The sequence below is a fragment of the Haemaphysalis longicornis genome, unplaced genomic scaffold (genome assembly GCF_048455015.1).
Source record: "Haemaphysalis longicornis isolate Haplotype H1 unplaced genomic scaffold, Haemaphysalis longicornis Haplotype H1 scaffold_7, whole genome shotgun sequence".
NCBI classification, from domain to species: domain Eukaryota; kingdom Metazoa; phylum Arthropoda; class Arachnida; order Ixodida; family Ixodidae; genus Haemaphysalis; species Haemaphysalis longicornis.
Genome location: NW_027526422.1, coordinates 117,390,803 through 117,462,891, shown reverse-complemented (window position 1 = coordinate 117,462,891; position 72,089 = coordinate 117,390,803). Strand labels below are relative to the sequence as shown.

The window sequence follows — 72,089 nt, the reverse complement described above, 5'->3', positions numbered from 1 at the left end:
CCGTATCCGACTCTTTACTTATACTATATATATATATACATATACATATATATATATATATATATATATATATATATATATATACATATATATACATTTTTTACTTATTTATATATTCAAACAAATCTGAAAAGTTTTTGTCCTTGTCGCTATTTCTTCCTTCGTAACACACGGCCACTTGGGGGATTATCCCGCAAATGGGAGTTTTGATGAACTAACGTGCCCAGTACGCGAAATTTTTAACACTGTGATTTTAAAAGTAACAGTTCTTGAATAGTGCGTGCAGAGTGAAGCCTGAGCGTGACATCACGGGAGTATGACAGGTGCACACCGCCCTCGAAGAACCCCAATTTTAGGGAGGCTGTGGCGTGTTCGAGTCTGCCTGCACACTAAGACAGCAAATGAAATTGAAGAAACTGACGCAAACACGTAATGGCAGTGAAGAAGCCGTTTCAATTAATCCGTGCCAGAAGACAAAGAAAAGAAAGCGAGGAAAAAGCTGCAAGTACACTGTATTAGAAAAGACACTGCTAATACGTATCGCCAGGCATTCGCCTTAAAAGCACCTAGGAAAACTAGGCCGCGCAGAGGGAATTTTATGCCGAAAAGCGGAGGGTTTCGATAACGTAACACGAGCAGCCACTGTTTTGAATGTGGCGCTCTTCTATCGCTCTTCTTTTTTGCCAGTCGGCCATAGTCACGTGATTGTACTGTCGGCCACTGACAGCAGAAGCTACTTCTTAGAACGAAATATTTCCAACAAAATACTCATTTCAACGCCTAGAATAAAAATAAAATGAACTTTGCAGTGAAAAAAGTAAAAATACAATAAAATAAAGTAGTTGGATTTTCTTGCCCCCAGCAGCCACCAGGGCAGCAGTGGAACGAGAGAAAGCACTGAAAGATGTGCCACGCCCTAGTCGCGCATTCTTGGAGCGCACTACCCTGGACAGATCACGTCAGCTCAATAATCAGCAAATAGCATGAATCGCATTCTTAAAGCGTTTTAACCCTGCCCCAAAATATATGCACGTTTTCGCGTTCTAATTTCATTTGTTCACGACGGTACGTTCTACGAAGAAAATGCGCTTGTTCTTCCTCTCAGACGGCGGACTTATCCTAGTCTCCATTGGTTCGTAGTGCACCCTTAGGGCGCTTTTTGAACCAAAATTTTTGATTGACAAAATAGCAAGTGTTTCAAATTAGGCGAATACTTACATCGCAAATTCCGCTACGTACAAACAGTACATACGAAACGGAAGCACAGTACACGGCTCAAAAACGTTGCCTGGACCTTCCACAACCCAATATTCTGCCTCGCGTTGTCACATAATTGACCACTGCGGGCCAATTTGCCCATTTAGAGGAAATCATGTTCATTGGCACTGTACATAGCAGCAAGGTAATCCGCAGCTTCGCCTCCTGAGAGAATACAGCCAAACCCAAACGTAAGCGGCGATCGCAGACTCTAGGTTTTATTGGAAATCGCTCAAACCTGGCGCTAGAAAGCGTGACACCAAAATTAAATTTACATATTCAATCAACTGTTTGAGCAATTCAAGGCTCAATATTGATCCGCTGAACGTAGCAAGAAATTAGGAACCGAAAGCAAATGTCTGCATTGTGAGCACACCCAGGCGGAACAACCCATTAACAGTTTATTAGTAGAGGAGTTGAGTTGCGAAACCGCAATATACCTTTACCGAACAAACCAAACTTATATAACGTTGAACTCTTGGGAATATGATGCCAAGAAAACCAATGAAATAACCTGAGGAGTCCACGTTTTATTACAAATGATGGGCAATGGTGACCGCAAGAAGAAAGAACGGCAAGACTGGAAGTGATCCCGTTATTGCAGGGAGACTATTATACCGGTTCGCGTAGTTAGTCCTGCAGCCGCATAACATTTCGGTGGGCTATGGGGGTTTATCGGCATCATGACCCTCTGCCCCGCACCAAAACGGCCTTCAAGCTACCATGGCTCATACATGGTAGTAGCGGAATATCCCATCCCCGCCGCACGCCAACCTGGAAAGATGATGTCCTCTGCTCCGTCACCCCAGCGCGTGAACTTAGCAGACAAGACCACACGAGCAAAACAAGACGAGAGCAGTCAAGACCACTTTGCCGTGTCTTCCCCACCCTTTCGTTGGACGTCGCTACAAGCGCCTCGACGTTTCTTCTTGGCCATGGCGGGAATCCCGTCGTCACTACACCAATCCGTGTACTCTGGCCTCGACCAGGACGGTTGCCACGACGAGCGGGCAATGTTATGGTACGCAGAACTAGGCACGGGCCCATAACGCCGCGGTAAATAAGATGTTACCTTTAAGAAGAAGTCAAAACGTAAAGGTTTCCTTGTATTGTTACGGGAAGCGCAAGTGGGCGCTTCCTCTCCCATCACATTCTTCACCGCATCTATCGGCGCCCTGGTCATCCTTCCTGTCCCACCTGTTCTTCCTACCCATCCATCCCTCATTCTTATTGGGACTGCACCCCGCCATCACTTGACCCATCCCTCGCCTCCATCACCTCCTGGGAGCTCTGGTTGTCTCCCCAGCCGACAGTAAACATCCAGGCTGCCCAGGAAGCTCTCTACAAACACGTGCACCGGATCCGCACGGACATTCTGGAGTACTACGTGGATCCGGTGAATTGAACTTTGAAATTAGGACCTGGACTTAGGTCCTGCGGAAACAAAGTTTGTTCTCTCTCTCTTTCTCTAGGGGATCCATCATAGAAGACGACGATTAGTGGATGGCACCGACTGGTTGGCTCGAGCTATAATGGCCGCTTGTAAATAAATCGCACCGCTCTGCGCCACCATCACGTATATACACCGCTTGCGTATTCCACGCTTCCGCATAAGGAGTCGGAGCGAACCTGGCAACGGCTCCTCCAATACACGATCACCCCACCTTACCGACTAGCGAGACAGCTATCCACCGGTCACTGATCAGGCCAAGAAAGGACAGGAAGTCATTTTGAGACATCTGCAGATTATTACACAGCCACCGTCGACATGTCTACATGCCCTCCATCTTACTCTTTATGATGCTCAATGTACTCATTGCCAAGCCCCAGGGACACTGTACCATATTGCCTGGAAAGGTCAACTAAACCCAGATTTCCCCCCTATCCCAAACCCCTCACGCGAGCAGTGGGAGAGTACGCTGGCGAGCTCCTGCCCTGAATCGCAGCTTTTGCTACCAGAAAGGGCTCTAACTTCAACTGTTATGACAGTCTCTCTCTCTCTCTCTCTCTCTCTCTCTCTATCTCTCTCTCTCTCTCTTGTCTCATTTGTCGCCGACACGATGAAGGAACGTCGAAAGCATCTGGAGACACGTCAAAAAATATTATCTACAATTTGAAAACAAGTTTTAGCGGGACACCACCGTCTTTTGAACTTATAGGCCCGCATGTGACAAATTTATATGAAATCCGGTTTTTGCTTAACAAAACACAATTTGCTTCTTTGCTGACAGAATCGATGTTTGAGTGATATTCCAATGTAATATTTCCACAAAAGGTATTTTCCTACCAACTTTTGTCGCCAATTTCACTGAATTCTCCCACAAAACAATCATTCTCTGAAAAAGTGCGAAATGAACTTTTTGATATAATAATATGAAGAAGTGCTTAATCAAAATAAAAAAATGTGACACGGCACACCAACATTTCTAAGAAAACTTTTGGATGCGGCCCGTCAATACTGACAACAATCACAAATTAATTCGCAAAGAATTTCTTCCCTGCAACAACAAAGACAATGGCCGAGTTACAGACTGAATGCGAGTAAAGTAAAGCGAATCGAGAAGGTAGAATGAAGACAAAAACAGTGTTGCTTTCACTAGTTTCTTTTGTTAGTGCTGTTTCTAAGGATTAAAAAAAAAAGGCCTCGAACCAAAAAGAGATACAAAAATATTCCGCATTATTTCCACCCAGAAGTACCAGTTATCCGGGTAAAATTGGGAGCAAATTCCTTCAAATATCTATAATTGTAAAGCTTCATCAACGCAAAAATTCCCACACTGAAGTTATTACGCTAAAAATTTATGATATTGCAAGCCGTTCTTACCGGAGTCGAATTTGGTGACAATTTTGTTTCCGCAGGCTCTGGGAAATCTACCAAAACTTGTGACGGCTTATACAGTAAGCACCTGCTCAAACTACAACTGCATGAACGCGACCCGAACTCGTTACAACAACCAAACCAAAGAGGTTAGTTACGTATGGTATCTCCAAGGCCCGCCAACGCTTCTCAGGTAAGTGTTTTAATTGGTACTAATTTTTTGTGCTGCTCAAAACCCTTGATGACAAAAGGGAAAACAAAATGGTGAACCCTCCACTACAGGCAACTATAGCTGTGCGCAACAGATATGCCGTGCTTTCTGCTCAACTGTGGCTATATGATTGTTATGTCATCTAGGGAAATTTTGCTATAGGTATTCTATTAAAATTACACACTTTTATTGCTAAACTATAGTGACAATGTAGTAGCAGGCATTTTCTACATACTTGCCACACCGTATATGCTAACATGGAAACGCGGACCCGGTGCTTCCGGATCCCTTGAAATAATCAACCACTGAAAGAACGCTTCACAGAAAGGAAAAACTGCAAATACAAGAAAAGGCATGACACAGTGATATGCAAAAATATTGAGAAGTATTTACCATGTCTCGCTTATGCAAGCCACCTGCTTAACAGGCTGGCACTCTCATTGTTTAGCTTGTGAGCAGCAATCTACAGGCTTTTTTTTTTCTTTTCGGATATGTCACAGCGAGATGTGTCACTTCCCATGTGTCTTTTCAATCCTGGTCGGGAGAAAATAAACGGAGAAAAAATATATAGCTTTTGTGTGACGCTGACCTCCCGCTGCACATCGGAAGCCCAGGTGAACGCTTGCGCTGACACCCTGGTATCCAAACGAACAGGATGCCACGGCAACCTTCTTTTCAGACGTCCGGTTCAATAACTAGGGAATAACTAGCCTAAAACCATAATGATGTGGAGGAGTGAAAGATTATTGGCCATCATGGTTTCACTCGCGTTAGTTGTCAGGAATACTTGAAGTTTCCCCGTAACGGTCACTAGCTCTACTTTCTGCAATAGCACATTTTCTGTCAATTTCGCTGCGTCTCTGCCGTTCTGGCCACCCACATGAAGCTTCGTAAGGAGCAGATAGGCCTATAATTACAGAAAGCATGCCAAAGGACCCATTTTAGTCCAAGAAGCCCGACTGGAGTGTCTGATCCGGCTGGACAAGCTGTGCGCGACGAATTTGCCTAACAGCCTTAAAGGGGTAACCACATGCAGCGACGGTGACTAGCAGCGCGAAATACTCCCCTCAATCGGTAAAACATAGTGGGGGCGAAAGGGCAAGACAAAAATAATACACTGCCGTCAATGCCCTTCGTCGTCGCCGCTCGCCGCTTCTGCTCGCTTGGGGGCTGCTTCTTTCTGGCCGGCAAAAAGCCAGTGACGGCGACGGCCCGTCGCCTGCTGCTGTCGCCGCCCCTGGCGTACTGTGTAAAAAATCATTCGCTGGTTTCTGTCGCCCACGCTACCTGCCTGCTTTACTCATTGAGTTACAGGTTTCGAGTCACTTGTACCCGTCGCTCCATCTGGTTACTCCATAAATGTCGTTCTCAAACATCCAGCCGCCACTGTTTGGGTTATCTTGTTTAATGGTAGATTAGCGACACTCAACTTTTGTGTAAAGAATGACCAGAAAGAGCATGAAGAACTTAAAAAATTTCGGCAAAGTTAGTTGTTAAAAATTGATGTCTGCCACAACTTAGTCATTCAGACAGAATTTCCTAAGAGTGCATTTTCTATTCAGAAAATCGGCTACGTTCGACATTAAATTTGGCTCTACACTGGACACGGCTTCGTACACAATTGATGGAGGTGAGCGCCAAATCATTTTTCTCTACTTCATCGCGGACATTACATTCATGTTTTTATTACTTGTGCCCTTAAACTGAACGCCTGGTAAATTAAAATACACACAGTAAGAAACAATTTAATTTCATTTCATTATGCGTTATAGAATCAAGCGAGGTCTCTTACGTGACCTGTGAAGGAAAGACGACGGCAAGATCAGTAAGAAAATCCGTAAGAAAATCGCTAAATACACATTACAGTTGAATCTGAGTGTTCAGCCAAACTGACCATTTCGTCGAATCCACATAGTAAAGTTGGGTACTTTGGATTTGCGGTACAAAAGAAACTATCCACGTTGTACGGCCACCGAATAAACGCAAGTGGTCACGTCTTCCTGTTCTGGGGTGCGCTTCCAAGGTACCGGATATTGAAAGCATCGGTCCTGGGGTGTGCTTCCAATGTACCGGATATTGAAAGCATCGGTACTATGAACGTGCTTGTTTACACATGAAATATACAAGCTCTGGGGTGCCGTTGAAGAAGGCTTAAATTTGAGCGAAACTCGGGCAGGGCGACGCTGTGGGGATAATAAGCTCATGATAATATTTCTAGGCGGGTTAACACGCGTTAAAAATGAGATTCATGCTATTTGCTGATCATAGAGGTGACGTGGTCTGTTCAGGGCAGCACGCTCCAAGGATGCGCTACGAGGGCGTGGCGTCTTTTTCAGTGCGTACCCTCGCTCCACTGTTGCACCAGTTGGTACTGGGGCAAGCAAATCCAAATAATTGATTTTATTGCAATTTTGCTTTATTAATATTTATTTCATAACATATTTTACTTATTTTTATTCCAGCCGTTCATACGAGCTCTGTATTTGAAATTTGTTTCTCATAACAAGCAGTCTCTGCCCTGGGTGGAAGACAATGCGATCACGTAACAGTCTCCGGCTGGCAACAAAAAAGAAAGCGGGTGATGGAAGCGCTCCATACTCAAAATGATTTCTGAGCTGTGCTACGTTATCGGAACCCTCCGTCCGCTTTTCGATATAAAATTTTCTTGTGGCACTGAAGTCTGCTACGTGCTTTTAAGGTGAAAAAATGACGACACATATTAACAACCATTTCTTCGTGGCGTGCAGTACAAGAAACTCCGAACGCGGATTGGGAGGCGGAGGGTGGTTTTCACTCCCGAGAACAATGTAGATGGCGCGGCGACAGGGCACTATTACGCAGCGTTCCCCGCGCGCAGCTGCCTGCGCGCAACGGCAGGCACGCTGGAGGGACGGCTGTGTTGTCTGCGTTAGCGGCGGTTGTTTTTGGCCAGCTCTGGCATGCTTCGCGTGCATTGCGCGATTGCTTCGCACGGTTTTAATAACTTGTTCGACAGCACCTCCTGGATAACCCGGACCTGTCGGAATTGAGTGGTCGTACAGCACATATACGTTAAGGGTTGGTTTGCAAGGCGGGAAAACCAAATATAGAGACCACATACAGACATCTGGCTGCTAGAGAAACGCTACTATTTGCTCACTGCTTGCTACGACTGCGACGCCATTTTCTAAGTTCGTGAGTACCAATGCGGTTGTGTTTTACCAAGTATTACAAAAGCCGAAAGGAGCAACTGGACCTGATAAAAAGCGATTATAAATGTTAAATAAACTTTCCGATTACTCAAGCCCACGCTCTGGCTGCAAAGGGATAGTCGCGCGGTGGAACCTGCCGAAGCTTTGTCCGCCGAACCAGCGAAAATAAAGGCGCTGTCAGGGAAACTCGTCTTCAGTGATCATATTGCCAACACATCAGCTAATTGTCGACTGGGGGTCATCGATGGCGCGACCGCTACCAACGCCTCATCGGAAGCTGCCCTTCGCGTAAAACCGCAACACACACAACACTTGCTCCTCGACGGTCATGAAGTGAAGCCGCCTCTGATTTGTCGCAAACGGGGGTAGCTCACCTCATGGCTCCACAGCGAATGCACAACCCCTTTTAGAGATATAAGAACGCGCTCGAAATTCCTCCTGCGTTTAAACAACCAGCCGGTGTCGAAATATGCCCCTACAGAGACGATGAACAAAACAAACCACGACGAAGCAGCGGCTGCCACGAATGTCACAGTTCAACACGGCGTGCACCACCATCTCGACTTTCCTCTGAGTTCTAATGCTAATCAAGCACATCCGGCCCACTCGTGGGCGTGGCGTAGCGACCGATGCCACACCCACCCTTGGCGTCTACTTTGTCGGTGGCATAGCGACGTAACCACGAAGTCGTCATAGGACGCCGTATGGCAGCAAAACAAACACAGGACCAAACAAAAAAGGCGTTCCCAGGCCACCACCAGCTGATGGCGACACAGTTTGGGGGGGGGGGGGGGGGGGGCAGAGGGTGCTCAGTCCCAACTGTAGTTCACTCTTGTCCGAGCCGATGGGAGTGGCTAAGACGACAAGATTTTTCCACGGCCTCTGTTTTCAGACACCGTGAAAACACAGTCGATGACAACTGACACCACTTTAACGCCTAAAACATGCTCACAATTGCTCAAATTCGCTTTTCTCAACCTCAAATTTGGACGAATACTGATAAGCGCTCGCCGTGCACTTTCAGCCAAGCCGTAAGCAAAAGCCAAATATAACGCTCGGGGGTGCTGTTCTCGAATGCACGAACTCACAGAGAATTCGCCATGTTTTTGGCGTAAGCACAACTTGAGCAATGAGTGACGAAATGCATGATATAGTATGACGGCATTCAGTGTAACTTGACGCTTCACTTTTAATGGTCAGAACCACGGTTGAAAATATCTATCATAAAATGTGTAAAGACACATGGAATGTATTATAAAAAATTACGACGGCAGCTGAGGCTGGCCAGGGAAACACATTTCTTCGTGAAAATTAGCGGCAAGACTAAGGCATTCAGTAACGTTTATCCAAAGGCGAGTGAAATGCGGATGTTGAGCTAAAGAACATCATACAATCTTGTTTCCCGTATCTATTTTATTTCTTTCAATTGCTTTTAGTAACATAGTTGAGCTGTGCGATTCAATGCAAGCTTTGTGGCGTTATCACCTTCCCGGCCGTCACTAACGCCGCCCTATCGTCTGCTGGTCTGTTGCAAGTATATGGCGTGATCCCAGCAAAAGGCGGCTGTGAACATCGGTTGTCTGACACATAAGGGCAGTGAAACGCTACGCCTATTAACGGCGCAGCGTACGTTGCCACCCATTCACTCATTCTTTAAGATCAACCTCAATTAGCGCAGTAATGAACAAAACAGTCAGTTTTCTTTGTTACTGTAGCGAAACCTACACGACGCGACCTCGGGTGCTCTTCGCAGGGTGACCAGTTAAGCTCTTGTAAGCTACAGGTCAAACTACCCCCACTTCCGCGACCCCTCCCCCCGCAGTGAGCAGCGGCCCGATGGTGGGGAGAAGCAGGCAGCAGCGGAGAGATAGGCTTAATCTTGGATGAAACCAGCGCGAACTTTAACAAAGACAAAGGAAGTGTAACGCAAGGATAGCCGCTGGTGTAAAAACTAAAGTTTCATGTCAGAAAGGGTGAATATAAACATTTCAAACGAAACAAAAAATTGCGCATAAGCAAAACAAGTTTACAAAAGTTACGGTTACAAGGCAACTAGACAGACAGTGGCTACAGTCAAAGCCCATGTAGATATGCAATCTATTTGGGATGAAGACACACGCTTGCTTGGATGACACACTTGTATACACTTTCTGCTATGGGGAACGCTTTCATAATTTCGCGGGGCGTTTGTTCATAATGCCTAAATAAAATGTCAGTGGCTGAAAATTTAGTTTACATTCGCAGCACTTAGTACTGTGTGACGAAATAAGGGATAACGGTGGGCCCTTTGATGACAATTCATGCTGTCTCAAACGCACGTTGATAGAACTTGTCTTTCATGTCCTTGTTATTTAAGTTCGCGCTGATTCCGTCCAAGAATATGTGTTTCCAACTAGCCCAGCTTGAAACCCTTCGGCCGAGAGATAGGCGAGGAGGGAACGGATAAGTGCGCGGAACCGGTATCGCCACCTGGCAGAGCGGCCGGCACGGACTAGTGGTCCGATGGCGGGGACAGATAGGCGGCAGGGGACAGATAGGCGGATGAAGGAACGGAGACGTGCGCGGAACCCGTGACGCGACCTGGAGGAGGAAGGCAAGGAGGCCGCTGCCGCAGCATGAAGCTCCCGTCACAAAGAAAGGCCAGGAGGCAACCTGCGGCGGAGAGCCGTTTGCGATGGAGGAAGACGAACATCCTGCGGCGAGGCTTTAACAACGCCGGGAGGAGAAAAAAGATGACGAATAAACACTGTATTCATTTCAAACATGCCTGTGCATCATTGCGAAACCACACATCGGCAATGGGACTAGTCAAGGAAGTGAAGCTTTGGCTATCAGGTAGGGATAACTAAAGCTCCACCACAGAATTTTTTTAGGTGCGGAGCACCTTAGGATCTCACAATGTCCGTCTGTGTTCGTACGCATAGCATTTAGAATCGCGAAAAATCCTACAGGCACCGGCAGGATTCGAGCCTGTCTGGTAGACCAGGCACAGTAAGTATCAGTCGTCTTACCCCCTGGGCTGTGACCGTGAGTTTGCGTCCGACAGTCAAACGGCTTACTCCCTCGCCTGTAACCGTGCGGAGTACATTAGGACTTCCCAATGTCCGTCCGCGTCCATCCGTGCGCACACCATCACCGAGCGAAAATCAGTGCGGAAACTACTTTAAAGGGAACAAGAACACTCCGAAACACTCGAAACTGACACAACACAACCTAGCAATGAGAAAACTCGCACAAACACCGGTGTATTCAGGTTGTGATCAAGTTGTAATACACAGTGACTGCATCGCACAGCGCTAGATGGCGCTACGCGTAAACATGAGACTGCGCCGCGGTGCACCGCGTATGTAAGCGGGTTCAGGAAATCCCACACCCTCTTCCCGCCATTGACGGAAACGAACGTAAGAAGCATCACGCTGCTCCTCAACGTCTAAAGACAACGAGCTTCCGCGAATACGAAAGCGCGGCAAGCGGAGGCGAAACGACTAAAATCGAATGACGGTCGCGGCGCAAATGGAATGTCACTCGGGCCGCAACTTGGATGTCATTTCCAGTCCCCGTAATTCGCATCCTCGCCATCATCCACGAAGGGGAGATGCTGCCATTTGTTCTCTTGAATTCGATCGTGTGAACCGCCAGGTTACTCGAGTGCGGAAAAATGCCATGCATTGGGTTCTTTGTAGTGGAGAGGCTTGTACTGCCCTCTTATGTTGCTGTTACGTCGAGCAAATAATAGCTAGGATTGATAAATAAGTGCCAAATATAAAATCAAAAGGCAAACATTTTTTGAGGCACCGTTATCGCTGACTTAGAAACGGTCGAAACTATTGTTTTTTCGCTAGAAAACTGTTTTAAACCACGCGTCGTTCAACACTGCGCCTCCTCCAAATTGACGGGGAATTCAGGGTGCCGAAGGTCGGGGAAAGTTTTAAAGCGAAACTTTCTACCTCTACCAGCCAAGCGTTCTGTCGGGACCGTTGGCGTCAAAAGAAAACTCCCGCGAAGAAATAAAAGAAACTGCTGGCACCGCTAGGAATCGAACCCGGAACTAATAGAGAAACGGAGCGAGAGCCCATTGTCTTACCAAGGAGACAGACGGTGTTTCTTTCTTTAATGCGCGGAAATTTTAGAAAAAACTCAGACAAGACCCTTACACACAATATAAACCCTAACAGACAGCAAAGGGTAAACACGTCAGTCTAACAAAATTTGCCACCATTTCAAAACTCAGGCAAGCAACCGCTCGCATCCAAAAGAGGCAGCCACTCAGGTGAATCACCCTGCGCCGCGTAAACGCTCCGCACCAGGGGGGGAAAGCGAGCTCCGAGACCGTACAAATCGTGGGCGCTGACATGATACAATTCTCATGGTTGCCAGATCAATTGTAGTCAGCCTTGTAAAAAGTTTTTTCGTAATTATTTAACTAAAACAAAGAACTGAAGCAAAATAGTTACAAATAATTGCCTCGATAATTAAGCTAGCCCTATGAAAACTTTTAGTGTAATTAAGCTCTAATTAGCGAACAAAGAGTAAGTGTGTAGTTGAATTTTGGTTTCAATTTTCTTTAACTTTGCTAGGAAGTGGCGAGGCTTTTGCGCCTGACTTTCGCAGTGTGTGTGTGAAGTCTCCAGCTCAGATCTGCGGGCGTACAAAATGTGCACAACCGGTACAACTCGGATGCACGCGCTGAGCAAGTGCCTCCCCGGGCGCTTACGAGACTGTCATTCGTCTCTTCACGTTGAGCACGCTATCTATTAGATGCAGAGCATCTGATTCACTCGCCTTGTCCCTCCGGCGTCGTCGTCGTTGTCGCCGGCGTTGTCCACCCCTCCCCCATTCTCCTCGCCGCGCCAGCTGCACTCTCCGCCGCTCACCCCCTCTCCTCTCCGATAGCGAACACTCTCTCGCGAGGGTAAGGTGGGTAGAATTCTAGCCACCTCATTCTAGCCACCTTAGAGAGGGGCATTGGATTGGATTCGATTGGATTGGATTAGACTGGATTGGATTGGCTTGGCTTGGCTTGGATTGGATTGGATTTGGATTTGGATTGGATTGGATTAAAGTGGATTGTGTTCGATTGTGTTGCGTCATAGCCGCTGCAGACGCGCTGGGGCCGGCACATGTGCAGTACTCTCTCTTCCGCTGTTTCCTCTCCTTCGGGCCCGCTGCGCATATAACCGGTGTGCCGTTCTCCAGCGAAGCAACATCCACGCTTGGCTCAAACACGTAGAGTCCACGCCGCTTTACAAGTACGCCAAAGTCGTCATCGACTGGGACCGGCTTACGCAGTCCCCTCAACGTTATGCGCGCTATAAAACGCGGTCCCTTCGCCGCTCCGCCTATGCGTCGCATCTACACAGGGGTTCCCGCGAGGGGAGGTGGGAGTTTTTGCCCCTGAACTGACGCCGGAACACCGATTCCGATCTGACCTTGACTACCGCAAGTTCACTACAGGCTACGGAGTGGCAGGCACCCATCGTTCCCGTTGGAAGAAAAATAAAAGGAGCTTTTAAATGCATAGCATTTTAGTAACTCACAATGTCACGCGGCGTTGGCGTGCCTTGTCGTAGTCCGCAGGCGCGCCTTGTCGTAGTCCGCAGCCAGGCCACTACACTATAAAAGAAATAACAGTTTCCGGCGCCCGGTTTTGAACCCATGACGCCGCGGACGGAACTCAAGGTGCCCGGCGCACTACCGACTGAGCCACGAAACCTTCTTTTTCTTTAATGCCGGTCTTCGACACAACACAGAAACACAAAACAAACTTATTCACATGAGCAACTCGAGCGACAAGCCACCAACCTATATGAAGGCTGATGTCTCTCTAAAATTCCCTAAGCATAGTCAAGGGTTCTATCCTTGACAGCCACTCAGGAGTGTATGCCTTGCGCTTCTGGACTTCTACGTACTGGGATATAGACTCACGAAAACATTGCCGCGTAGGTCGGGCGTCCACATCACCGTGGAGCCAGGCCATGCGCGAGCGCCATATGCTATGCAAGGCCACCAACATAACGAGGTCCAAGGGCGCCCCCTCCTCGTTTTCGACCGCTAGATAGCGTATGCCATGGGGGCTCAGCGGGAAATCTTTATGAAGGGTCCTCTGGAGGACATCCCACAAAAATACCGCAGCCCAACAATGCAGAAAAACGTGCTCTATCGTTTCTGGTTGTTTACAAATTGAACACTGAGTTCCCCATGGCACAGATATCCCTCTATCCTGCATCCATGTTCCAACAGACAAGGTGCCTGTGTGTAATTTGAAGAAAAAGGTTTTCACACCAGAGTGAACCTCCATTCTTTTGACGCGCTTTAGCACATTTTGGCCTGGCCCAGCACGGTAATTATACCTATACATAGGGACGGGGAAAACAACATCGCAAATGTCCTTATACTGTTTTTTGCGTGTCACAGAGGACAGGTACTCTCCAGAAAAACGCGCGAATAGAAAACGGGCCGTCATAACTATACGACACAGATTTCGTTGCACCGAACGCGCCTTATATCCTTCACTCATTTCTGGTTTGTTTCGAAAGCGCCACAAGTTGTCCCGCGCCTCCGAAAGATGGCGACACGGGTCCCGCGATCGAGAGATACGACTTGCCGGCGCAGCCCCTCGGAAATGCTGTGCATTTGATCGTGCCCCTCGCGAGGGGGATGTCTTTCTTTTTTGGTGTCTGCGCGCTGATTAAGTGTTTTTGTTTTCGTAGTAGTTAGCGATGAATAGTCCAGTTATTGTGTTTATCACCTGCCTTCAATGGGGTTTTATTTTTCCTTCATTTCATGTCTACTTCCTTCACCGTCCTTAAGCAAGACATTTGCATACACCTGTGCGTGTTGTCGAATTTTCGGAGGATATGGGTTCTGCTAAGACGAACTTCTGATAAGACGAACAAACGATCGTGGTCCTTTCGAGTTCGTCTTAACGGGAGTTCACTGTATAGAATTATCATTTTGCGAGCAGCGAAGTATCTTCCCGCTGAACGTCAATCTTTGTTTGGCGATCTCAATGTGGGTATGTGCTGAGTCATAGTAACCGAAAGAAGAAAATACGCAAAAAAGAAGTGGGAAGGTGATTATAACAACAATAATAATAATAATAATAATAATCAATCAATCAATCAACCTTTATTTTTGGTGCCCAGGAACAACCCTAGGGTCTTGGTACTGGTACACCATATACAAGCATTCATAAAAACAAACTAAAATCAAGACAACACAACACAGAAAACCATATATATGAAAGAAACAATAAGGTAAAAATAGTTACAGAGATCCCAGAAAGCAAAACAGCAAAAAAAAAGGGAAGCCTAGTGTTAGAAGCCATGACACCCGGCCAGCAAAACGTTGAAGGCACGTGAAAAATTGAAAATACACAAGCAAATACTCAATGCACATGACGGAGATAGATTATACACATAAAACAAAGGTTTTGTAACAAAATGTTAGGAAGTTTCAAAATGGAAAAACGAAGTTCAGCGTTACAAGCACTGACACTTAAACCGACAGAAATTCAAGCAACACAAAATCAGGAAAAAAATAATAATAATAATGATAATAATAATAAGAAGAAGAAGAAGATGGTGATAATATTAAAAGGACACGTGCGCCTTTCGCAATTGGGTACTCATGGCTTCGCAATCACTAAGTCAAAAGGAGTGCTTGGGTGTCCTCGTATCCTCTTAAAGGAGCCATGAAGACAAAACACAAGTTGGGTTTATTATAATCGTTCGGTTCCAGTTGTTTTATTCATTGAACTTCTTACAGCTCTTCGTGCTTCTTACTTTCGCGCAATTGTTCCTGAAGGTAGAACGAAAAAAATGGGTAATGAAATGCGGTTTCTTTTTTATTTATTCATATTAAGTCAATAAGTCAATGTTCTCTCGTCGCGCGCTATGAGCTGCAAATTACTGCCCATTCAGTCCCACAAGCTTTCCCTTTGAAGTGGTGGAAAGCAGCTAGAACTTGACGAATACAGACAGAAAAATAAAAACAGGACACGCCGCTGACTGTATTTCGCATACTCCCTTGGCATGCATTCTGCCACTCCGTTGCCCTGCGATCGACCGCGCAGTTTCGTACCTGTGCTCCAAAGGGCCGCGATTCACCGGCAATATCAGCGTTGGCCGATGCGATAACGTTTTTTTTGGTGTCCATAAATGTTTTACATTCAGCTAAAGCCACAGTTCACTTCAGTTCGTTTGAAAAGCGTTGAGCGACTTGCAAAATGTCACAGAATGTCAAATAAATCGGCCCAGCGCAAAAATGCACGGAGATCATGACGGAGATTCATTTATCTGCGCGGCCCAGTACGGATCAGCTGATTCCTTGGCGTCCTCGCGCATGCGACCAGTCGCATTCGAGCTTGCGCGCAAGTCTTGTGTGAGCGTTGTCAAATAGTCTCAGCACATACAAGTCACACGCTAAACCGAAAACACGTCGGTTACCTTCCCACAGGAGATTAACTACGCAATGCTGTCGACGGCACCTGACAAAATCCGCCTGGCCAGCGGTCCGCAATGTTACAATTTATCCCGGCATGCTTCGCTAGCCGGACGCGGAAACGCCACAGTAGCACGTTGCCAGATTACAACCCATCATTTTCGCCGTTCTTAGTAAGCAAAAGCCCAGCTGGGAACCTTCAAATCGTTGTATCATGTCTGCCACTGTGTGTCGTACGGTTCCAATGCATTGGCTCAGCGGTGCGCTTTCCTTCTAGAGTCAGTATATTATCTCCATGCTCCGCACCAACGCCGCATGTTCCGGAAAAATGCACTTCGTTGACCTAGGGGGTTCCCCATGTCGATCAGTCATGCGGACCTTCCAGAAGGTAAACAATCCTAGGACAACATAAACGTCATAGGGCACCCAGTTAACGTCTTCGAATGGCAAGAAGCGAATGGTTTACGGGGTGATGTCAATATCCTTTCTTAGTGTCCGCTGCAGAACGCCCACGAAGAACACCGCGTGACGCCGCAGCGCAAAAGAATGGTCAATAGTTTCTGGTTGATTGCACAAGCGGCAAATGTCTGACCATGGGATTGACATTTCTTTTTCGCGCAGCCATGTTTAAAATAAAAGCTTTGCGAATGGAGCTTAAAGAAAAACGTTTTGGCATTTGGCGGCACGCACATACGCTTGACACGGTCTAAAACAATATTCTTTCGGTCCCGCAACTATGACTGGCCATAAAGAGGCACAAAGAACGGATTATGAAATAAAGTGTTCGCCACAGCCCTTCTTTTAAGACTGCACAGGTACTCCTGAAAAAATCGCGGATAAAGAAAATGAAAATATCCAAAACTTCCTGTTTAAAACCTCGTGGCGGCTTCTTTACTCACCTGTAGAAAAAAGGAGCAAGGGTAAATGGTATCTTATGCACTCTTGAAGTATACTGAGTAAACGTGAATGATCTACCAACTTGTAGAAGAAAAAACCAAGACACAAGCTGGTACACAAACAAATGCATTAACCCATCACCAGTCCCTAAAGAAAGAAAAAATTATCCCTGAGCATTTGCCCCCATTTAGAGCCCCACACGGAGGTAGCAAATACCCTGTGTAGAATCTGGACTTTCGGCCATGCACAGTGCAGTACCTGAAGCACATAAACAAGCTTTGCTACCAAGAAGACATTGCAAAGTGGCGCACGGGCAGATACAAAAAGTTGTAGCGCCATCCATGCCTTCGAGGCGCGCTTGACATGCGTGAGTGCTGAAAACCTGTGTGACGCTGTTCGTTATTTGGGGCAAAGGCACGCCAAAGCATTTAAGCGGCGTTTTGTCCTCAACTAGGGTAATACCCGCCAATCTGGACGGTTTGGTTCCCCACTGGCCAAACAAAAGCTCTTAGTTTTCTCCATATTCCTGGTCCCCCAGGCAAGTCACAGAACTCCTTAGTCAATATAAGGGTTTCGTGAACCATACGCTGGTCAGCACTAAAATAGGCGATGTCATCAGCATACGCAAGAACTTACTCTCCACATGATGCATACGAAAAACCACGTGCCCTTTGATTCTGTTGTATGCTAAGGCAAAGAGGTTCTATGTACAGTGCAAACAATAGAGGCGATAGTAGACAGCCATGCCTAACGGACGACCTCATCTGAACTGGCTTCCAGAGAACACGATTGGCGACAAGTTGTGTAGTACAATTCTTGTAGCTAAGCTGAATGCCTTGATACAGCACATCACCTGCATTAGCCTCCAAAAGTGAGAATAAAAAATCGTGAGACACACGATGAAATGTTTTTGCAAGTCCAATCTGGACAAGGGCCACCTGTTCAACCGAATCAGACACGCTTTCCATTACAGAACGAACAATATGTATATTCGTTTGAATACTTCTGTTCCGAATACCCTTGCACCATAAAAACCCAAGCATCATCATCATCATGTTTCGAATACCACATGTTTGGTGAGACCCAACTAAACTAGTACATCTTCAAGACGGTTAGCAAACCGTTTGCAAATATTTCATAGTCGACATTGCAGAGGGAGATTGGCCGATAGCCCTCTACACATCTCAGCTGCTGTTCATCCGCAGTTTTGGGTATTAACGCTTTGTGCCCTAAGTAAAAGGTTGATTGATTGATTGATTGATTGATTGATTGATTGATTGATTGATTGATTGGTTGATTGATTGATTGATTGATTGATCGATCGTAGGGTTTTACGCGCCGACGCAACGCAGGCGATCAGGTGCGCCGTAGTGGAGGGCTCCGGAATAATTTTGACCCCCTGGGGATCTTTAACGTGCGCCAAAATCTCGTACACACGAGCGTTTTACCTTTTCAAGTAAAAGGTTGGAGGCAAAACACCGCGATCGTATACGGCAACAATATGTCCAAGAGGATTGGAGGAAGGATATCAGAAAACTTCGAATAAGGTTCCATGATCAGATCATCTTGTCAAGGGGTTTTGTTGGTCTTAAGCGTAGAGATGGCAATCCTAACCTCTTCCGCTGTAATAGGGCCGGAAGCCCTAGCACACTGATCATTCGCAAGCCTCGGAAGTATGCCAATGAGAGGATGAAAGCCAAGCTCTTGACCCACGACATTGGACCCACGAAATAACCTGCAGCAATGAGCATGAAATGCGACGGCTTCGGTATACCTAGTACCATTATAATGAATCTCAATTATCTCCCTTGAAAGAGCCGATTGCCGCTCATCACCTAGTGATCGGCGAGTGGGATAACTGTCAAAAACCCTTCGTGTTCTGGACCGAAAGAAACCACCGGGATATTTTAAAGTAAACCTTTCTAGCTCTACCAGCCAACGGTTCTTTCGTAGCGTACGGGACAGCGAACTCCCAACGCGGCGCAGGCGGCGGCGGCGAAGGGGGGGAGGGGGGATTTCATTCACGGAGCGCACTGTAGATGGCGCGGCGTTCCCCGTGCCTCCAAGCGTGCTCGGCCCGGCGGGCGCGACGACGGAACGCATTCCGTCGACTTTGCCGAAGGCTTCAGCGCCAGTTGTTTTGGGCCTTTTTTGGAGCAGCTTCGCTACCATTGCACGCTTCCTTCGCACAGCTCGATTAATAAGCCTTTTGACAGCCTGTCCTGGGTAACACGGACCCGACGGAATTAAGTGGCCTTCTGGCAAAGGTACGTTAAGGATTGGTTTGCAGGGCGGGGAAGCAAAATGTAGAAACAATGTACCGACATTTGGCCGATAGGGAAAGACTTCCTTTTGCGCACTGCTTGCCATGAATGGGTCTCCGTTTCCTAAATTGGTGAAAACCAATTCGGTTCTGTTTTAAGAGGTATTACAACAGGCGAAAGGAGCAACTGGTTCTGATAAATAACGATTATAAAAGTTCCCTCAGCCTTCTCGGAAATTTCAAACTTCCTAAACTGACTAGTTTCAATCGGTATAAATGGGAATCTCTAAGCTCACATGCCGAAATGTTTCGGTGTGTGCGCTATGTCGCGCTGTGGTGTAGATCGAAGCTAGCACATCAAGATGGCTAGGTTCCGCTGACTGACCCTTCGAAAGACGCTCCTTAACGTTTTCTCTCACCTCCGAATCACCGACTCGCTACAGCGGTGGCGTCGTTTGCCGCTCTAGCCCGGCCGTGGCCGACGCTCCCCCTCGCGTGCAGAAGGACCGTGGTTCGAATCCCGGTGCCGAACCATTCCCACCAGATTTTTAAAAATCCGCCTGTTGACGGAATTGGAGAATGAGGCTTGGAGTGCGGCCTGACCCCGGCGACCATTGCCGGTAACGCCATCCCTCACCTGAGCAGGATTGGTTACCCTGGTGTAGTAATTGCCACAACCTCGCATGAATACGCCAATTAACCCACAGCCCTCAGTCCCCAGGGAAAAACGTAGGGCGCACATTATAGTAGGAAATTCCAGACACTTCTGCAGAAATGTAAATTCGATGCAGGCGTGCATTACAGGTACACTGAAAGTGAGTGAAGTGCACTGAAATCCCTTTCCTCCCTTCAACATCAAGATTATGCTCGTGCAGTAGATCAGCCAGTGTGGCTGCGCTACGGTAATATTGCACGCTAAGCCTAGAACGATCCTGCACACTACATACAGAATTCAAATTCCCCATGAGAGGGTATTTTCCTTACGTGCGTAGAAAATCCATAAGCGACAGAAAAAACGACGTGCGCTCACGAGAGTTCACGGGTGCGTAGAGGCAAATAACACACAACTCAACACCTGTAATAAGAGGTCCACAACAAGTAAAACGCCTTGAAATATCGGTGCAACACGAGACATAGGAAAACCCTATGCCCGTGTTGATGAAGACGAAGTATCCCCAGACAAACCTGCGGGGTTGCTAACTCAAACACTATACTGCTCTAAAAAAGGCTCTAATGCAACCGATATGTCGTCATCTCCGCAGAGCTTTGTCTCCTGAATGGCCGAAATGCTTACGTCCATCCGTTTCGGTAGGCACAAAAGCTGGTACTGTCGTCTCCTGTTCCTGAGGCCTCTCCTATTATGTGAGGCAGCATGTAGGGGTCTTACACTTCCCGTTCTGTCGGAGCATCTTACGCGCCCTTGTCACCTTAAGATAAACGACCCTTTAGAATCACGGTCTTAAAAATAATGTCCAGAAACTAGAGTAATGCTCAATAGCCTAGGGAGAGCACAGCGGTTTGAGGTAGGTGGCGAGGCAATGGGAAAGGTAAGCGAATATATCTACTTATCCCAATCAGTGGCCCTGAATCCCAACCATGAGACAGAGATAATTAGAAGGATAAGAATGGAGTGGACTGCAATCGGCAGGCATTCTCAGAGAATGAATGGCCGCCTACCATTGTCCCTGAAGAAGAAAGGGTATGACAGCTGCATGTTGCCAGTACCTACCTAGTAGGCAAAAACTTGGAGGTTCACTCAAAGCGTTTAACTTAAATTGAGGACGACTCAGCCAGCAATGAAAGGAAAAAACTACACTATCTTCACGGAGGGGAACCCTGCGTAGTATGCAAAGCAGCCATGGGGTCGACTGAATTTTCCATTAGTTTTCAGCTCGTCGTTTTTGTTGACGTTCAGCTTCGCGTACCTTCGTTGTATCAGTAGCTTCTTGACGTAGTTTGACTGAGTGAAGGGCATAAGGCGCTTTCGTAGCACATGCTCCCGTCGCGGTTTGTAGCGCAGTGGGAAGAGCGCCACGTGCCTCTTGTTGCGGCCACAGAGTCGTGGGATCGAAACTGGGCGCCGCCTATTTCTTTTTAAAGTGGACTGCGCTGACGTCAGCCCTAACGCTGACGGGGCTGAAGAGACCCGCATGCGCAGTAGAGTGCGGACGGCGGACAAGGACAACGAGGGAGGGAGGGACACAGCCCCGAGCATACGATGCTTCGCTTGTAAAATGATAGGTGTAACATTAAGGGACAAGAAGAGAGCGGAGTGGGTCAGGGAAAAAACGTGTGTTCAAGACATATTTGTGGAAATTAGCAAGAAGAAATAGGTGTGGGCAGGGCATGTAATCCGAGCGCACGATAACCGTTGGTGATTAAGCGTAACAGACTGGATTCCTAGAGCATGGTAGTAGGCTGCGGAAAGTAAGATGGTCAGATGAGATTCAGGGGTTTTTGGCCATACATTGGTCGCGGTTAGGAAAGGGCTGGGATAATTGGAGAGCTATGGGAGAGGAATTCGCTCAGAAGGGGCGGTTGACGGCCTGCTTCTGCTGCTGCTGCTGCTGATGATGATGATGAAGGTCATGATGATTTTGATGATGAGGAGGATGAGGTATTCCATTATTTTTTCTTTTACAGATATGTGCCATACTTACCAAGTATCCTACGAATACAGTGACTACAAAAGCTGCATCGTCCTTGGATTCACCTACTATCTAGACAAAGGTACGCAATAGCATTCCAGTTGATTACACTACGCGAAATCATTCAGAACCACGTGCTAGACAGGTCCGAATAGCGAGACAGTTGCGAATTTTTTGATGTGTGAAAGCACCGCAAAACTTCCCTAGTAATGTAGTGCGCACCTGCTGACGATGCTTAGTTAAGGGTAAATTAGTCTTCTATGCTGTGGAAAGCAACCCTTCCTGAAAATAAAGGATTTTGAAGTTGATCTTGTTTTTCGAAAGCTTCTTCGGTGTCGACATGAATTAAATATACTATTCTTACGGAAGGCAAATACCACCAACAGCCATGCGGATACGAACTTTTTTCAACACTACAAGACCTGCCTAACTAAAATCGGTGGTTATGTCCTTTGCAGCAGATCATTCCTTTGGCAGTGTGCGGGAGTGAAATTATGTTGCCAGAATTCTTTAGGTTTTATTACAGTGAAACCTCGTTAAATCCAACTGTAACAGTGCGCCGTCTGAGTTCAAAACGGTTAAAGTGAAGGATAACAAAAGCAAGCTTCGATGGGGAAGCAACAATGCATTTTAACGAGTGTTACGATCGGCGTTCGGTGTTGCCAAGATCGCCCTCAATATTATCGAATTCGGCCGCCGAAGCCTTTCGTCGTCCAGTTTCCCCCTCATCGACGGGAAGCGACCAGGCTTTAGGAACAAAGACGCGGCTGGGACTACCGCTGCTGGTGCACACAAGCCGCTTTCGGCGAATTCAAGGTTACCCAAGGGCCACCCTCAAGGGCAGCCACAAGTACGAAGAGCGTCGAACGGAGGTGGTGACAAAGGAGTCGCTTGGCGCCACCCGTTTGGTGGCAGGCTAAATGTTCCTGTCTTCTTCGGCGACAAGACACGCATCGGTAGAACCCTTTGTGGCGTGTCTTATGGGCGCCCGACGCCGGATTACCGACAGGGCCCGAGTGTCCTCCTGCCTCTTGAACTTCGAGTGGTTCTAAGGGCTTTGACCCTAGCAAGATTGCACCACCGAAGTTATCCTGGCGCTGACGTTTGCGAGAGGAAAGGTGCCCTTTCTCGGTGACTGTGTGGGCGTCAAATTTAGTGCCACGGATTTTCGTGATCGGTGCGCCTCTGAAAACAGCGGGAGAAAGTGTGAAAGGGGACGGACCCAACTTGGTGTTTTATTCTCGTGCGCGAAGTAGCGCAGAACCCCGTTCACTCAGTCAAATGCCATGTAAATTTCTGTACATAACGCTGCTTTTTCGCCATAATCGGCACCAATGTTTTTCCCAACTCAGGACCAACAGGCGCCATCACCGGCCACGCTACCAGATCCGCAACACCAGTTAAGGCGTAATTAAGTCCGTGAATGCAGCCAGCGTTTTGTCCCTAAAGGCAACAGTCAGTACTGTTTGCTATAACAAACGAATGCATCGGAAAGCCTCATGTACGCATTTTCAAAACGGGAGACGAGTCAGGCAGCATTGCATCCGACCATCACATGTGAGCGCACGGTAGCACTATGCTTCGCCCGTGTCCTCCTGTTGTCACTAGCAGCGACAGGTACTACTCTCTGATGAGAGATGTGATGCCGTCATCTGTCCGCGCACATCAGAGACCACTGTAATCGCGTTGCCATCGAAGTACCTCACAAATAATATGTCTTCGGATCATCCGCCACGTTGGATTTAGACGGTTTTTACACTGCTTTTCTTCCTCCGTTATATGCAGCCTCGGGGTTAGGCAACGGACACGTTTCTCCGTCTGTGTGCCGGGCGCAAAAGCATCCCTTAGTGGCATGTAGTTTGAATTATCCGTTCCGGAACCCAATTGAGTTTGAGGCTTCTTTATTGAGGCTTCTTTATCCATAGACTTCGGTGAAGACTTGACCTGAGATATCGTGGGATTCCTATTACCCGTAAATTCAAATTATTTAAATTAAAACTACGAGCTTTCACTGTGCATGTAAGATTCGATGGAATTTCCCCGGACTTTGACATATCCACTTCAAAAACAGATGAAAGGACGTGTAATGCGCTCGAGAAAATAATGTGCCACACTTCTTTCGTTTCAGTTTGCTTCCTTTTGGTGGAAGAATCTGTGCTCAACAACATTCCCAAAAGTTGCATTGATGGGTTTAACAAAGCGTGCGACGCCAAAAATGCCACCTCCAGCCTGAACTCGTGCTAACGCTTGTCTTGAAGATGACCTTCTTATGCCCCGACTTGAACATCAGTCTTAACTTTCAAACGTACAATAATGATGCGATTTCTTGTTCGGGACACTTCAGTATTCCTTGTATTGTTATCAGCTCCAAAACTCAATAAACTTTTGTTTTAACAAGACGGTGTACCAAGGTAAGAAATTGCTCCTGCTTATGCTCTATCCCATGATTGGACCATCTGGAGTTTAAAAAATTACCTATGTCATCTCATTGTTAATCATTGGAGATCAGGAGCATGAATGGGCAGCACTACTGTTATGGGCAATCTGATGAAAAAATTTAAATATGGTTTTCAAAATAAAAGATAAGGGTGTATTGAAGTTGAAACACGCACTTGAGCATACAAGTTTGGATTTAATTTTCGTGTGAAGAAATTTAAGAATAAGCAGGTCATCGCACATGACACAACGAAGGGCCTGCGAGTTTCCAATGTGCTCCTCGACACGCTACATAATTTTTACCACATGTTGGTCATGAATACAGGAAAGTATTACCTTCTTTAATAAAAACAGCCAAATAAATGTACCGAGGAGGGTACGAGTTCTTTATTCAGAAAGCGCTGCATATCATGGAAGGCATGTTTAAAGAAATCACATCAAATATCGAGAGCTTTATACAAATAGCTTTACGCAATGCATAATTTATTCACCAATTCGTCTGCTGGATATGCGACTGAACAGAAGTATTCAATACCTGCTTTCACTGATGATGCGAAACATGCAAATGAAATCATTGCAAGTACTCATGAGCAGTATTATTAAACATTAATTCGAAATTAATAACGTTTGTTAGGGCGGCAAAGACGTCTGATACAGCACAACAAAGCACTGTGTACCATGGCAACGACCGTTGCTGATTTTTGCGCTTCTTGTTGAGAGTATAACGATATCTCGAGGGGTAGTCGGCTATGTAGACGCAATAATTTGCAGTATTTTATATGTGTGCACTTCTGTTCTTTTATTTCAGTTTTGTTTTCAAACCCCGCACTATGAGAAACGGCTGAAGCAAAGCATGCGATCCTTTATCTGAAATTTAGTAGCTAACAAAAAGCCCCACCACGTTACGTTAGAATGAGACGCCGGCGTCTATTCACGACTTTCAACGCAAGCAGCGCTTTAATAACTCTAATAAATAGGGCGAATGACTGGCCGCTGTCAAACTATTCGTATAGTTGAAGGAATTCATTTCTGATTTTTGTTTGTGATTGTTTTCCGTGTTTTCAACATGATGCATGCTGCACTCTTCACTCCGCGTGCTGGTACCTTCAGTGCATATAATCGTTTTCACGAGCAGTATAAGGTAAGTTTATTGCGGACCACGACGCGGGTTCGGTTTCCGGCCGCGGCGGCCGCTTTTCCGATGGAGGCGACAAGCAAAAACGCCGTGTGTACGAGATTTGTGCCTACGTTGAAGATCCGAGGGGGTGAAAGCCCTCCACTACGGCGCGCCACATCACCTTTGTGGCGTCGGCGCATTATATCCTACAATAAATTAAGTTCACTGTGGGCTTGAATCACATAGCCCGGCATACGTAAACAACGGGATCTATGAACTGAGCGGCCGTGGCAGGGAACGGCAGTTTTTTGGCTCTACAGGCCTTATTGAGCAAAGGAAGCACGAAAACTACGATCTGTCTGTCCATCTGTCTGTCTGTCTGTCACTTGATTTAACCTTCCGATGGTAATAAACAGGGAAGAGAATTTTTCAGCACGTATCGGAGTAAAATACTGTTTCGATCTGCAAAACTGTTTGCCTGGTACATACGTATCGAAATTATTAACTTCAAACACAGCATGACAAATATTTGAGTAAAATCTAATCCCGTAACTAAAACGTCATAAAGTTCTTTGAGTCATAAAGGAGTAAGATTGGGCCTTTAGAGCGACGCATTTAAGCGCCTGCTTCATCGGTTTCGCTTCGTCGTCAGCGTGGTTTTAACCGAGCGAAGGAAGAGGTCACCAAAGATTGACGGGATACAGCCAGCAGAAAAACGGAAGAGGAAGGTATTGCGAAAGTGTGAGGGGGAGGACGGTATGCCGATGTCACGCGAGACAACCGCGGCGGCGGGACCTCGCTGCAAGAGAACACAAGAGCAGCGCCCCGTCGTGCATTCGATGACGACGGGAACATTTACTGACGTGCAACAGCTATGCGCTGTCGCAGTGAATGCTGCGGTTTGCTTAGATCTCAAAGTTTGCATTCGGGAGCCCTGTACTTGCCACGCAAATTTTGTTATGCCCATTCAATTCTCCGGAATCTCAAGTTTGCTTTCGTGCTTAAAAACTAAAGCCTAGCAAACATCATTTACTTGCTTACTGCTAATTCGCGTTTGCGTCTTTTTCTTTGCTTCAGTTTTATTCCGTGCACGGGTCACTCCGACGGTAACAAGTTATACGGCATACGGATCAGATTTCGTTCGCGAGTTTTGTATCTACGTTCCGACAAGGGCACCCGTGACAGCGCAGGCATCAGACTTACTCTTGTTAGATTCAGTAGGGGTACTGAGTTAGCATTGATGTTACCGCGGCTGACTACTGCTTTGCTATTTAAGTTGAAATCCCCTACGACTTCTATTTTCTCTTTATCGTGGTGACCGTTTTGGTACCGTTGTAGAATAAAAGCGGGCCAAAAGCACATATTAGGGGCGAAGCCCCTCAGGGGCTCCAGCTTTCGGTACCGCATAAGGTCATGGTACTATGAGGTCATGGTACTATGCAGTCATGAAGTCATGCTGCTATTCTCATGTTGTCATGGTACTAAAACACCGGCACACCCGTTGTTTAACGCCCTGCGATACAACGTAACGCGAACTAAAATGTTTAATGCATCAAACCGATTTAAAATGAACTAACGTGGTTTAAAGTTTGGTCTAACGCTCCCTGCCCGGTTCAGCGATCGTCAGGCACAAGCGGACGCTGTTTGCAGACGGGCTATAATTCATGCTACACTCAAGTACCCGCCGGTTTTCGACGCTAGGCAAGATGGGTGTTGTCGGTCGAAACAAGAAAAGGCGTACTTAGCTGGTGCCCGGTCCTAGTTGATTACCCAGGGCGAGTCTCCTGGACGGTAATTGCACTATGCTCGCGTTGACCACGGCCACTACCCAAAACTAGGGAAGAAGGCCCCGGGCCACCACCCAAAACTAGGGCAGATAGGGATTGCGAATTGCCTAAATCCGGTTCAATGCAAGAGATGGCGCCACCGCCTCAGCAAGCGCGTGATTCGTCACTTCACCGGCGCTTCTCCGACATCATATCACCGCGCACCGAGTGGCAAGAGAGAGACATGCGATATTTTAATACACGGATAAACTGCTTGCCTCGACCTTCCCTAGATTTCAAGTTAGCGGAGATCGCCCGGGATTATTTAACATCTCAGGCTCACCGCAGCCAACTTTTTTCTCCTCTTTTCTCAGTTTATCAGTAGAGGGAATATTCACTTTTCTACCAGCAGGCAGCTTTAGCTAAAAAAACCGCAATTATTCAGATAGTATTTGTAATACTTTGGTCTATATATGCTACATATATTTTTGTTCAGGCAACCAATTTATAAACACTATTATAAACAGTAACTTACGCGAGAAGGAGTAGCCGGCGCGTCTATAAAGCGTCACCCTCTCCTATTTTTTCCCCTGGTATTAAAGAAGAAGAAGAACACTCACTGTAAGCATATGTGGAGTACTCGCTCAATATACATGGGAAATTACACATAGAGGAAGAAGGGTCTAAAGTATGTCATTAAAAAATTTATGATTATCTGCCATTTCAGAGAATATTGGATGTATTTGTTTGCATAATGTAACATGACGGCAGGACAGAAATGACAAGAACAATGGTTGGGGATAATGAGCGATCTATTTGCATTGTGTACAAGCCAGCTATGACAGCGCCCACTCAAGGTACCCGGCAGCCACTTCGTCATCGGCGTCTCTCCTGAGTCATGGAATTCTGGGGCATTTTCCCCCTATGAGACTCGTGACATCAATCCCAGGTCGATGGCGACCGTCCGTGTCGAAGCCTCGGCCAAGTGAGGATTCTGATACGGATGGGCAATGCAATGAGAATACACAATGAAGAATCGCTTGCGGCCACGAAGGACGATAATGCAATTAGTGATGCCTGGCCACGCAAAAGCAACGTCTGCGGCCGCGATGGACAGTCACAGGTTGTTGGAGCCACGCCGGACGAAAGGGCTGGCGAAACGGCTGTATTCCACTTTTGCGGGCGCAGCTCGTCTCAGCTAGTATTCATTGGTGGCTCTCGTGCTGGGGTCCCGGAAGTGAGATGTGCACGACATCTGGTCGCGGCTGGCGGCGTCTGCCTGGTACTGCTCACGTATCTTCGAAGCCAGCGACAATGCCTAAGCGACTTGAAGGTGGGGCCAGGATGGGGGTGAACCCGCACACTCCACCTCAAATGCTACGTGGCGGTTGGACAGAAGGGACAAAGCCATAGTAGAGGATGATGAACCGTCTGTACAATGTACGCAGATTATGTACCGTGCAGCCGTGAGAGCGTCGATGCAAGGTACCACGCACCGTATTTCTAAACGCTTCACTGTACAGAGCACCCACGGGACATGTCCGTTAGCGCGATTCAGAACGGGTATTAATTAAATGTCGTCATTGGCTGCGTCTCAAACTAAAGCGACCTAAAACATACCAAATCACTATTATTATGAAAAACACCACGTAGGTTTTCGTTTGGAAAAGAAATTAAATTTAGAAAAATAACAGGTAACCAAAAAAAAAAAAACAACTCAGAGAGACCTGCTGGGGCTCGATTCCAAGCCACCAGCGCCGGTACGCAGAACTTCACATTGAGGCTGTCGGCACAATGTTTTTTTCTTTACTGCATGGAAAACTGCACTTAGTACATATGAGTCATCCAAGAAGATGCACATCACTGCAGCTAAAATAAGCCGTCCGTCAGAACTCCGGCGAGCAGGCGCACGCGTCCAACAGATGTACCCATTCTAGTGGGTCATTTTGCGCCGCATAGATGCTCCGCGCCAACGCAGCTTGCTCCAAAAAAATGGACTTCGTAGGGCGATGGGGTTCCGCGTGCCTGTCCGTCATGCGGCACTTCCACAAGCTATACAATCCCATCACAACAAATATATCATAGGGCACTCCAGTAACATCTCGAAAAGTCAAGAACCGAATGTGTAAAGGGTAAGGTCCATGTCCTTTTTAAGAGTTTGTTGCAACACATCCCAGAAAAACACCGCATCCCGGCACCAAACAAACAATGATCAATGGTACAATGAGGTTGATGCGAGGCGAGGGAGGGAATATTTTTGTCATAATGTCCGCTACATAGTCGAGGTGTTGAAAGCTGAGCCAAGTCTACCCGAGTGGGTGACTGTGCTGGAGAGTGTGGCGAGACTACCGCCTTTTTAAACCTGACACACTAGCAAGTTATGTGCTACTGCATTTTCACCTGGTGTAATTTTATTGCTGTTATGCATGTATGTATTGACCCAAACCCGGCAATAAAAAAACAGGCAACACAGCGCGAACGGTGGGCTTCTTTTAGCAGGCGCTCAAAAAATACCGGGCGCCGTGACATCACACATGTCACGTGGGTGCTCTGTGCAGCGAAGCGTTCGGAAACAGGCTACCGGGCCGTCACTTCGTCGTCGTCGTCTGTCTTGGGCCATGGTGGTGTGGGAAATTGTCCACCTGTGTGCCTAGAGTAACATGTGTAATCACTACGAGTGTCTGAAATGTATTAAACATGGTTTCCGCCTGCTGCCTAACTCCTTATAGGGTGAAGATTTCTTTTTGAGCTAAACTGTATGTTTTAACGAACTCCTAAGTTTATGCTCACCATTTTTAGTGAAGGTGCCTCTTCTGGAAATGTGGAACCATTTTTCTCACAGTTTGATGTTTTCATTTCCTTGTGGGGCAACAAAAGGCTTCTGTCATTTTGTAATGCTATTATAGCGCACAAACGCTCCGCATATGTGTATCGCGCTGGAACTAAGGGCGCCGTTGGATAAGTAAAAAGCCAAAATTTCCGTATAGAGCGCCGGTGTGTTTACGCCCTTCGTGATGCCGTTTTCTGGTAGAATGGAGATTCGCCCGACTTCATCGGTGGTTGACATGTCGAGAATTGTCGAATAAGGCAGGAGAGTATTAAGCAGGGTAGCCAGAAAGCTACCGGCGCGAAAGTGATTTTGTTTGCTGCTTTCCACGGTGTTTTGCAATATCTTAATAATGCAGGGACCATAGGTTGGAGCTGTCCGAAGAGATGCTGGGAAGTGTTACCTTAGTGGTTGGTGCTCGGGCCTAATGTACTGTTATACTGCCCATCACAAATAACACCCGATTTTCAGCTGTGCGGTGCAGCGGATGAAGGCTTTTATAATCTATTCATTCCAGCCTCCAAGTTTAGTAGCTCCAAGCCGTTCTAATTGCGCTTACCGAAGCGAGTGCGGTAGTGAGACTAAAATTAAGGAACGTTGTGTGGTGAGAACTACCCTTAAGACGTATACGCGTGAGACGTAGCTCAAAGTCAGTTGCATTCTCTATATTCACGGTGGACAATTCCGACGCAGTGTACCGAATATATGAAGAAAACTTGTGTAATTTGTTTGGTTTTGAACGTAAGGCATCTCACGCGCACACAATCGTATGCATTCACCTGGGCACACCATCCGTTTCTTTTGCTGTACTACGCACCCCCAAAGCAAGCTCCTTTTATTGTGACAATAATCAGCCCCAGCGACAGTAGCGGTGCAATAAATCGCCGTCCTCACGCTTGCATTTTTTCAAGGCTGTAACGATCATGTCTGCGCCGAAAACCTAGTTGAATATAGTTTCGAACAAAGGAAACTTAACAACAAGTGTTTGGCTGCTTGAGTATAAGCACAGTACTATGCGAAAACTGTTTTTTATGGTACGGTTGTGTATTGTACTCAGGACGTTTTCTCATTCAAGCCATTGGGTATGACATAGGCGCGTGCACTATTTATTATATTGCCCAGCAGTGAGCAAAGTGTTTGTAGATATGGCGCAGACATTTATGCGAGTAATACGCCGACTACCTTCTTGGCTCTCTCAAAATATTCGTAAATTTTAAAGGGGCACTGACAAAAAATTTTGCATCTTGTTTTTTTTTTTGTTGCGATAAGTAGCTAGTGACCTACTTATCACCTGTAGAAACCTCATTTGCTTCAGCGTGTGACGGTTGTTTAATTAGAGGCATTTTCAATGCGGCCAGTCGCAGTTTCGATTTTCGCGAGTGCCGCGAAACGATGGATTTTGTGTGAACAAAGCTGACCACGTGACCGTCGGAGAGATATCACAGAGCAGATCTGCCGTAGCACTGTCGAATCCGCATCGCCGGCAGTTTCTGCGAATGCCCCCGCGTACTGATCTCGTGAGCCGCCTAATTAAAGAGCGCCCGCGAACGTGACGCAGTCGCTGCGTGTGCAATTGCTACCGCGGCTAAAGAACGACGCGCGACGTTCGAGGCAGTGGGTGGAAAGACGCGCGCTGGGAGCAGTCGGCCGGTCTGCCGACAGGCCCGCCTACAGATGTGCCCGGCTTAGCACTGCGGCGGATATTCGATTGCCGCTCTGGTAAGCGGTGCAGATGACAATTTTTAATGGAACCCGCCATCGCATTATTAACTCCTTTCTCATATAAGCTGCCATGGTTGGGACTTGGGCACGATTTCGTCTATGGGTAACCAGCTATCACTCGAGCTACCTGCGCCTGCCTGCGCCACTTCGCGGCCGTGGCCGCCGCCTGCACAGCGACCGTGCGGCTAGCTCAGTGGGCTTTTCGTGCCTCCGGCGCGTTTTCGCATCCAATGGTAATAATCAGTAACAGAAACAGAGTGCCTGGAATCGCTGTAGAACTTTGGTCGCGGCCAGCTGCCCGATGACCCGACGAAATCACGGCGCCTCTGCCGGCAACGATCGGGTCGTTCATTCTCGAGAGCAGAAGCTCCGCCCTCCGATTGGAGCGGCGAGCCGGGCAGTGCGGAAGCGGCCAACACAAACTCGTGACGTGTTTGGATGTCGTTTATTTACAAAATATCCACGGGATGTCGATTGCGCGTGGTCCTCTGCTGGCTGCTCGGTTGCATTTCACACACTTTAAAATTGATTTTAAATATGTTCTAGGCCGTATTCGCCGCTGATATTGTGCAGATGATGCATGTGTGTTCACACCAATCTATCTCCGAAGTTATCTCGCCTTAAAAATTTTGTGTTAGTACCCCTTTAAGAATTTAGCACGCTGTTTCAGGATACCAAATTACGCCCTTTTATGATGTCACAAACTTATTGCCCAATGAGAGGAACTACAAAAGTTTAATATTGCTTCAGGAAGAGAGAAAGCGAGCTCTTCCGGGAATTTAAAGGCTCCCTCACCAAATGCCCATGAAAAAGTAGAAAGTTTTCCGTGTATAGAACCTGTCTGGGTAACTCTGGAGCCAAAAAAAATGGCTACCGCTCACCGAAACAAGGCTGCGTCTGTAGAACCCATGGTACAGAAGAGAATATATAGGTTAACCCCGGTAAAAAGCCAAGTAAAAAACGAGATTAATCACTGGCACGTGCTATCGTAGATCGTGTACTTTTCGGATGTTCCGCAAAGAAGATCGTAGACGAATTCACAGCAGGTCTTCTCGTCTCCGAGGGCCTCGTCGGTAAGCCAGTAACTGCATCCAGCCCCTGAAAAAAACGTTTGTTCGTGATCGGCTGAAACAACTACGAAAGAGCAACTACCGTGGCCACATACATAAGTTTATGGTAAAGCCGCGTCTTGGCTTAGGGTCATAACACGCGAAATAAACTGCGGTCGAATTGGAGCAGGACATTAAAAGTGCCAGATGATTTTTGGGGTCAAACTGAGTTCCATCAACAAAAACTAGACGAAAGGTTTCAAGGTGAATGTTATGGATAACTTTTATACGGACACCACAGTCTGAAAACAATGTGTCCTGCATCGACAGAGAGAACTGCCGTGAACTAAATGTACCCATGGCAGAATCAGCAGCGCCTTGTTACAGAAGAAAACGCCGAAATCAGAAAACAGGTATTACAAAGCCTTAGATTGTCGTTCACTACGACTTGCGATATCCCAAATTGCAAATGATGAAAAGGGGTAATTGGAGCTTGTCTAAGTGTTTCTTCTGAAACAAACACGGAGGCCAGGAAATGCAAATGAGTATAGTTGCTTTCATGAAGTCTTGATGACCACAGGCTTTTGAATAGGCAGAAACCTTAGTAAGGTAAACTTATAAAATTTGATGCCTCACCACAGGCGGTGGTTGCCTTCTTTGGAGTTTTAATTTCGTTGTATGTTTCCCCTTGCCGTTGATGCATATCAACACTCTCCCGCGAGCGAACCAGAGAGCATAATTACCCCAACCACGAATACATACGCAGAAACAAGGGGAACAGTCAGGATTTATCAGCGCTATCGTCTCACCCCTTCGTCAAGTGCGCATGTAATATATATATATGCGTAGTACTCCCCGGGAAGGAAGTTTACTGTTGAGGGGAACGCTATAGGGGTGCGTTTAACGGGCTTTGCTTGCAAAGACCTACGGTCGAGTTTGCTCGCGATCCGCCTCATCAATACGGCGCAGCAAAGACTTCTCCTGATTGGCTTTGAACATTCTAACCCAAAGTAAATATATCGCGAACAACTAAGAAAGGACCATAAATATGTTTCCGAAGGTCGCCATTTCAATCGCGCAATCGCTAGAGTACCCCTTCACGACAACGTATCCCGAATGCAGTTAAAAATATTTCTTACGAGGTCGTTGGAAACCAGGAATTATTTCGTTAATTAGAGAACATTATAAAATTGGTCTAAAAACAGGCGCATAACAGCAGCTACCACGTCACCGTAATTGCGGCGGCCGCGGCACTCGCCTGCCGATAATTTAGCAATGCAATGAGAGTGCGCGGTGAAATCAATAACAATAAAACTACTAGGGGTTCTGGGGAAGTGAATTTATTTCGTGGTAAAAAGCCTGTGATCTTCGCCGGCGTGCGGCTTGTTAGCATTGGGCGGAGAGACTTTTCTAAAGCATGCAAGGCCGTTCAAAGCGTCTTCGGTTCCTTCGTGAGCCCCTGCAAATCTCCTGAGCAAGTTAATAGAATCCGTCACCTTGCCTGGAGCGGGCACAGGAACTTAAGCATTTTCTGGTTCATCAGCATCATTTGCACCCTAGCAGCTGCGTATTGACGAACATAGGGGCCGCGTTTTTTTTTTTTCTTGCGTGGCGCAATATTCTTCGTGGCGTTCTGATAAAACACAATCGAAATTGCCCTTTTTTAAGTTTGTCAGTTTGTCAGAATACTTAGTTAAATCGGCCTTGGTCCTGAACCTATTCCGTTATTGCAAGCCTCTAACTCTATGATGGCACGGAGCACTGAACAGTAGAGCGCCGCTATAGGTGGGTCCCTTTAATTGCTGTTGCCAACGAGCGTTCCCGGCTCCGGTGGAAATCCGAGTGCATTTTTCGGCGGTTCGGGCGAGCGGCACTCCGGCACCAGCGCTACGGCGTGTCCTAGTAGGGACCAATGGCCATCGTTGCCATCTGTCGCTAGAGCTTTGCTGAATTTGAAGATATAGCGAGTCGTTTACAAGGTCTGAATAAAGTTGAAAAACGTTTAGCGTCTCAGCAGCGGAAACACCGTTACATGCGTTACTGTGATAAGCATATCCTTGCAAGGTCTACAAAAAGCCCACTGTGCGGTGTATGCACGACATGGCATACACCGAAGCAGCTAAAACTTGTCACCGCACTCCAGAGACAGGGTATTGCAGGAAATCACTTTATAAATGCGTAAAAGGGGTGATACTATGGTGAAAGATGGCGCTGGTGATGGTCTTCGTCGCGGCTTTGTAAAGCGGTGACTGAATGACTGCCGTGAGGCTAAGTTTTGTTTAGGAAGCGTGCCTCGCGGGGACCCTGTTCCCCGCGACAGCGCCGCACGCGGAACCTCTAGCGGGTCGGTAGTCACCGGTGGTAATATTGAATTGCCGTCGTGAGCGAGAATACTATGTTTGGGACCCCCCTATCTGGCCTTCAACCACCCGTTTCCTTTATTCTAAATATGACGTGCCGACGTGAGCACGGCCGGCGCGAGAAGCACAACCGCAAAGCGGTTCCAACGAGAAAACCGCCCACCAGCTCCGTTTGGCGGCAGTAGGTGCCGCATGCCCGTAGGCTGCTAAAAAAATTGGCCGTGTATCTGCTCCTTTCGATAAAGACGATAGTCTTTATCGGCTTTTGCGAAGTAAATGCCTCCCTTCGCTTTCCCGCTCACCTCTCATGTTGTTCCTCTTGCGTCGCGCTCTTCCCAAGGTAAAGACGCCACATGTTTGCTTAAATCATTTTAAATTTCCCGCGTTCCGCTGCTCCAAACCGGGTGTCTCGATGCGAACGCTGCCCTACGGCGAAGACGAGCGTTAATCGAGGCGCCCTACTTCAACGTTTATAGAACCGCATTTCCCTACTTCACGTGCGGTGCAAGCAGAACGTGAAACCTATCTAGTGGAACGTTGAGTAACTGTTGCCGGTTGCTTTCTTAAAATGGCGCCAGAAGCTGTAGTGGCGCGGGCAACAGCAGGCGACGGCGGTGTGAATTCTTTTTCTGCAGTTGATGAAGTATTTAATTTCGCAAAAGTCAAGCCTGTTTGATTTTTTATAAATGAACACTGCAAATATAACTTCTGTATTGATTTGTTGTCTCATATTTGCGTAATGTCTTGTTCTTCTTCCACAATGTTGACAAGTATGAACATTACATCGGACAAAGACGGGCAGATTTAGCTGTGACTATATAAGGCTATTGCGCAGGCATTGTTTTGCTTTGGCCGGGTGGCTGAATCGAGTCACAGACAGACAGACGGACAGACAGACAGACATACAGACAGACCAAAATTTCTGAATTTAAGTAGCCCAAGAAAGACTAGCGTCTTTAAAAACCGTGGCGTAAGCGGAGCGAAGCCAATGGATGCGCGCTTTTCTAACCCGCAAGGTCCTTGTCCTGTTTCTCTGGTAGTCTGCCACCTCGTCGGTGATGTTATAGCTTGCATAGTGCTTTGGGGACGCGATGAGCGGTGAAAGCTCCAGGCCTTATTGCTGGCCCTCTATAACTAACGGTGACTAGGTCAATACTACACGCTTTTAAACCGTGTTTGCGGCACGGCGTTCCTTGGATAGTTCTCCAGCGATTCTGAGTTGCAGTCGCACCGCACATCGGCTCTGACTACTGACCCTGTCCCGCAGGCAAATCGCCTGCCTTGGCGACGAATTGTACACTACGGCGTTCGGTACATCACGGGGACCCCCTGGACACCATTCTTGTGGTACGTGGTGTATTTTGAGCACGCCAACGAGATCCTGAATTCAGCGCCAAGCCAACGGCTCTACTATGCCTGATCGGGCCTAGCACCCTCGCCTCGGCGCCGCTGCTGCACGTGCGCTCCTCGCCGCCAACTGCAGCGCGCCACGGCCAAGTCTCGCTCATGGAGAACGTAGTCGAAGGAGAAGAAATGGACCCCGCGGAGTTTGAAAGGCCTGGCTGGGCGGAAGTTCGCCGCCGTCAGCGGGCTCTACATGCTGACTCTTCCATCGTTGATAAACAAGTAAGCCCCACTGCAACCCCCTCAACTCAGCGATCTCAGCGAAGGCGGCCAGCGCAACGCACACCGCCGGCGACGCCGCTCCCAGCTGATGATATCAAGATCGTCCTGCGCCCGCGTGGTGGACTGGCCCTCACTTCTGTCCCTCAAGCTACCCTCGCTGATGCTATTCAAGCTCAGGCAGGAATTCCACCCAACACAGAGGACCAAATACGACCCCAGTATGTTGCTAACTATGTTATAGTTAGCACACCGTCTGATGAACGCGCCCACAGGTACGCGAGCATTGGCGTCCTTTCGCTTCGAGGGCTCCAATATGAGATCTCCACACACGTGGCCGCTCCAGCCCACACGGTCACAGGAGTCATATTTAATATACCCGAAGATGATACCCCCCAACAAGTGCATGACAGCATATGCACTTACAACCCCGACCTCCCCATCCTGGACGCCAAGCGCCTGAATTCATCCAACATGGCCCAAATATTATTCGACGGCCACAAAGTCCCTTTCTGGATCCGGTACCGCTCCACACTGTACCGCTGCAAGCCTTTTCGTCGAAAGACTGAGGCGTGCCTTACTTGCTGGTCCCCCGGCCATCGACAGGATGTGTGCCCCAAAGCCCGTGATCCCCCTCGCTGTCCTCGCTGTGGGGCCACCAATCCCGTCGAATCTCATCCGTGCACCCCGAAGTGCATTGTCTGCGAAGGACCCCACATCACTGGCTCCGCCGATTGCCCGCGTCGATACCAACCGCGACGAAAAGCTCCCACCTATGCTCAGATCGCCTCGGCGGGACGATCTTTGAGTCACAAGCAAGGCCAGCAGAAGCAACAAGCGTCAACGTCCGTGCCTCCGGATGGACTTACTCGACGGTCCGATCGATCGCCAGGACCCGCGACTTGTGCACACGCGGGCCTTCCACTGAAGCCTCCTCCCAAACATGGACATGTGCCTGCCGGTGTACAACGAGCCGCTCCGGACTCACAGGTGAGCTGCCCCGTCGCTACCGCCCACTGCTCATCTAACTCCGCCCCTCCTACCCCAATCCCCTCCGCCGACATACTTAGAGAGCTCAACGCGATTCGGGCTGAAATCTCCCTCCTCAGGCAGGAAAACGCTGCTCTCCGCCAGGAGAACCAAGCCCTGAAAGCGCGTGATTCCGCCTTGCAGGACACCCCCGCCTTGCCCACTCCTCCCCCTCCCAAGCGTAAGGCGGTGTCGGACGACTCTCTTCCTGAATCAGTCCTTCCCTCCCTTGAAGAATCAGTTACGAATCACATCACTCAGGTTGAGGCTTCCTGCAAGCAGGCGTTAACGGAACAGAAAGCCGAATTCTTTAGTATTCATGAGACACTTCAAACCAGTGTAACAAACTTGCACGCCAATATCGAAGCCCTGCGCTGTGAACTGCACTCCAGCATACGGGACATTGTCAATAAAATCAATTCCCTTACCGCCCCTATCCCTATTCCTATTCCCAACCCCAGCTACAACCCCGCCTCTCAGTAACAACATGGGGTCCACTCGTGTCTGGCAGTGGAATTGCAGGGGATTCCGTCGTAAACAGCGTGTCTTACAACTCCTGATAGAGGCAGCCGAATCTCCCCCTAATGTGATAGCCTTGCAAGAAGTAGGTATCATGGCCAAGCTCCCAGGTTACAGAGCTTTTCAGAGCAATAATAATCATGCTACAGCTGTTTTAGTCCACCGCAATATCCCTCCCGAACGGATACAATTTGATAGCATTTCTATTCCCCACGATTTAGTGGTTCTCTACCCAAGTAAACGGGGGGCTGAGCGCCTATATGTTCTCAACATCTACAGCGGCCCTCGTTCAACAGGAGACACATTTAGCCACTTGTTTACTCTCACTAAGCAAACAGTAGGGCCTCATGCTCTTATTATTGTCGGCGACTTCAATGCGCCACACACCGCCTGGGGATACCCTCACTGTTCTCGCAAGGGCAGGCTCCTCTGGGATCACATCCAAGCACATCGGCTTACTACAGAATCGGATCCAATGTCACCCACTAGAATTGGCAACAGCGTACAGAGAGATTCCTCCCCAGACCTAACCTTCACTTATAACGTGACCAGCGCATGCTGGTCTAACACCAATGACTCATTAGGTAGCGATCACTTTATTCTCCAAACTGATGTAAATTTAAAAGGCCCCCTTAGGCCCCGTCCACGGCACACACATCTGCCAAACTGGAATGAATTTCGCGAGGTGCGGCAAGCCCACGAGCCTCCAGAAATCACCCCTTCGGGTCTTGAACAGTGGGTAAAGCAGCTCCTTACTGACGCACGAACCACGAGCACTCCTGTAGACCCCGGCACTCCATCCGAAACGGTGGATTCCCACTTGCAACACTTACAAAATGCATTTCGAAGCATCCAGCGCAGATGGCGGAAAAATAAGCGCAACAGAAAATTAAAACTGAAAATTGCTCACCTAAATAAAGAAATAGAGAACTATTCTGTACAACTTGCTCAAAGTCAGTGGCACGAAATATGCAACAACATGAAAGGCAACCTTGGTATGCGGAGAACCTGGTCCCTTTTGAGATTCCTCCTGGACCCCACTCGCACAAAAACAGAGCAAGGTAATCGGCTCACAGCGATCATACAAAAATTCCCGGGTACAAACCAGGAACTAATGGATAGAGCTTGCTCCTTATATATTCCCACGGGAGATTCTCGGCCACTTCCACCATATCATGGATCACCAAATCATAACCTAGATTCCACCATCACGGAGGCGGAAGTGCGCAGCGCTCTTCTGGCTATTCGCCCATGCTCGGCACCGGGGCCAGACGGTGTAACCAACAAAATGCTGCGCAACCTGGACGATCCCTCAATATCGGCTCTCACGCGATACTTCAATTATTTTTGGGAACGCGGGACACTTCCTTCCGAATGGAAACATGCCAAGGTCACGCTTATCCCAAAACCTGGAAAGCCCCTTACTATAGATCATCTCCGACCCATATCTCTAACTTCATGTGTTGGTAAGGTCCTGGAGCATATAATTCTCGCCCGCCTAGCGCTTCACCTGAATTCCACAAGCGCTATTCTACACTCGATGATTGGCTTCCGCCCTGGACTTTCTACTCAAGATGTCCTTCTGCAACTTTCCCGAGAGGTAATCAACCCTTCAACCCGACTCGATACTGCTGCGATTCTTGCGTTGGATCTCACCAAAGCATTTGATCGAGTCACCCACAGCGCCATCTTGCGTGGCTTGGAAACAATATCCCCTGGAGAGCGCGTGTACAACTACGTGCGTAACTTTCTAACGGCGCGTACAGCGTTCGTTCAAATAGGGGACATTAAATCTGACGTGCTGACTCTCTCTTCCGTAGGGACTCCACAAGGGGCCGTTCTTTCTCCTCTATTATTTAATTTGGCTCTCCTCAACATTCCGAAAGAGCTTGAAAAGATTCAGCAACTTCATTTTAGCCTATATGCGGATGATATAACGTTATGGGTCACTGGTGGTAGCGACGCATTCATTGAACACACATTGCAGCAAGGCGCACGTGTCGTGAATGAGGAAGCACAGTCTGCGGGCCTGGAGTGCTCTCCCGCAAAATCGGAGCTTCTCCTCCTACCAGCCAAACCGACCTCTCAAAATTCTCCCGACATCAAAATTTACCTGAATGAACATTTGATCCCAGAGGTGCGCACCCTCAAAGTCCTCGGTCTTATCATGCAGCATAATCGCAGCAACACAAAATTTATCTCGCAATTGAGCTCACACGTTAATCAGACAATCGGACTCATCCGACGAATCACAGGACGCCACCATGGTCTCAAGGAGGCTGAGAGAATCAGGCTTGTCCAAGCCTTTATCATTAGTCGTATAACATATTCTCTCCCCTACCTTCGTGTTTCGAACGCTGAAATTAACAAAATTAATTGTCTCATCAGAAAGGCATATAAAGCTGCACTACAAATTCCTCAAAGTTCATCCACTGCCAGACTTGAGGGCCTCGGGGTTCATAATACTGCCCAGGAGCTGGTCGAGGCACACCATATCAATCAGCTCCGTCGCCTCTCAACTACGTCCACTGGACAGCATATACTGGTCCGACTTGGTATCAGGGCCCCAGTCTGTTCCGAACCGGCTATTCCTATCCCCCAGCGTATCCGCGACTGCCTCCGCGTCCGCCCTCTTCCGAGGAACATGCACCCTACCTACCACAGAGGTAGAAGGGAGCAGCGGGCACGGGCGCTGGCCAAAACATTTCCCACCAAACCTGACGTTATGTATGTGGATGCGGCAGAATACCGCCATCACGACGCCTTTGCCCTCGCCGTAATTAATAGCCCGAATGAACCCCCTGTTACCTCTCTATCCGTACGCACAACCACCCCTGCAGCGGCAGAGGAGGCGGCAATAGCGCTCGCACTAACAACCCGGCCGACACCTACAATTATAATCACCGATTCGAAAACGGCCATCCAAAACCTCGCCCGCGGGTACATATCATCCGTGGCGTCCAAAATTCTCCTTCGAAATCCCCCGTCCTCCCTGGTACACATCGTCTGGACCCCGGCGCACACTGGTTTAGGGGGCAATGAGGCAGCGCACAATGCAGCACGAGGATTGACCATCCGTGCCGGTGCCAGCCTCGTCCCCTACCACGGCGCCAGGTCAGCCAGGGATCAGTTAATCACGTACCACGATATAACAACGCATTACCGCCTCTCCCGCCGTCGGTACCCTCCTGCCCACCCTGAGCTAACCAACCATCAGGAGCGCTTATGGCGACTCCTGCAGACAAACTCTTTGGCCTGCCGAGCACTACTGCATCGCATTCACCCCTCGCAATTCCCCTCGCCAAACTGTCCACTCTGTGGGGACCCAGCCACACTGGTCCACTCTATGTGGGCCTGCCCTCAAGATCCCTTTCCCTCCATAGTTAGTGACGAGCAGTGGGAGGGAGCGCTGGGCAGCTCGGACCCAGAGGTCCAGATACTTCTGGTCACCCGCGCTGACAACGTCGCCGCCGGCCTCAAACCGACGGCCACACCGCTCCCGTGAACCCGGTTAAGGCTCAATAAAGTGATTTCTCTCTCTCTCCAGCGATTCTGACGGCGAAATCGCAATCAGGCACCTTGTTTAGGGCCGCTTTAAGGAAGACGGCGAAGGGCGAGTAAAACGAGAGTATGACCCGGTTCGCCGTCCGTGTTTTGTGACGCGGTCTGGGCCGAGGTCCTTAAAGAAAGGAGTTATGCATGCCTCGAATATTTATTTGACAAACAGCAGGAATTTCTCGGTAATCGAACAGGAGCCAAGAAAGGTATGAAACGCGCAATTTTTCTGTTGCCGCAAAAGGTGGTTGAGTCTTCAGTGGCTATATAAAAGCTCATTTCCGTTTCCCTAATAATGACTTAGGCTTCCCAATGAGGACTCCTCTTAGCAAAAATAAGATATTGTTACGCACACCATAAGTGCCGTATATTCGCCGATGCGTTTATGACATTTCAACGGTCAACCATCTGAGCAAGCTGGTTGGTAGAAGAGGAGAACGAGGTGGCACTCCGGCTTGGCACCATCATTCACGGACCGCTCTACCATCTACGCTCGTCCTACACCATCCGAACTCACTGTAAATAAACCCATCTCGTAACAGTTTGGTGGAGGTGCTGGGTACGCCACGTCGGACCTCCAGGATTTTCGCCGCAGCCGACGTGTCGCGGGTCTGCCACCGCTGTCTCCTACGATGCCTCAAGGTGGGAACACTGTGCCGGCCCCCACGCCTGGCTGGCATCCCCCGCGAGAGCCCCGAATGTTCACTGGGAACGCCGATGAAGACGTTGAGGAATGGTTGACGCACTTTTGGCGAGTGAGCCGGTACAACCGCTGGGATACCGCTGCACAACTCTCGAACGTCGTGTTCTCGCTAGATGAGACTGCGCTGACCTGGTTTGAGAACAACGAAAGCAAGCTCACAACCTGGGACCGTTTCGTTGAATTAATTTCATCCCGCTTTGGCGACTCCGTCGGAAAGAAGAAGCAGGCTGAACAGACGTTGCTCCATCACGCCCAAGTCCCAGGTAAGACATGCACCACCTACATTGAAGAGGTGCTAAAGCTCTGCAGACTCGTCGACCCGCAAATGTCTGAGGATGATAAAGTGGGTCACTTATTAAAGGGGATCGCTGAAGACGTGTACAACTTTTTAATAGGGCGTGAAAAGTTGGAATCGGCGTCCGACGTTGTCCAGCACTGTCGCACCTTCGAGGCGTTGAAGAAGCGTCGTATTACGCCAAAGTTCGGTTGCTTGGCTAATGTAACTACTGTGGCAAGCGTTGATGTGACCCCACCACCGGACTTCGCTGAAACTATCCGGCGCATCGTCCGCGAGGAGTTGCTGAGACACCAAGAACCTCGGCGCTATACTGACGGCTTGCACGTTCACGAAAGTTACGTGCTGCAAGATGTACAGGCCAATAGCCTCTCGCCTTTGAGTGCTCAGTTCCGTGATCCGAGCTATACGCCTCGCAATGAAAGCCCGCAGCGCTTCGACAATTGGGATTCACCACGCTACAGTCACGATGTCCAGCACTTCTCTCGGCGCCCTCAACGTCCAACTTACGACCAGCGTCCTCAGCGCCCGGCTTATGATCGCCGTTTTGATGGCGTCTACGAGAGATCCTTCCCTCCCCGTGAGCGTGACCTTCCCGTCTGCTACAACTGTGGGTTTGAGGGCCACATTTCTCGCTACTGCCGCCGTCGCCGCCAAGCGCCACGGTACCAGCAAACTCCCATGTGGAACCGCCCGAACGCTCGAAATGCCCGCTACGACACTCGCCTGCCAACAGCTTTGTTCTCCGAGGCACCACCGCGCCGCGATTCACGGGCTTCTGACCGCAGCTTAACCCCACCCGCTTCACGACAGCGGCGTTCACCATCACCCCGGCGTCGGTCACCGCCGCCGGAAAACTAGCCAGCGCGGCCAATGGAGGTGAGGCCGCGGCACAACTCTCACGTGAAATGCCTCTTACCGGACAGCCTAACTGGGAACTACCTTCGCCTGTATCAATGCTAAAAAACACAGTGGAAGTATTAGTCGATGGCACCCGAACGAGGGCTCTGATCGATACCGGCGCAACAGTGTCGGTAATGAGTTCTGCGTTTAAATCCCGTCTTGGCCGCAAAGTAATGTTTCACTGGGACAAAATGGTAACATTTCAAGGTGTTGGTGGTGAGTCCCTATGCCCACTTGGAATCTGCTCAGTGACTGTTTCGTTTGGCGGCCACACATTCAGGGCGGAGTTTGCAGTATTGCCGCGGTCAACTCACGATGCGATTTTAGGTCTAGACTTCTTGAAGCAGTGTGGTGCCACAGTTGACTGTCGTAATGGGGAGATATATGTGGACGGGACCGCCCTATCTGCCCTTGTAGAAGATTCTTGTCCCGATACCACCCGCGCACTCTGCGTGTTGAGCGACACCATCATGCCGGCGCGGTCAGCCGCATTCGTGTCAGTCCTTTGCACGGGAACTGATCTGGATAAATTTGAAGCTTTGCTGGAGCCGATTCCCCTAAACTGTGCAAAGAAAAATGTATTTGTGCCTCGATCGGTTGTTACGGTAAACAGGGGACAAACCTCTGTGTGGACTATCAACTCTTCGGCCGAACCCACTCTACTTCCAAGCGGGCTGAAACTTGCCGAAGCGATCGAATATGTTTCAACTTCAGTAGGAGTTTTGTCCGAAGCCATAAATCCGTCTACTGATCCTTGCCCGGTAGACCCTGCCAAATTTCAAAGTATGATCGACGAATCCCTTTAACCAGAAAAACGCCCTGCGTTGATTGCCGTTCTTGTACAATACTCACGCGTATTTGACTTCGGGCGAACACATCGATGCTCGTCAATACCGCCCACACGGACCCACCATATAATACATACTGGGGAAGCCAGGCCCATACGACAAAAGCCCTACCGCGTTTCACCATCCGAGCGCAAGATTATCAATGAACAAGTACGAGACATGTTGCAGAATGGCGTGATTCAAGAGTCTTCAAGTCCCTGGGCAGCTCCGGTGATATTGGTCAGAAAGAAAGACGGGTCATGGCGCTTCTGTGTTGACTATCGGCGCCTCAACGAAATTACTAAAAAAGACGTCTACCCACTTCCCCGCATAGATGATGCAATAGATTGTCTTCATTCGGCTTCGTACTTCTCTTCAGTTGACTTGCGATCAGGCTACTGGCAAATTCCCGTGAACCCCGACCATAAAGAAAAAACAGCGTTTATCACACCCGATGGACTATTTGAATTTAATGTTATGCCCTTTGGACTCTGTAACGCCCCTGCTACGTTTGAGCGTTTCATAAATACGGTACTTCGGGGCCTCAAGCGGGAAGTGTGCATGTGCTACCTGGACGATATCGTTATTTTTGGTCGCACATTTCGTGAACACAACACGCGCTTGGCCACTGTTTTGGACTGTTTAGAAAAGGCTGGTCTCATCTTGAACTAAAAAAAATGTCGATTCTGAGAGCGGCAAACTCTTGTCTTAGGCCTCGTTGTCGACAAACATGGAGTCAGATCGGATCCACACAAGATACGAGCCGTTAGCTGCTTTAAAGAACCCACCTCTGCGAAGCAACTTCGCAGCTTCTTGGGACTTTGCTCCTATTTTCGTCGTTTTATCCCTGGCTTTGCTAACATAGCCCATCCTCTGACATGTCTTCTGCGGAAAAACGTTCCATTCAAATGGAGTACCGATTGTGCCGTCGCTTTTCGTCACTTGAAACATCTTCTGACGTCCGGACCGATTCTCCGCCATTTCGATGCCCAGGCGCCTACTGAAGTTCACACCGATGCCAGTGGGGTTGGAGTTGGGGCCGTGCTTGTTCAGCGCCACAGTGATGGTGAGCATGTTATTGCTTACGCCAGCCGCACTCTTAGCAAGTCGGAGAGGAATTATACTGTCACGGAGCAAGAGTGTCTGGCAGTAATTTTTGCCACACAGCGATTTCGCTCCCATCTCTATGGGCATCCTTTTACCATCGTCACAGACCACCACTCACTCTGCTGGCTCCTCAACCTTCGTGATCCTTGTGGGCGGCTGGCACGCTGGGCTCTCCGTCTGCAGGAGTATGATTTCACCGTATCATACAAAAGCGGCCGCAAGCATGCCGACGCTGACTGCCTTTCCCGGCTGCCACTGGAATCAGTGGCCTCTGATGAAGACAACTTTGACCAGTATCTCGCCTCCATTTCGACATCTTTCCCTGAGCCGGCTGTTTTCAAAAGGGAGCAGTGCAAGGACAAAACTTTGGACTCGCTTTTCGCTTTAGCCGATGAATCGAAGCCTTCTAGCCGTTTCTGCGTGCGAAACGAAATACTTTACAAGAAGAACTATTCGGCTGTCGGACCTCGTCTCCTACTTGTTGTGCCAGAAAGCCTCCGTACCGCTGTTCTAAGTTTTGTGCATGACGACGTCACATCGGGCCACATGGGGTTCGCGCGCACTCTGCACCGCGCTCAACAACGGTTTTACTGGCCGAACATACGCAAGACTATTGATCGCTATGTCGCCACTTGTACCCAATGCCAGCGGTACAAAAATCCAACAACTGCTCCAGCAGGGCGACTCCACCCCGTTGACCCGCCAAGTCGTCCTTTCCAACAAGTTGGGATTAACTTGTTAGGGCCTTTCCCCCGCTCATCGCATGGACATCGCTGGATCATTGTATGTGTGGATTACCTCTCTCGCTATGCTAAGACGGCTGCTCTACCGTCTGCCACTGCTACAGAGATCGCGGACTTTTTGCTTCGCTACATTTTGTTACGCCATGGACCACCCCAAGTTATAATTAGTGACCGTGGACGTCAGTTTACTGCAAATGTCGTTGAACAGTTGCTTCGCCTTTGTTCCGTCCAATTTCGCCATGCTACGCCGTACCACCCTCAAACAAATGGACTGACGGAACGTACCAACCGCACGTTAGCGAGCATGTTATCTATGTATGTCAGCTCGGACCACAAGAACTGGGACGATCTGCTCCCATTTATCACATACGCGTACAATACTGGGAAGCACGAAACAACCGGCTACAGCCCCTTCTTCGTCCTTTATGCCCGGCAGCCCGGTAGCTGTCTCGACACGATATTCCCTTTCTTCAACCATGACGACCCTTCCTTAGCTAGGACGCTCTGCCTTGCTGAAGAAGCACGTCGACTTGCCCGCCTGCGAATCCTGCCCTCCCAGAAGCGCTCTAAGCAGCGTTACGACAGTCGTCGGCGTGATGTAACATACACACCGGGTGATTTAGTGTGGCTTTGAATACCGCTGCGTAAGCGCGGCTTGTGTGAGAAGTTTCTGCCTCATTACGTGGGTCCGTTTGTTGTGCTACAACGTCTCAGCGATGTTACATACGTCGTCTCGCGATTGACTTCGACTGGCCGACAGCGCAAAAGAACGCAAGTAGTCCATGTTGCCCGGCTCAAACGTTGTGAAGAACGCTCCACAAGCTGACTCGCTCTGGTGGCTTCGTCTGCGACAGGGGAAATGTTACGCACACCATAATTGCCGTATATTCGCCGATGCGTTTATGACATTTCAACGGTCAACCATCTGAGCAAGCTGATTGGTAGAAGAGGAGAATGAGGTGGCACTCCGGCTTGGCACCATCATTCACGGACCGCTCTACCATCTACGCTCGTCCTACACCATCCGAACTCACTGTAAATAAACCCATCTGGTAACAATATGAATACGGAACACCTCAGGGATTTCTGGGTGATAGGCGAAAATAATACGGCCATTCTGGAGCCCGCTGGTTGAGGAGGTGGCCAGCAACTCTAAAAAAACTGTACGATTTTCTGTTTTCGCTTGGTCGCGTAATAACGTTTGTGTTCAAGCTTCCATTAAGAATCCATGCTAGGTATGACTTAGACTACGTAAACAGACAAACTTAATTAAAAAGAAGCCTGTAAAAACAACGAGGATGGGGCTATTTCAAACTTTCGCCTTGACTTCAGAGCATAGTATATTGTTGTGATGCGGAGCGTTTATTTAGGACACTTCGCTTGTTTTATGATGTGAAATACCCTGGGGCACAGGAGCTCCACTAGGCCAGATTCAAAACCAGGATTGAGGTGTATTGACGCAATTTTTGAGCGGTTGAATAACCATCCCATCCGCGACCATTTTGTAGAGGTCAGACAACACAGATGAAACCTCCTTAAACCAACGGCGTTTGGGCGAACACGAAAAATTTATTTTATTATTAAGACTACCGTCAATTCTTCCGATACGCCTGCATTGGAAGACCCCTGAAACAGTGTTTCATCGTGTAGAAACATTCCTGCTCAGCTAAAATTGTAAAAGACTCGAGCGATGTTCATTCTAGATAAGGCACAACGTGAAAAGAGGGCGAATTGAAAAAACAAAACAGGCCGTTGATATGCTGCGCCGCTGCTTCCGAACGTTGAGGAGGTATATTTATTACACGGACGCGTGTTGTACTTTAAATACCGTGAAAAGCGCCCGGAGCAGCTATAAAGACCAATCCTGTCGAGTAAGCGTGAGAAGCACCCATCCTAGGCTACAAGGTGGCTTGGGAAAAAGGCTACCACGAGACGTCGAAAATTTATTCTAAGGCAGTTTGTCAGCTTTAGGGACACGTGTCGCGGCACCGTCACATTCTCTTCCCAGCCTGTAGCCAGAGCGCAAAACCTTCTTGCTTTATATCTTGCAAACCCTGTTCAAGTATATATTAGTATACTTTTTTTTATTCCTGCTGGGTCACTTTCACGCACAATTCTTCCCCTATCCGGACTCCGCCCCTCTTTGCTAAAATTTTTCACCCTCACGTCAGTCATCTCCCTCTATCTTCCTCCGCAACCTTCTTTTCCTCTTCTGCTGCACTCCTCTCTGCCTAACCCCCACCTCATCTTTTTCGGAGCAATCGAAGCCCTTCGCCTCTATTTCATTCCCTTCCGAGTATCCCCCATTCCGTCCATTTGCATCAGTCTTCTTACTATCCTTTCCATACCGCGACTCCACTTTTCCATGCTCCTATCTATTCTCTTCTTCCTCCTCACTTCCCCATCAGCTGCACTTCCCGTTCACTCTTTTTTTTCTTTTCCGTAATCCTATAATGAGGCAGATTCCTTCCTCCTCTTTCCTTCCCCTGATACTCCCCCTCCAATCACGCTCCTACGCTTCCAAATATTTTCCTACTTGTCTGTACCCTTCTCAAACTTTGGTCTCTAGCCCTTATCATCTGCCTTCACACTTTACGACAGATTTTCTCTCCTCGCTTCTCCGCAACTCTCCCATCTTCGTAAAAATATAACGTCTACCACTTTGAAGTTGATCAGTGACCCACTCGTCAGAAGGACCAATGGAAGTATTTCTGCTTTAAACGAGTTATAGACAGAGAAAGATAGACAGGCAACATTTTAGTGTTTGGTAGTCTCAAAAATGCCATTGCAATTAAACTAGAACACCCCAGGAACACTTCAAGGTGCTCTCACTGGTAGACACACTGTTGTTTTGATTGTTCCGTGTCCCGCCGTTAGATTTCAGTTGGGCGCTTATGCCCAGCACATCTTTTCTTTCGTCTCAGGACCGATTTTCAACTAAGCACTTGATCGAGTGAACCAATAATCGCCCGCCCGGCTCCAAATTACCAGTTATGAAAAGTTGACCAGTAGTTCATACGCGCCCACGTCCGGCTTCCAGCGTGAGTAAATATCATTTCGGAAATAGGAGCATCTAAATTGGTTATTAGCTGACAGTGATTATTACTTTATTAACCACTGTATAGCGAGCCAAAGATTCACCTTCCAACGTTTAATAAATGTGTTGTGTCTGCTCATTTAGGCGTGTCATTTGCCAGGAAATGACAAAAGCCGAAGACATAAAGTATGAAAAAGTTTTCTCACAGATGTGCAAAATATATAATTTCATTTGTTCTACCATTCTCACCGTTTTCAATGTAGCTGTGCCGGAACACTTTGCAGCGTTTGCAGTCCCTGTATGCAACAGTAAAGTTGAAGGACACGTCGGGACCTGCAAAATAATAAATGCCGTTGACAAAGTACAGTCGCAAGCCTGGCCATGAAAAATGAGGGAATCATAGTCGCGGCAGAAGTCTAGAGTACGTGATGTGCGGAAAATCACTCTGCGATGCAGTAAGTTCGAGGCACGCGCCGGAAAAGGGTAACAGCGCCGGAGGAGGATTCCCAGGCCAATGCGACTCAGCTTCCGCATGAGATTCTTCATGAGATTCTCCATATTGATGTCGCCCCACTGCCCCAGAACATGCATCCAACGCACCACCAGGATTGCAGAGATGATAGAGCTAAAGCTATCTTCAAACGGTACTGCCAAAACTCCCCAGAGTATACACAGACGCAGCCTCCTATCCCGGGAGTAGAGCTATTACCACTGCTGTGACTACAGCTGAAGCCCTCCTCACAAGTGCATCAATTCCTCCCACCGATGTACTACAGGCAGAAGAAGTTGCCATAGCCCTAGCAATTGCTGAAACCCCTGCAGAGATCATTATGATGGACTGCCACCAAGCATGCAGAACTTTCTCGAGCGGCTTTGTCTCACCCCTGCCACACAAATTCTACTGCAGCATCCTCCAGAACACCCCGTGAGGAATATTTGGGCTCCCGCCCATGCTGACGGGCCCGGCAACCAAGCTGCCAATCAGCATGCCCGCGATCTGACACACCAGGCTAGTCAGGAGTTCAGCGAGCAGTGGCGTGTCTGTGCCCTCTTGCCCTACGTAGAAATTACATAGCACTACCGCCTGCATCCACCAGTGTTACCCTCCTCCACACAAACACCTCACGAAGAACAAAAACCTCAGCTTACAGGTATCCAAACCAACACCTTTCCCCACCCAACTAGAGCCGACATTCTGGGCCCCACCCTGTACCCCTCGCAATGCCGCTTCTCTCAGGCTCCGGGCACGCTTTACCACATTGTGTGGGGCTGCGATGGAAACCCTAAATTACCCCCCTGCCCTTCCCCTCCCCAGAGCACTGGGAGAGAGCACTGTCCAGCTCGGACCCTGACGACCAGCTCCGGCTGGTGAAGAGAGCCCAAGAAGCCGGACGGTCTCAAGGGGTCTTGGAAAAAAGACGCTTCCCCAGGGCGAACTGCTTCATAGGAACGTTTATTCCTCCTTCTCCTCTGGGCAAGGGCCATGTAGCGACGCAGGGCCTGACAGGCCACTGCCGCACGTGCAATACGAGGGTCCTTGAGAGGCGACAGTACCGACGGTCCAATAGGCAAACAAAAAGAAAGCAGTTTAGAATGGTTTCGATTAAAATTCAGTTGGCTTCGAGACTTTTATTCGCCATTGAACGTATCTTCAGCAGGAAGGACGCGAATAAAGAGACTTAATTTTTACCAGACTGTGAAATATTGACTTTTAATTTGTTTTCGCGCAGAAACATTTTTGGGCTTTTGCATGGGATATATTTATTTTCTATTAACTTTTAACCTGCCATGGCTAGGCTGGAGTGGGTTTACTACCCGGTATTTTTTGTTTATTTTTAAGCGGTACACGCAATAGATAAAAGAGTAGAGACTCAGCCTATAGCTAGCGACTGACACGTGCTTCAAAGGATATTGTAAAGGGCTGATCATGCAACAACGGGTGCGGCCAAGGAGTTTATCAAATACACTTGAACAGCTTGCACTAGTGGTGCAAGGCTGGAGAAATAGCAGAGCTAGCGGCCCCTCTCCCTTTGTCAGAGATCTAGCTGTTGCATCCCACATTTATTTTCGTACTTGCCGCAGATAGTTCACTTTGACTGTCAGGTACGGATCGTTTTGTCCGCTGGCTTTCACATTACTCCCAACGTGGACCGCGTTGGCACGCTCTTGCAGCCGCGGACAAGTGCAAGACACCACCCGCGTTACGATCACAAAAAAAATGCTGTGCGTCCGGAATGAAATGATAGATCAGTCGTATAGGCGCCGGTTACATACGTGAGGGACCGATGTTCGCTTGCGACCACGGGAACCGTTTTTTTTTTCTTTTTTAATTAGCGGCACGGAGGATTGTTTCCCGCCGCTGTTAAACCTGCTAACGGCGCTCTAACCACGATTTCTTGTTGCTTCGAAGTTGTTTTCCTGCTACGGACGTAGAAAGCTCGGCCTAAACAGCCCTGGTGTAGAGTTGTGCCTTTTCCTTCACTTCCTTTGAAGTTGAAACCATCCACAGCATATTTGCCTCGATTGTCTTGAACGACGCGTGTTCTGCGCAAAACAGTGTAGCCACAGAACTGCCCTATCATCAGGGACAGCACATGGAAATCATAAGAAACGTCGGCTACTAAGGAAGGCCTTCCCCAAATGGTGAGCAAAGCGTATATTTACAGTTTAGTGCACAGGCAGAGCGTACTGTGAAATTTTTCTCGTCAGCCATTTCGCCTTTGCCAATCAATATACGGAACCTATTTTATGCAATACTTACAACATATGTTGCTACGGGCACCTGCGCATTGTGAAAACAAACGGTGCACTTTCTTTATTCTGGACGTTCTTGGTTAGGTAACTCTCTTAAAAACGTTGACAGTGCCAATAATAACTATTTTAACATTTGTGGAGAGAAATGCGTAAAACGGCAGCAGGGAAAAGCAGTTATCTCCATAGCTTAGCAGGGTAGAGATCCACCGCATTGGCTTTTATGCCCCTAACATTTTCACCCTCTGTATTTAACCCCGAAATGAAAAAAAGTACAGTCCAAACCACGTATGAATGTGTATATAGAATCTCACAGCAATATCAAAAAGAAATTTATCAAAAAATTTGTCGAGAACAAATAGGAACGTTGGCAAAAATGGGTAGGATTCTACGGTCTCTAAGCAAGCACTAACAAATGCACACCGAATAAATTAACCACAACTTACAAAATATACATCGAACATGTGATTTGCTTCAAGCACGGGTACGTTACCCCTGCCGTGGTATACAACGTATAGTAGTCTGCTAGAGATATAAACGTTTTCTGATAACAAAAGGACACCAATAGGAATTTGAGTCCAATTCAAGATATTGAAACATGTCTCGTAAAATTGATTCTCCAGTTCCAAAAATCATATAGAAGGGTGTAAAATACGGGGTTTCAGAGAAGGTTGGCGTTTTTTGGACACAAAAAAAATCACCTGCAATTTAGTTTTGCCGAATGACCCAATTGCCACAACGTTCAGCACATCACATTTATACACGTATCCCATAAAAAAGAAGTCTTTGAGCCGCCCGACACGCCGCTTGACTGTTTGCTCGAACATATCAGTTCACTACTTCGGTATAAACTGCCCTGTAGATTTTCAAAGTCATGTAGACTAATCAGCGCATTCAGAGGAACTCTATATTAAAGTTACAATTTTGTGAAGTGAACTGTGAGAAACATTGTAGCCAGATTTTATGATGGTGTCCTGATTTCGCGCTCTGTAACTATTCTTACGCTGTTATATGTTCTTCTTTTTCTCCGGAGTAGTCCAAAATTTTAACGCAAAACATATGTGCGTGTAACATGGGAGCTACGTTAAACATGACGAGACACGGAAAATACACGCGAAGACTGGCCTAGGCTTGGTGTGGCTCAGTATGCTCATACAACAAGTATTAAATTATACAACCTGGTCGCAGCAAGTACCTCTCGACCACGGGAACGTTTCTTTGTTTTTTCGATCAAAAACCGCGCGGTGCTAAAAGGCGATATGCCTCGTGAGTGGGCTCTTAAGTGTGTCTATTTTATTATAGGGCCACACGAGCAACACATGCTCGCGGAAGCAGATACCCACTGTCGAGGGGCACAAAGTTGGCGACGTTCTTGGCCGTATAACCTGGTGATGACAAAAGCTGTATAGTCAAGTTTCTGCAAAAGAACATACGAAAATTAGAAATACGCTATGAACCCTAGAATTCCGTACATGCAATCATCGTCATAATCAGCGTACTCAGTTCCACTGCAGGACGAAGGCCTTTCCCATTGACCTCCAACCACTCCCGTCCTGCGCTGCATGAGACCACAGTTTACCCCAAATATCTTTATTTCACCCCTCCATCGGAATATTAGCATTCCCATGCGTCTAGACTGATGTCTTGGTATCTACTTTGTTACACTGATTGACCACAGGCAGTTGGTTCGGATCACAACATGGCCAGCCCAAGTCCATTCCCCTTTCTTTATCTCAACTATGGTATCTTCTACGCCAGTTTGTTATCTGATATCGTTTCCTGTCCTTGAGTGCTACTCCAACCAATATTCGTTCCGTGTCCCATTGAGGCGACGTAGGTTTGGTTTCTTGTTGTTTAGTAAGGCGCCAATTTTCAGCTCCCAATGACATAACCAGCAGTATGCACCGGTCATAGGGTTTTCTTTTTAGTGACAGAGGTAGCTTACTTTTCGTTATTTGGGAGTGCTTACCGAGTGCTATCAACCCATACATATTCTGCACCGGATTTCTATCAAGTGGTTGGTGTCAGGACTACCCATCCGTTCGAGGTAACTATATAGTTTTACTTCTTCTAGAGTTGTGTTTCCTAAGCTGAAAAGGACGTTTCTGGCTCGCGTATTCCTGATTAAGTTAGAATTCATCCTATTCATTTTCAGCCCCACGACCATGTATTTTGATTGGAGGTCATCACGCACCTTTTGCAGGTGTTCAGCAGTCTCACTCAGCAAGACTATGTCATCCGCCAACCTCAAATGGCTCAAGTATTCTCCGCTTATCCTTAATTCTATTTTTTCTCAATCACGCTTTGTAAACACTCCCTCTAGACATCCAGACATGCTGTTAATGGTTTTGGCGAGATGGTATCTCCCTCTCTTACCCCCTTTCGGATCAGGATTGATCGCTTTGCTTTTAAAAGGTTATCCTTCCCGTGCATTGCTTATGTATGCCCTCCAGAAGTCAAATGTCGGTCTCCTCTATTCCCTGGCCTTTCAGTACTTCTAGCACGGCTGCAGCGAGTACACAATTAAACGCTTTCTTACAGCCTAATAATGTCTTGTAAAGGAGTTTAATTTATACTGCAGTATTTTATATAACTTGATTTACAACAACAGTGTGATACGTGGTTGAGTACCCTTTCCTATACCCAGCCTGCTCTCTGGGTGGTTGGAAATCCAGGCCACCACCTGTGCGGTTAACCATAACTTTTGTAAAAGCTTGTACACAAGCGACAGCAGGCTGATGCGTCGGCAATTCTTCAGGTTCTATGAATCTCCATTTTTATCACACATAATATTGTGGGCGTTTTTCCAGGCTATGGAGAAATTTTCAGTCTTGAAGCATTCTGCAAATTGTACAGTGAGTTTCTCGAAAACAATACCCCTTCCGTCCTCCAAAAGACCTTTGGTGATGCCGTTGCCATATGCAGCACTTCTTATTTTCGTGTCTTTGAGGGCCTTTTAACCTTCCCCATACTAACGTACTTTTTTTTTAAATGACACCGAAAGAGTTTCTGGTGTGTTTTGTTGAGTAAAACATTTAGATAAGTTTGTAAGCAAAGGAATCACCGATGTTTTCAGCGCGACGATAAACATTCACTGCGCTTAATGCGACATCGGTGGTGCAGAATCTACAACCATGAAACTCTGCACCTAGGAAAATATTTTTATCTTAATCCTAAAATGGGAGCAATAAAAACACTTACATACTGCCATTCTCGCCGTAATAATAGGTGGCGTTGAAAGCCGATTCGACGAGTGGTGGAACCGGGCCGGTTCTCACGCATTTTGAGTCTCCCCCAAAGTAAGGGTCGTTCTCGAAGTTACGGTATATTTGATGCAAATTTGTTTCAAACGGAAAGCACTGAAAGTGAAAAAACAGAGTTGGAAACAACTTTCGCTGCAGGACTCCTCGTTTCTTCTTGAAAAAGAATGAGTGAAGGCATCCGTTCACTTCACTGCAAATTTCGGTAAGAGACAATAGTCTTCTACCGGCTCTGCCACTTCAATGCATCTCTACGCTCCCTCACACAGCTCTCGCGCGCTTTCCCTCCCGTTCGGTCCTCCAGCGACAAACAAAATAATTTAAAATCTTCCGCGTTTCAGTGCTTACACCATGCACCACGACATTTTTTTGCAATTGCACTTTTTGGAATGTCAACGCAAGGAGGCGGCACGACTGTTTTTTTTAATAGTTTAGGCAAAACGCTTTTCACGGCTGAATTTTTTTTTTTGCTATTGCAAATATTACAAGGCCAGTATTTTTAAGTAAACGAACCCGGCATATAACACATATGCATTGATGTTATGTCTCAAATATACCTCTTTTCTTTTTTGCCCAAAAATGTTGTCAAGTATGAACATCGCCACGAGATTTAGTTGTCTCCAAATGTCTTGTCTATATATAAACGTAGTCTGTATGGATGTTTGTAACTTTTGTCCGGGAGGCTGAATCGAGGAGCAGACGAACGCACGGAGGGACATGACAGACAGACAGACAGACAGACTACCAAAATTTTTGGGTTTATATATCCCGAAAAGGGCTATAGTTCTGAAAAAACTAGGCATGTTATCCACTCACAATCAAATCACAAAAAGTGCTCCTACTGGTATCTAGTTACTGCCGCAATCTTTTAGCCAGGCTGACTATGGCTGAGTACAGCTGGTAGGACCAGCAGAAAAATTCTGCACTGACATCTAGGTTTGGTAGAGGGTCACGTTAATAAGTCTAGCGTAGGTTTATTAGAATACTGGAAAATTGTAGCGTTATCGAAGCGGTGAAGCAGCATTAGGGCCAGGAGAAATAAGTGTACATTATCATTATGAGAACCGCCATTATTATCATAAAATGTTCAGTGCTGCTAATGGTGACTGGAGAGTGTCCCTGGTACGAGAGTGCTACCTAGGCTACGAAAAGATAAACAGTTCTTATTGTTACTCCATGGCGACCTTCATCGAGTAAAGCATTCAAATGACTTTTTCACAGCTTCGTGCTAGGTGACTGGCTTGGACGCAGTGCCGCAGAAATCAGTTGCCAAGCCTATACGCCCTCTGTTCATTTTTAGTACTGGTTTTTATGTTTTAATTCCTTGCTTTATGTGCATTGTAAATTTAGCACTCCATGAAATATTTAACCCTTCTAAGGTGAAGTAACCCCACATACGTTATGGGACGCCTATTTTGTATTCTAAGCAACGGAAGCCATTCATTGAGGTACGAGAAATCGTCTGGGTGGTAGAGCTGATTGTAACGATGCATGATAAGTCACTGTACAGAAAGTCATAACTTGTTGTATAGGCACCCTGATTATGCACAGGATTTCGTAATCTTTACATTAGAGTGTTGAAGTTAGTGACATCAAACTATGCTCGCTTTGGCTATTTTTTGGAGTGCGCACGCTAAAATATCATTCCTCAACTGAAGCTGATTATGGTAACGGCAAAGTTGTGACCGGTGGCGGAGTCTCCCGTTACCTGTTCAGGGAATCCATATGTACAATCACTAGCTTGTATTACTATACGGGGTGGCGTGCCTTGTGTGACAAGAGCGCTCGCAATGTTTCTTATTGCTAACGCAATCTTATTGAACATTTATTCAGAAATTCGGCTTCAAAGACGTGTTGGGGCGTTTGCAGGAGTAACATTCAGATGTCTGTATTCCTCAAAGGTTGCGACTGACTTTGTTTTGTGAAGGCATTGTGCGGGTTCTAGTTTACGGGTTCTATTAGGATTTATACGAAGGGGACTGCTTTAAAATATAGCAAATGTGCTTGGTACAAGATACGAAGATCAATAGCTCATGTAGTGTATCACTCCACTGAAGCGACAAAAGGCCGCGATGTCAACGGGCGCGCGCGGGCGCGTTTCGAAAGGGGATTCCTCCTAATGCGTGACATGATCTGATTTTTCTCGCGTTGTTTGTTTGTCTTCCCTGCAGCAATTTACAAGGAGAATCAATCAGAAAAAGTACGGAAACGACTCGTGTCACGCTCAAAATACCCAAGTAAATAACTCTGCGGAACGCGGAGGAGCAGCAGGTTGAGGGGAAGAGGCGGCAGGCCACGCTTTCGTTGTCGTTCTAAAGGGCCCGCCGAGTATACTTCCTTCTTACACCCAATTTAAATTTTGATGTATATTTTGGCTGCTGCTGTTTCAGGCGGGAAGAAGCAAGTACAAAGCCTCCAAAGCAGCAATTCATTCGTTGTAGCCAAAGTTATCAACGTTGCAAATATTTGTCTGGTAAGCAAGATTTTATTTCACCAACAGTTTAACAGCATACGGTTATAAAGCGGGAGAGGCAGTAAATCGCACTGTATACCATCATGGGTTGTACATTACTTATTGCCTCGTTTTACTGCCTTGTTTAAATATGTATTTTAACGTTCTAGTAACCAGCTAATAACCTTAGGAAGGATATGTTTGAGTATCGTTAACCTCTTCCGAAGAATGGAATCAAAAAGCGCGCGAGAAATGTGTCAATAAAATGTAAATTGTTAAAAACAAATGCCTGATAGACAGATTAACCTCTCGTGTAATAAACGCATCATCAAAAGTAGTAAAAAAGCTAGAACATTGATGTGAGGAGTTCTCGGGCATTCACGAGTATAAAATTGGTTTAGGCTCCCATATGAAAGCTGTGTCTACGGCGCAATTTTCGGGTTTGTCGGAAATGCAATCTGAAATTGCGAATCTAGATACTGGTCGATCGACGCGTTTCTTGGGGTTTCCCAATAGGAATTACACCTGTTGGTATTTTGGCACGCCATGGCATCGCCAGGTACTACTTTTAGTGAAAACATATAAGGACTTACGTCGGTTTCATCTTGGTACATGCCGAGAGCCGGGTTTTGATCTGGCGTGGCCAAATGAGCACCGCTGAACAGAGCGGAAACAAAAAGCGCGGGAAAAACTATGTAGCAACTCATACTGCGTTCTAGAGCAGAAATAACCTGAAACTAAGGATGCCACGAATGACGATTTTTATATCCGTCGCTTAGAATGCTATCTGTCCTAGATTTTTTCCAGCCCTGAACATTTTACTGCCGTTCCAATTGTTTGCCCTCGAGCCAGAACTCGAAACGCATCGTTGACCTCGGCACGTGTACAGTTACAGCAAGGTTAGGAATTGGATAAAGGGTGCCTTCCTGTTATCATAAAACAGCCACGCTCCCACAACGTCTCTACATTTCTGATGTGGTGTTTTTAGACAAGAACGGTACTGTACCAAGGATCTTGATATGCCGCCATTTTTGGTGCGGAATTTTTGTACAAAACGACTATCACAAGGACAGTACCCTTAAACCCTAACGGTAAAATTATACTTCAAGGAGTGCAAAATAGCTAGTGTTCATACGTACGGAACGTCCTGAACGCTGTGGTAGTAAGAAGGAAAACGGGAGTTCCAATTTAGTAATACGCACAGAAAGTACCGCTAGGTAAATTCAAGTCTGCATGGAAAACAAGTTTTGTTTTTCCTTGTCTATTTGAATTTAAAAAAAAATAAATCATGCATGTATTCACGTGTATAGCTGCCCTGATTTGCACTGCACGCATGGAAGAGCGGTCACAGGTTGCATTACCACATTGGCAACAGACTGCTCCCTGCGTCATTCAACGGAGAGCAACGCAGTAATAGAAAAGAGGTAACGGAGCCGAAGTGCGAACTATCGTTCGTTCGGCTCTGGCGTTATCTGGAAAAGAATAAGGGCTCCTGGAGGAGCGTGATGTGCCTTTCACATGACGTCATCGGGGCATTTTCGATTGCATTGCTATCAGCTTTCTTATCGCTGTTCGATGTGGGAGCGGGAGGAACTTTCACGGCCTTCCATCGCGCACTTGTGCACCAACATCGCAGCTAGAGTGGACGTCAATTCAGGCAACATGTTTCACCATAGAATCAAAAACGCAGGGCTAGGTAACCTAGATGCACGTGGAAAAGAGATCGTCGCAGCTGTGGGTGTAATTGCGATGATCGGAGGGCTATAAGCATGCGCGCAGTTGACAGGGAATAGTTACCCCACAGCGCAATTACCCGAAGAAATATACTAGAAAGAGCCTTAAAGCACGGCCGCCCGATGAAATCCAGCGGCCGTGCCTCATTATGTTAATGATTTAGCACTCGCAACGTAGAAACATTGCCTACTCTCCTCGGGTATATTTCATATCACAAGGTAGTCTTGCGGAGGGTGAGGTCTGCGCAAGCAGTTCAGCATAACAGGGAGAGGGTGAAAAACAATTACCCGCACTCACTCATCTTAGAGACCATTAGCAATGCGCACATGACCGTGCGCAACGCAGACAATAGTAGTTTCTCTTGTGAATAACGCGGAAATACCATTTACAAAATATGTCCAGAGGGAAAACGTTCATAACACTGGCGCGCTTGATTTCGTGCATCACGCGGGTGTAGCAGCAGGCTCACGTACCAGCCAGCACCCTTTTTTGGTGGATATGGGTGGTCCAGGAGCAACATCACCAGCGGTTCTCCGACCCACCCGATAGAAAGCCCAGTGTTCTCGCCGGGACTACGCCTCTAAAATAACTAAGGCAGCACCAAACTATATCTCTCCTCTTTTCGCCCCACCCACATTTATTCCTTCCTCCGTGTGTTGCCTATTTTTTATATGCGAAGCATCTCATGCTCGGGGCTGTGTCCCTCCCTCCCTTGTTGTTGTCCGCCGTCCGCACTCTACTACGCATGCGCGTCTCCAGCCCCGTCAGCGTGTGAGCTGACGTCAGCACAGTCCACTATAAGAAGGAATAGTTAAGCGGCCGCAACGGGAGCTACGTGGCGCTCTTCCCACTGCGCTACAAACCACGACGGGAGCATGTGCGACGAACGCGTCTTATGTCCTACAATAATTTAAACTACGTCAAGAAGCTACTGATACAACGAAGGAACGCGAAGCTGCACGTCGACAGAAACGACGAACTGAAAACTTTATAGGAGGATATTTAATTTCCTGCGGGACATCTTTGGCGGGAAGCGCCACGCGCCTTGCAGCTCAACCAGAGAAGAGGACTAAGAGGGCGGGCAGCGGTGTAGGAGCGTGAGCACGCAATAAAGAAAGACGAGAACCAGGAGGTGTCTGATCAGGTAACGCGGGTGTTCTCTTCGCTGTCTCTACAAATTTCTACATTTCTCTGTCTCGACATGAGGCTTCACACTACGTTCCTATTGGTGCTGCGATAAATAAAACCGTATAACGGCAACACAATGGAACCTACACGGAACCCCCACGATGCTTCGCATCCTCCTCATGGTTCTCCACGGAAACATGGTGGAATTTTTTCCTCCCGCCAGTGCCTTCCGGCATTGGCCTTTAAGAAACGTCACGTGGTAGCTCGTTGTCGTTATTTTTCTGCCTCCTTCGCGGCCGGGTCAGGCCTCGAAATGGCGCCTTGGTTCTCCCGGCAGTTTCACAGCTGGGTTTATTGGAGGCGCCAGCGGATAACAACTGAAGAATTAGCTGCTCGCTCCTAACAAATGTCACGTCGGTGTCACTTTATGTTGCTTTGCGATGCTGATGTGTTGTATCTTCGGATGTTGATTAGGCATCGTCAGGGATAACAAAAGACTTGGCAATTCCGCCCGGCAAACTAAACTGAGAAGGAGAAAAGTTGTTCCATAGAATTGGACGGGCACACTTCAAGCCAACACTGCCACCACGCATTTTCAAGGTAAGCGGTGAAATTTTAAAGCGAAGCTTTACTATTCTCGTTCGGTGTTTTCACCTTCGATGCGCAGGTTCACCTTTTGACCACAGACACACCCCCTGCGACACACCCGTTGAAGCGCACCACGTGACCCGGCGGGCCCACAGCACCCAGCGTGCGAATGCTGCGCACGTTTTTATATTCTGAGAAACTTGCGGTGGCGGCTGCCGCGGGTACGGCCGCTCAGCTGATAAGCAGCCGACCAACCCGGCAACCTCCCATGCATGCCCGCTGGGTTGTCTAGGACCAAATGACTCGTTTTGCGCAGGGCGAACAGGAACGCGATGTTCTCCGTGAATGAAAGCGACTCCGGGCCTCCTTCTGTGAGCGTTGCACGGGACCGAATGGCTCTGAATCGTGGTCGGCACTACAGCTAAATCAAAGTTTCTCAAGTTGCTTAACCGAAGGCTTTGCGTTTGATATTCAAGGTTAGCGGAGCCAAGCCACAGCCATTCTTTGTTCTCGCTTTGTTAAATTCTGTGCGCGTTTGAAAGGTCTCTTACGAAGAAATGTGTATTCGTTCCGCAACGGTCGCCACACTTTGCGTTGATTGGACCTTACTTTGGACCTTATGGTGTGTATTTGTTGTGTGCGCACTTACCTCCCAGCTTAATGATCAGTGGTGCAGCATGTCCAGCGTGTTGCCGTAAGGTTGCCGTGCCGTAAAGATTAAGTTACCCTGAACTCTCGCTTGTTTTTGTTGACGGCAGCTTGCGTGTGACTGTGCAGCGTGTGTGTTGCGAGTGCTTGTGGGCTGTTGCGTATTGCCCTGTCTTCTCTGTACGCGACTCGGGTAGTATTATAAGCCCGTTGTCATGACGCTGGGGTAATTTGCGGCGTAATATGCACATGTTAGGTGCCGCGCATATTGCGGGTATGGAGAAATAATTGCAGCTAGCTAAGTATTCAGGGCCAGCTAATTTAGTGACCGCACCGTCGACGTCAGTTTGCTTCGAAATTCTCTTAATGCCGTGTTAAATTCGCGCACGTTTGAGTAAGCACTTAAAATACATATTCGCTATGCAACGGCTGTGCGCCCCCTATTTTCTGCATGAATAGTGCGCAAAGAATCGTTCATTACGTCTTAACGTTTGCTTTACACGTAAGGCTGTGTGTATTGCAATTTGCGCACTTACTTCAGCTTAATAGTCAAAGGCGTAGCCTATCGAGTCATTACGGTGTTAACCACAACACACTTTGCAAATATATTTTCATCAGATTTATTTTTGCCACCAAGACGTTTAAAACGCATGTATTGTCCACCAGTTGAACGTATATATGGCACTGAGCAGATACGCGAACACGAATTTGACCCTAGCAAAGCTAAACGGTCGCTAACACAGTTCAGCAATGCATCATCGCCTATACGTGCGTAGTGTTTGTGGCGTATCTGTGACCCGGTGCCTACTTTTTTTCACTTCTGAACAGGATTATTTCACAGAGAGTTTAGCAATGAATGGAGAAGATAGGCGTTAAAAAACGGAAACGAAAGGCCACACCAAGCATTTGTTCTCACAGGAAGCCACCTCAGCAACACAAGCCATCTTGTGGTGCAAACGGGCGGCCACATCCCCAACGTACCATCTACGCCGCCAGGCTTCCTACGCACCTCTGCTCGGGGGCTCCTTGCCTCATCGCCATTTTCGCTCACATTTCTTAATCTAGGACTTTCTTCCATCCAAGTTTTATGCGCTGAGTTTTCCGCCACGCCAGACACGGATGAAGCTCGAGCTTATACAGCTCCGCTTGCTGTAATTAAGCCCCTTACATAAAAGAAAAATAGTTAGAAAGTGAAGCTTTCTCCATGTCCACTGAACCAACTCTAAGTCCACAATTCAACTTCTAAAAGTTCAAATCTAAACTGGCAAAATCTGAAGCCAAAGTCCACTGCAATTGAGCCGAAGTCCATGGCCAATGCCCGCGCTACGAACCCGAAGGAAATGCTGAGCGCCCCATAGGAGATGATAGCGCAGTCGGATAGAGGCCGGTTTCATGAAGCGAAAGACCCGGGTTCGGTGCCGAACACTACAAGTGTTTTATACGTGCGGAGTGCTTTAGGGGCTCGGCCGTTGTTGTAGCTCACCTGCGGCCACGCTATGCAGCCAACGCAGTCATGCGGCGCCACGGACCCACAAAGAAGGCCGCGGCGTCATGCACCCAGACAGAAGCTTCGAAAAGATACCCGCTTGTCCTTAGATTAAGATTTGCGGCCAACAATTAATAAGGAGATGCTTGATCAAGAGGTTTATATAACCAGAACCGTTCAAAACTCTGGTATGTTTTATAGTTTCATGCATGGCTCCATTATTTCACGCTAAGAAAACTGGAGGTATGTCAGAAGCAAAATATATGTAATTAACCAGCAGTACCCGCATCAATTTATATACAAATACTCGTGGGGTTGGATTTTACCGCACTGTGGCTACCGAACAAATGTCTACCGAACAAAAACGATCCCATTCAAAATGGCACACAAACGCTCCAGCAAATCCGAGATAAAAGCAAGCACAAAAAACAAATCCCACTGGCGATTCTCTACGCAGATGAAGTAACAAAAGTTACAGAAAAAGATGCGAGCTTTGCCAGTTGAAGGCGCGCGAGCACTGCGAGGACGGGAAAATTGCGTTGGGTTGGATAAACCTCTGTTCAATTTATTAAGAGAGGAGGGAGACAGAGAGCGGAAGTTTGTGATGGGTGGTAGGAAAGAGAGAAGAAAGGCACCACAGCCCGTATGGCGAATCACTGCTCTGCAATTCGGACAGCTTTCATGTTGAGTGGAAGTGGTTTAACTCGTTCTTGGGACGAGCACTCCTCGCACCTGCACATTGGCTTCTTGCTTCCTCACAACTTTCACTCACACTTCTTGGCGTAGAATTCATTTCCTTCGTCGACACTTTGTTGTGGCGACTTTTAAACGACGCCAGGAACGGATGGCACATCGGCTTAGACATCTACGCTGTTAACAAGCGTGTGGTACCGCACAGCAGACCAAATAGCTGTGCGTATTGAGTGGTGTCTAAAGGTTGTCGTGCCCGAGCTGGTCAGCTCCTAGGATCCACAGCGCCAGGCGTTATAGCTGGTGCGTTTCAGAGAACGAGAACTTCACTAGTACTTAGCACTGTCAAACTTTTGTTGGTGGGAGGATGATCCTCTGATAATACTACAACTAGTGTGTTCGTAAAATCGCAGCCTTAGAAGCCCTATTTAAGGCCCGTTTCAAAGTTTCTTTGGAAGCGCGAATGGGCTACATTTTCGACATTGGGATCCCCACCTGCGTCACAGGAAGCCCAGATAGCATTTTTTGAACAGCCCAGAATGGATTTCGTGTGGTTAAGAAAATTTGTGGAGTTTGGTATTAGCAACACAACTGGGGCGCTCCTCCAGAAGGGCCACGACAGCTAGCTTCGGAGTTTTTAGCTGCTAAAATTAACAAAGTAGTAATACCAGGGCATCCAATGAACCTTGAGCGAAACCAGCTCAAGCACGTGGAGCACGCTTGGCATATTTAGCGCACCCGGTTGAGGCCGCTCACGCTGAAAAAGCAGGGCTTCTGCAAACATACGCGTGCTGCGACGCCTAGAAAGGAGGAGCAATGTGCACTCTGTTGTAAAAGAAGATAAAGCCCCTTATTTATTTTAAACCCCTGCCTTGCCCCAGTATTCTTTCAAAGCTCCGTCCTGTAATAGCGGCGCGGGGCGCCTCCGATTTTCTCAGTATTCTGTTCGTCCACTGAATAATGTTTGTTGCGTGGTTTGAGCGTTGCTGCAGTGAAGCTTACCGCAAGCCCAAAACAAGTAGGCGAAGGAGTTTACTGTAGCGAAAGGAACGTGCCCTTCTCCCGACTCTATCACGCCTATCCGTGTTTGTTTACGTGCGCACGGAGAGCGTAGTATCAGATATTGCCGCTCTTGAGCACCTCATTAACGTGTTCGAATACGGACGAGTGCGTTGTAGGCGCTGAAGGTGTGTCATCCGTCATCGATTGTGTTTTTTATTTGTATGAAGACGGCTGCGGTGGGAAAATCTTATCGTATCGGCCGCTCCTATCATTTCGACTAGGGCGAAGTCTTCGTTCGGACCGAACAGCCCCGCGTCTGGGGCAGCAGAGACTGGCGGCGGCCTGGGGACTTAGTTCGTCTTTTATTTGCTGCTAAGCTTGGTGAGCCGAGAATCAAATGCGAGTGACTTCGTGGCTGCGGCTGGCATCGAGGCGCCAACTGTCGGCGCTCATTAGCGTCATGATAAACTACTGCGCTCTGTCTGTCCTAGACGACAGCACCATCTGAATGAATAAGGTAGTGGGAAAGATGTCAGGCGTGTTCGTAGGCCTACTTGCGCTTGAATTCATAGCGCAGTGGGCACTGCGCTCTGTACCTCCAGTTGCGGTGAGGTAGTTCGTGGGTCGAATCCGGGTGGAGCTGCGTTAATGAAACTTTTTCTGGCAATGTCATTTCGGTACGGATATGACGCCCGGGAGATCTCGGTGTACCCGGTGTAACACTTTCCCGTTAAAGAAACGACTGTAGATGCTGTTAGCTTCGTCGAGAAAGATCGGTGAAGAGCAAAACAAAATAAACAAACACATTTGGAAAGTTGTTCTCGCTGTTGCTACTCCTTTCTTCGTGGCATATGCCCACTTGGGAGGTTGGCCGGGTTTCCAAAATTTATAAAACGGTGAATTGGACAAGCAACAGTTACAGAACAGGGCGTGCCGTATGAGACCTGAACGTGATGGCACGTGCGTAGGACAGGTGCACCGGTCAAAAATAATCCGGAGCCCTCCACTATGACGTGCCTCATCGGCCCGTTAAACCCTACAATCAATCAATCAAGAACAGGTGTACACAAGCCGAGCAGAATCCCAATTCGAGGGAGGCTGTCGCGTGTGCCACTCTTCCTGCCAACAGATTTCCCAAGGAAATTAAATAGAAGATGCTGAGGCAAACAGGGCATAGAATGAAAGAAGCCGGTCGATTTAATTGGGGCCAAAAGACAAAGAAATGAAAGCGTTGAAAAAGGCGCAAGTGCAATATATCACTAAATAAGTTGTCAATACGTATTGCCAGGCTTTCGCCTACAAAGCACGTAAGCAGAAAGAAGTGTCCTGGTAAATTTTGTATTGGACAGCGGCGGATGGAGGGTTTTGATAACGGAATACCGAGAAGATATTGCGAATGCGGGGAGTCTCCATTATACGCTTATTTGGCTGGTCGGCCACGTGAGTGCATCCTCTGCCACCGATGGCAGAAGCTACTTCTTAGCCCAAAATCTTTTAAAGCAGAAGCTCATATAAATACCTGAAATCAAAAATAAATGAACGTTGTAGTGAAATACACCATAATAAAAATAAAAGCACAGTAAGAGGAAGTAGTTGAATCACCTTGGGCCCAGTATTCACCAGTGCAACAATGGAGCGAGAGAACGCAATGCGAAATTCCGCAGCACCCTAGCCATGCTCCTTAGAGCGCTCTGGCCAGGGCCAGTTACGTCAACTGAATAATGAGCAAGTAGCATCAATCGGATTTTTAAAGCTATTAAACTACGCCTCACAATATTCCCATCATGTTACGTGGGTGTAGCCTGAGATTGTGTGTCCCCAGTTTCGCTCAATTTCTGACCTCCTGTAAAAGCATCCCTGTTAGCAAATTTGCTAACTGTTGTGTTGCTTATAGTTTGGCAACGTATTTTGCCAAACTGTTATTCCTGGAATGTTTGTTTTCTGCTGCTGATATTTGCCATCATTCTCTTCTTCACTCGACGGCATCCGTGTTTTCGCTTGTGTTGCTCATGTGCCGCTCACGCTTAGACCAGAAATAAGTCCTGCTTTGCAGTGAAATATTTTTTTAAAATATGCGAAGAATAAACATTTCTTTATGCCACTATGAGGAACAGTTCACTGAAATATTCAGAAAAATGAAAGTACCCTCATTTTCCAGTTTTATTAAAGGATAATAATGTATAGAGGAGGCAAGCTGGTTGTGGAAGAGAAGGTGAAAATGATTTGGAAGCCTGTTTTGTACGGGCCGTTGAACATCACATTAGGTTTGACCCTACAAGCCTCTGTTTTCCGGACTGTTGGCTTGGTTCCATATAAGTATTAGTTTGAGTGTCTCGCAAAGGTTTCTTGCCAGCATTCTTTCGGAGTATGGGGTCAACAGGGACCACACAGACTAATTTTTCTAGCTACAGAAACTACAATCCATTAGGCTCTCGGCGCGCAGGTTCCCTTGACTTAAAAGCGTAGCTCCCTCGGACATCTTGCAAACGTACTGGCCACGTGTTCCGCTGCGTTTCCAGCTTTACCACGCTAGGCTCATCTCCACAAATATTCGATTAAGAGACTTATGCTACCACGATTTGTTTTGAAATTTCCAATTTAAAATCCTTTTAGTTGTTACAATTGTTACAAATTTGATATTATCAATGAACCTACATTTAGATGTTTACGTGTTGTGTTTAACGTAGAAAGCCTAAATCAAGAATGCGGACGTAAAATTTTTGCGATGCCGTTGAATTCTTTTTTTTTTCAAATTGGGTTCAATAAAACAGGCGCTTAAAAGTCTTTCCTATTAAATGTAGGGGCCTTGGTACAGTGAGAGGTAGATTGCCGTTTCAAGCTGAAAAATGTGTCAACGTGAATCATTATTTACGCTTACCTTGCTTTACACTCGGCTTCTGTTTAAAGGTGCAAAACCTGAATGTGGTTTGTCCTATCTTTCTGACTGCCATATTTATTCTGCTCATGTTTGCATTGACACGCATAAAGGGCAAAGTTAGGCTTAGGCAGGGTGGATATGCTTGAGGTAGTAATATATATTCATACCAATTTCATAATTTTGGGATAGGGTATTATCAGGACTGTGGGGCTAGTTAATTGGTTTGCGGTCTTGCAAAATTGCAACAGCGCGAATAAAACTGCACGTGAGATTAGAAAACACTTAGGACCCAGACGGGCGCTGACTACCAACTGTTAGTTTTTTGACGTAGAAGTCAATTTATTAGTCAACGAGATTATTAATTTGCGCGATGACGTAAGCGTTGCCACCCTTTGTAAAACATGCGCCATAATCTCGCACGTGTCGAGGTTGGAAAGTAAAAAAGTAAAGAAGGCCGGCTCTCACTAAGCATTTGGATGCATAAAAGCCCGCGTGCATTTTCGTTGCTTACTTTGCTATGCAGCAAGCTTCCAAAGAAATGCCTTTACTGTTTATACTTCAGGGTCGCTGGGTTTTGCCAGCGAAATGTGAAAATTTATTTTGAAAACAACGCTCAGTCGGGAATTTAGTGAAACAAAGTAAATGCACGTTTTTTTATATAGTTTTAAATTTGTCACTGAATGGCTGGCATCTCATTTAACTTAAAAAAACGATAATTAGGATGGGAGATGTTTCTATGGCGTTAAATTGTCGGCTATAAACTTCTAGTGTAAATTCCAAGGCCGGTAACGTTTTCTAGAATTCCTGTTTAAAAAAAGTAGTTTAATTTTCACCAAATGTACGTCAGCTTTCAATTCTATAGCGGCTAAACCTGCACCCTCGTATGCGTTGGTAAGCAGCAGGTCAATGTATACAGAATTGGAAAATATGTGGCAAAAACCTAGTGGTCCAAGAAGGTTACGTCTTTAGCTCACGTGAATAAATTGTTGTTGGCATGTTTCGTAAAATACCTGTAAAGCTAAATATCATCTCCTAATGCAAAAGGTTGGCACAAAATCACTCAAATTATTTATGTTTTCTGTCCTCTCTCAATGTAGTTCCTGGTGTTAGTACAGCAACTATATTTTGTTATTCACGAACTCAGGGGTAGGAGCAATAGTGAAATAATTGTAGATAAAAACTAGTGCACATCACATTCTGCACAGAAAGAGATTGAACAATTTTCCACATCTTAAAAATGAAATTCTCTTAGTGTTTTCAATACGACAGATTTTCTGATGGTTCAGTACCCAGTGAGTTCTTCACTTCCCTGAGCACGAGGTCGCGGGTTCGATTCCCGGCCGCGGCGGCCGCTTTTCTGATGGAGGCGAAAAGCAAAAACGCCCGTGTGTACGAGATTTCGGCGCACGATAAAGATCCCCAGGTGGTCAAAATTAATCCGGAGCCCTCCACTACGGCGCGCCTCATCGCCTGCGTTGCGTCGGCGCGTGAAACCCCCACAATCAAATCAAATCATTCTTCACTTCCGTTGGGAACATCTGATGACCGGGAACCTGCTCGGAAATTATGAAAATTTGCTTCGATCATACGTCTTACAGGCTAAAAATCCTGAGAGAATAAAATTATGGTCTCTAACTCTATGAAGCACAAACAGCAGTGCAAGGTCTGGTACATATCCTCGCCCAGGTAATGAAATTAGGATGTTTGAAAAAGATTTCACGAAATATAAGAAAAATATCATCAGAAACGTGTCTGGTTTTTTTACGATCATGAAATGCATATCCCTTGAATTGAATGATCATGTTTCAGGGCACTGTTTCCATATTCTTGATTTAAAACTTCAATTCATTAAGGAAAATTCATGCAGACTGCAGCAGTCGGTGTCTTTAATTTCTCTGGAAGCTTAATGCACCATTGTTTTACGCCAGGTAAAGCATTGAAAACAGACGTTTCTTGATGCGGAGAAAAATATTTCGTGGAAAACTGTGCTTTGTTGAAGTTTGTTTAACAGTAATGGCCGATAAAATTTTAAACATTTTCAGCCTAGAAATATTTTAGGCCGAAAGCCCTAGATGTCTGAGTTTTAAGAGACACGTTAGGTACAAAGAATTAGCTGACCACTCATTTAAACATAACTTGTGAGAGCGAGCCGATCAATTCTGGTTCGCGCGAATTCAATTCTACGGCGTCACACTGCTCGCACCATATAGAAGACTGTTGTTTCACTTTTGACTTTGTATCACAGCCACGTGGAGGCACCGCGAGCTCTTTTCGTATTTCGAAGTGAAAACATCTTGAAGAAGTATTTTTTTTATTTGCTCTCACAAACATCCCGCAGCCATGTATTTTTTATTAAAGGAACAGTGAAACTATCACCTATGTATTTATGTCTTGCCTGGAATGTGCCGAACATCTTGTTGCTGAGCAATGGTGACAAGTATAAACACTGCCACCAGTCTGTGTAGATCAGAAATGCTTTGCCTCAAACTTGTGGTGCAAGGGTTCTCTTAACATGTTGCACTGGTTGTAGGCACTTGCTCTCTCCACAACTCTGAGCCCGCGTTATCACGCCTCGTCTCATAAAAGCCTCGACCAGGGACCCTTTTCCTGCTAAAGTTGCAAGGTACACAGAATCGTTCAAAGAAGTTCAAGTTGCCAGGCATCGCGCGCCAAGAAAGGGCGCAAGCCGCTGAGCGCAAGCCCGGATTCATGCAGCAAGAAAGGAAAACAGTGCGAGAGGAGGGTTGGCGGAGCGGTCTCAGAAAGGACTACGCAGCCCGTTAGAGAAAAGACGAAAAGCTACACCAAAAAATTGTAGGCGTCTGCAGCACGTTCAATACAAGCTCCCTTGAGTGATGAAAATATGGTCGGGGGCGAGAATGATCATCCTGGCTAGCGCCCAGAACAAGCATTGGAGGGCGCAATCGAGGGGCTTCCAAATGGTGACGTCTGCTGATCAACATGAAGGTCGAGAGCAGATTGACAGATGGCCCGATTCCTAACACGTTTTAGGCATGCCATGTAATTTTAACGAAATGACCACTACTTAAGATTGTTAGTTTTACATGGCAACCATTTTTCCGTGCTTTTATGCAAGGACTTATTCTAGTTCTCACGTCTGAGAAAAATAGGAATGTCGGAATATGTTTTCTGAGCACAAATGCACGTAAGAATAAAATATATATTTTGGGGAAAATTTCTTACACCGGCGGGATTTGTGCAGTGCGTATAACTTTGTTCAGTTGGTAATATTTTAGTTGTCCACTTTTGACAGCGTGGGAATTTAGCTCCGCATTTTAAATTGAGCAAGCCATGAGCTCAATATTACGCATTGCTCAATAGTGCCGTTTCAAACTAACAGCTATCATGTACCTGATTTGCGGAGGTAAATATCAACGTCTAGAGTATAAACGTTTTGGCTACCGTCCCACCCACCAAACGTTAAAAAAACACTCGCGCACTGCAACTTAGGGGGACACGGTCGGATTACCTAGTTTATTCAAGTTATCTGGCGACTTCAATTTGCGCTCCATGTTATATAAAATGTAAATGATGCCACCTTCAAAGCATGTTTGCTCTTGAATACCCTTATTACTTAAAAACGCTGTGATGATTATTTCAACCCTAACTAGGGAGCCGGTGTTGTGGCAATTTTTTGTGCCATTTCAAAGAAAAAAAATTGGACCCATCTCCCCACGAGGGGGACTCGAGTAAATGCGTCGCGTAGGGGGTGGGTGTATTGCGTTAACGTTAGTGTTCGGGGGGTGGTGGTGGGGTGGTAGTGAATGTGTTAACTATTATTGCTTATTACTATTTATTATTATTATTTCTTTCATATATTAATTATTACTTTCGTGATTTTGCGACTCGAGTCCCCCCTCGTGGAGAGATGGGTTTTTCTTTTTTTTTGTGACGCAAGAAGTGAAGGCAAGGAGTAGGTTGTTGTAAGTCGTTATTTATTTATTTGTTGCTGTTGTCGTTGTATTGGACGCTGAGAACGTCGGCTTCGTGGTCGCTAAAGTGTACTGTTAAGGGGTCTTTAGGCAGTGGTCGTGCGTTGCAGCAACTGGTGAAGACGAGATCGATGCAACTGCTGCCGTGTATCAGCAGCTTCTTGACGTAGTTTG

General features: G+C 47.2%; 1 protein-coding gene and 1 long non-coding RNA gene across 3 annotated transcripts in view; one reads left to right on the top strand and one right to left on the bottom strand.

Moving 5' to 3' along the window:
* Positions 1 to 25,082, top strand: part of LOC144144938 (uncharacterized) — a 28,581-nt gene extending 3,499 nt beyond the window's left edge. Inside the window, exons 2-6 of one of the 2 annotated variants that reach the window (XR_013317377.1) lie at positions 4,117 to 4,268; positions 5,849 to 5,916; positions 21,723 to 21,809; positions 23,856 to 24,032; positions 24,972 to 25,082. Coding sequence is in view for 1 of the 2 variants with exons in the window: in XM_077676442.1 (XP_077532568.1) it covers positions 4,117 to 4,268; positions 5,849 to 5,916; positions 21,723 to 21,809; positions 23,856 to 23,971 (423 nt within the window). In the remaining variant the exon portion in view is untranslated. Of the gene's footprint in view, positions 1 to 4,116; positions 4,269 to 5,848; positions 5,917 to 21,722; positions 21,810 to 23,855; positions 24,093 to 24,971 lie in introns of those variants that run through there. The other variant, XM_077676442.1, reaches the window with a different exon arrangement.
* Positions 25,083 to 32,031: 6,949 nt separating this feature from the next.
* On the bottom strand, positions 32,032 to 55,449 carry LOC144144937 (uncharacterized). Its single transcript, XR_013317376.1, has 4 exons — positions 55,298 to 55,449; positions 53,440 to 53,513; positions 49,595 to 49,678; positions 32,032 to 32,693 (listed from the first exon to the last, which is right to left on the bottom strand). It is a non-coding gene; the product is annotated as an uncharacterized LOC144144937 (long non-coding RNA).
* Between the last annotated feature and the right edge of the window lie 16,640 nt (positions 55,450 to 72,089).